The sequence below is a fragment of the Giraffa tippelskirchi genome, chromosome 10 (assembly GCF_054371585.1).
Source record: "Giraffa tippelskirchi isolate mGirTip1 chromosome 10, T2T-mGirTip1v1.2.pri, whole genome shotgun sequence".
Taxonomy (NCBI): Eukaryota; Metazoa; Chordata; class Mammalia; order Artiodactyla; family Giraffidae; genus Giraffa; species Giraffa tippelskirchi.
This window is the reverse complement of record NC_137284.1, coordinates 121,969,610-122,037,355: the sequence shown is the minus strand read 5'-3', so window position 1 is coordinate 122,037,355 and position 67,746 is coordinate 121,969,610. Positions and strand designations below refer to the sequence as shown.

The window sequence follows — 67,746 nt, the reverse complement described above, 5'->3', positions numbered from 1 at the left end:
CTCCACCCGGCTCACCTCCAGGCGGTGCCGGCATTCCACAGGGACAGGCTGCCCAGCTGCCATGCTCTCTGTGAACCAACTTATGTCTAAAAGCGCTGGGCGGGTACAACCTGGGGGAAGAGCCGATGTCTTGCGCTCCTGCCAGCAGACAGCCTCCTCTGCTGAGGTCCCCTCCATCACCACGTGTGTCACCTCTGGGCTGGGTGGAGGGAAGAGAATGTGAGGCCTGGAGCCCTTTCCCAGGCCTGCCATTCTTCCTGCTCCATTCTACATCTCCAAGCCTTCACCAATATTATCCCCTCTGCCTAGTGAGCATCTGTTCACTCCAGATTTTCAGCCCCTCCTCCTGAAGCCGAACATCTCCATCACTCCATCATCTGCCAAGCTGTGGTTCTCCGCTCTAGCTAGGATCACAAGCCCAACCCTTTTTTGATGTTAATTTGTCTGTCTTCTTCTCCCCCAAACCCAGAGAAAGGAGAGGCCAGGGGCCTGGGGTCCAGGAAGCAGGGCTGGGCGCGGGGCGGGGGGGTGGGGAGGTCCTACTTCCAAGTACTGGAGACAGGCTACTTGGTTTTGAACTTCAGCTCTGCCCCACACTTGCTCTGTGCCCTTGGGCACATCATTTATCTCTGTACTTTTGACTTCCAACTCTGCAAAGCAGAGATATTAATATATCTACTTTGTAGGCTTGCTATAAAGATTAAACGAGCTAATAATAAGCAAAAGGGCTTAGATAGTGCCCAGTACACTCTAGGCTGCTGTCATCATCCTGAGTGGGTCTGCCACAACCCTGGGTATGGTTAACTAAGCTTCAGGGGGACTGGCCCCTGGTTCACTTTGCTCTCTCAACTTCAAAACGATGGGAACCCTCCTCCCTTACTCTTAGCATTGCTCCTGTGATCGTTTTGTTTGGTTTAATTCTACTCTTTGAAGTCTCACGTAAATCACTTTCTCAGCTCTGAGAAGAGATCTGCTTAGCTGACAGGGCAAGATGAATTCACCTAACGAAGCGTTACTAACCCAATATACACCTGCATGACTTTTACAAAGCCTCCGGCATGTTCTCTCCTTGTCCTACAGAAACACTCCTGGCCATAACTGCTAACACCCTTTTACAAAAAAGGAAACTAACAAAAGCCATATGACCATGAAGTGCCAGGGTTAACTTGGAATCCAAAAACCTCAGGTGCCCCTCCGCCCCGGGGTCAGCTGCGTGGGAGTCTTTTCAGATCTCAATATCCTCAGCTGTAAGGTAACACCGTGTATACAAGTGGCTGGTCAGCTGCAAAATCCCTACGACGGGCATTTTGTGCTCAGGCCATCAAGCCACGCAGCAGCGCCCCCCGGCTGGACCGGCGAGACGGCGCGGCGATACAGATATGGGCGTGCCACATTCCTCGGTGAGGCGAGGCCTTTGGCCGGCACCCGCCCCGCGCCCCTCCGAAAGAAAGCCCTGGAAAGGCGGCCCCGGCGGGTGATCCCGCCTAGCCGCAGCTTCGTCACGACCGCGCACCTGTAGGCATTCAAGACGCGGAAACCCTTGGAGACAGCCAGGCGTGTGAGAAAAGCCTGGCGACTGCGGCCCATGTGTGGCTCGGCCAGGTAGATAGTGACCCCCGGGAAGCGCGCCGCGGAGGAGGGGGCGGCGCTGGGGGACGCGACCCGCGCTCGCCGTCGTTTCGGTAGCATTAGGGCCCCGGCCACCCGCGGCGCCCAGCGAAAGCAGCGGGGAGGCCTGGACAGAAGCCAGAAGGAAAGCGGGCGGAAAGCAGACAGAAGCCGGAAGCGACAGCGGGCGGAAGCCGACTGGAAGGGGAAGTGGCTCCCGGCTCCACTTAAAGAAGCAGGCCCCGCCCCCTGCAAATTAAGTCTCCAGGTGGTTCTCTCCCCCTGGGTCGTTCGGAGCGAGGTGGAGGTCGGCTGTAGAGGCCTCGCCTCTATGCAAATAGGACCAGAGCACATACCTCTTATTTAAATTACCCTCGTAGAAAGTCCCCTCCCATTCCTGGGACCACCCGGGAGGAGAGACTAGGGTTGGGGTGGGAGCTGAGAGGGAGGAAGTGGGCGGTAAGGGAGACCTCGACGCGGGTCAGGGGGTTTTGTCCTCGGAGGGTGGAGGTGAAGTCACGGTAGTGGTGCCTGGGAGTTGTCCTGGGCGCAAAGGTGGGGAAAGGGGGTTAGTGGTCGGTCGGTGGCTGGTAGGAATGGAATAGTTCTCAGGAGCGCAATAGCCACTCCACCCCCTTCTCTTCGCCTCCTCCGGGTGGATCTGGCGGGACAGATGGGCCATGGAAACCTGGCGGCGAGGGGTCCTTGGACAGCGGGCCCCGGCAAACGCGCTAGCTAGAAGCGTGCTGGTGGAGTGGTCCCTTCAAACCCCGGGAAAGATTTTTCAGTCTTTTTCAATCGAACGGGGTTAGGACGACTGGCCGGCCATTTGGAAAAATAGAAATTGGCTCCCTCCCTCACGCTTAACACCAAAATAAAATCCAGATGGATCAAACATTCAAATCTAAGAAAGAAACAACACAAAAACTGTGCTGGGGAGTCGATGAATGTTTTTTCAGCCCTAAGTATCACAATGAACGTGGAGACACTAAAGGAAAAAAATGATAAGCTTGACATACATATTTTAAATTATTTAAGAAGGCAAACGGGGGGAATACTGTGACATATTTTGAGTTTAATTCCTGTAATTAAGAAATTGTTCACAGATAAGTAAGGAAAATACAATAAGCAAGAACATCTGTAGGCAATTTACAGAAGAAAGACTTCTCAAAAACATACCAGGGACTTACCTGGTGGTCCAGTGGTTAGGATTATGCCTTTCCACTGCAGGGGGTACGGGTTACATCCTTGGTGGGAGAACTAAGATTCCCCTATGTCCCCCAGCCAAGCAATTACTTTTTTTTTCCCATTTAAAAACAAAAAACACATACCAGATTGCCTGATGGGTCCAATCACCACACAAAGGCAAATTTAAATGAATATTTTTACCTGTCACATTAACCAACGTTTACAAATTGATCACATATGAGAGAATTGGCAACTTGTAGGAGGGCCTTTTTGGAAGCCAATTTAGCAACCATACCCAACAAAATGAAAACAGAAATCTCACCCCACAATTCCTTTTCCAAGATTGGTATTGCATTGAATCTCTAGATCAGGTTGGGAAAGCAGACATCTTGACAATATTGAATGTTCTGTGTGTCTCTCCTATTTTCAGGCACTACTTTTAGAATCTCTTTTGTTATACCATGTGACATCCTTCATTTCCCTCCCCTACTCCCCACACCCCACAGCCCTTCACTAGTCAGTGGGCACAGGGCTGAGGGAAGCAGGTGCCTGAGCCCAGGTCCCCTTTGGGCCTCCCCACCAGCTCCCAGTCTGCCCTCCTGGGCCCAGCACACACACTGTGAAGCTGGGAGGCTTGGGATGCAGCCCCTCTCTCATTTCCCATGCTCATTTCTCCTCCTGCCATGTGCGAAGGGGGAGCTCCCAGGTTCTTTGTAAGGGGTTACTTCCCCATCTGCGGGCGCTGCCTTTCCTCAGGGAGCAGTGGTCTATCCCCTGAAACCACTCCTGTTCCTTTTAATGGCCTCTGGCTCCATTTTTGGGTACCTGAGTTCTCTCCTGGGGATGCAGAGGCAACTTTTAATGACCCATCATACCTGAATACTTAAAACACTGGACAGCTTGTAAAAATGAGGAACACGGGGCTTTCCACAGGCCCAGGGAGGCTTTGTGAGGGGTGATCCTTGGTACCCACCCAGTGGAGGCCTGGGCACCAATGCACAAGGCCATGGCCTTGATGGTTGCCCTTTTTCTCTTCTCCCCTTCCTGGACCACTAGGTCACTGTCCAACCAGCTGAGAAGTGGAGACCTCAGCTCTCTCTTTCCAGTAAACCTGGCTTGGAGTTTCCAGATGTCTAAGTCCTCAGCCCCCTGCTGCCCATACTGAGACCAGCCCCCAGAAAAGTCAGAGGCTGCACAGGCCCTCTCAGCTGCCCTGAGCGTTGCAGTCCGCCCCCTGCTCTGCGCTGTAGTATCTCATGCTGTGTTTTGGATTAGTTTTACCCAGATGTATGAGCTTGCATTTTTCCAAGATGAATCTCATTTAGCTATTTCCTGTTCCCCCTTCCAGTTCAGAAAAGGCCCCTGGGGGTGATTTTTCAGGCCTCGTGACCTTCGTAAAACCTCCCCACGGAGCACCTTCTTTGAAGTTCACTTCAGCGCTATTGGCGCCTATCCTTGGCTTGTTGGGACCAGGACTCTGCCCTGGCTCTGAGGCCCAACCCGCCCCCTGCCGGTTCCCGTCCCCTGCCGGCTACTTGCCAGCAGCATTCCAGAGGGCGTGTGGTCAGACTGCTGATGCTGCTGCTGGACTGGAGCTCCTGCGGGCCACTGGCCCAAAGCTCTGGCCTCAAGTGCTGGCCCTGTACTTTTCTGAGCTACTCACCGCATCTCTGTGGGTTTGGGCTACCTGGTCCACTCAGGCTAACAGAACAAAATATCACCGACAGAGGAGCTTAAACAAAAGAAACATTTCTCAATGTTCTAGAGGCCAGCAATCTAGCATCAAGGTGTGGCAAGGCAGGTTTCATTCTGAGGCCTTCCCTCTTGGTCTGTAGGCGGCCACCATCTGTCTGTGTGCCCATGCAATCTCTTTGTGTGCTCAAGGAGAGAGAGAAAGAGAAGTCTCTTCCTCTCCCTTAAGGTCACCAGTCATATCAAATTAGGACCACACCCCATGACCTCATTTAACTTTATTACTCTTAAAAGCCCTTTCTCTAAATGCAGTTACTTTGAGGGTTAGGGCTTCAGTAGATGAACTGGAGGGAACACAATTCAGCCCACAGCTCCTGGTGTATTTGGTCCTGTGGCTGCTATAACAAATAAGCACAAACTGGTAGCTTAAGACAACAGAAATGCATTCTCTAGCAGTTCTGAAGACCAGAATTCTAGCCATGTTCCCTCTGAAAGCTCTAGGGCAGCGGTCCCCAAACTTTTGGCACCAGGGACCAGTTTTGTGGAAGACAGTGTTTCCATAGACCGGCCCTTGGGGGTGGGGGCAGGGGTGGAGGAGGCGGGGGAATGGTTTCTGGATGATTCAAGCATATTACATTTATTGTACACTTTGTTTCTATTATGATTATTATTACATCAGCTCCACTTCAGATCATCAGGCATTAGGTTCTGGAAATTGGGGACCCCAGCTCTAGATGACTATCCTTCCCACCTCTTGTATCTTCTTGTGGCTCCTGGCATTCCTCGGCTTGGGGCTGCGTCCCTCCAACCTCTGGCCCATCTCCAGTGGCTGCCTTCCCTCTGTCCCTTCCCCCTGTCCCTTCCCCTTTGCTTACATTTTTTAAGGTTTTAAAATTTTTTATATTTTAAAAAATTTTTGGCTGTGGGCAGGATCTGGAGTTGGAAGACCAGACCAAGGGGTGGAGAAGAATCCCTGACTCCCTCCCCCCATGGGGAATTGGCCTGAGAATGAGGTCCTTAAAATGAAGGCTCTTTGAGTTCATTAGGGGCTTTCCAGATGGTGCTAGTGGAAAAGAACCCACCTGCCAATGCCAGAGAAGTAAGACATGCAGGTACGATCCCTGGATCGGGAAGATCTTCTGGAGGAGGGCATGGCAACCCATTCCAGTATTCTTGCCTGGAGAATCCCATGGACTGAGGAGCCTGGCTGGCTATGGTCCATAGGGTTGCAGAGTCGGACACAACTGAATAAACTTAGCACACACGTACTTTGAGTTCATTGGTCCAACCAACCCTAACTCAACATGATTAGCCATGGGAGGGGAAAGGCAAGGGGTCTGGAAGAATTACAAGAAGGGGAATGTTTGCTGGGTACTTAGGAATAAGAGCAAAGAGCTGAGTGGCCAGACAGAGTGAGCAGGGGCAGGACGGGTAGGGAAGCCCATCAGCAACTGACAGGACTGATTTCTACGTAGAACTTGGAGCATAGGGGAATGTGATCCCACTCAGCTTTCACAAGACCACCCTGCCCCCGTTGCTGTCTGGAGAGCAGACTGAAGGGCAAGGGAGGAAGCCAGGAGACCCCTCTTATCCAGGTGGGGTGGAGGTAGGGTGACTGGACCAGGCTGAAGTGTGTGAGTAGAACAGACCAACCTGGTCAGCGGGTCAGATCTGACGGTCAGAGACAAAGAGGAGAGACTTGCTCCATGTCCTGAGATGGGACAGCCTGTGGGGAGCTCAGGAGTGGGGCTGCAGACCAGGTCCCCTGAAATTCAGTAGAAACAGAAGCGAGGATTCCAGTCTGACAGCTGCGGCCAGCACCCCGGGAGGGGCAAGGTCTATAGCTACACATTAGGGATTGCCGAGGCCATGAGGTCACCAGATATAGAAGACATGCAAGCACTGAACCCCGGATTCCCCCAAATTAGAGGTTAGAGACTGTCCCCCAGGTCAGGGGGGTGGGGCAGGGGGAACTGGGTAAAGTGGTGTCCAAATGGAAAGGCTTTCACAGCAGAAGGTATGAGTGATTCTATCAGATGCCTGGCGGGTCACCTGAGATGAGGACCAAGGAGTGACTGGGTCCCTGGGGTTGACCCAATTCTGGTGGTGATGGTAGGTTCGTCCTGCCCTCGTCTCCTCCAGATGCCCTATCATCATCCATCCTTTTCAGGGTGGCGCGTGGCTTCTGTCACCAGTTATTTAAGTCGCTTAATCAACCTAAGCCCCAGTCTGCTCATCTGTAAGCGGGAGTAATAAGGTGCCCTTCTTCCCAGGGCTGATGTTCAGACTGAATGCAAACTGATAGATTTAAGAAACATTGGCCAATTACAGCACATGGGCCTCATTTGGATCCCAATTCTAAGTAAAGTGTAAAAACTAAAACATAGGGGACTTCCCTGGAGGTCTAGTTGTTAAGACTTCCTCTTTCAGTGCAGGGGGCACGGGTTCGATCCCTCATTGGGGAGCTAAGATTTCACGTGCCTCGCCGCCAAAAAAAAAACATAAGACAGAAGCAATATTGTAGCAAATTCGATACAGACTTTATAAATGATCCACATCAAAAAATAAAACTTAAAGTATGCTGCAATCAGAAAATATGTACCCTGCTTGATATTAACATTGTATATTAAATGTGGTTGAGAGTTACCACCTATAGCATTGGTTATGTTAGAGAAGGAGAGAGAGAGAGAACAAGAAGCAGGCAGGAAGAGTTCTTTCTTTCATAAGTACACAGTAAAATATTTCCTGGTGAAATCACATGATGTCTGGGATATGCTTCAAAATTAAGGTGGGGGAAAGGGGAGGACTCAGATGAAACAAGATGGGCCTGGGGTTGAGAATTTTGATGCCGGAGTAGGCGGGATATGATATGTGGCACATCATCTCTCCACTTCTGCATATGTTTGAAATTTCAATAATAAAATGTTTTTTAAGCACATGTGCTTACACAGGATGAGATCAGTGCTCTGCCAGGAGCAGTTCTAAGCCCTTTACACGTGTCAGCTCATTCAGGCCCAGGACATTCTTGTCCGCAGACGACATCCATGTCCCCATCTTGCTGGGGAGAAGAGAAAGACACAGAGAGGTCAAGTGACTTGCCAGAGTTTGTGTAGGTGGTGAACAGCAGCATTGGGATGCTGTCTTGGAAAAACACTCCTGTGTTTTCCTTTACTCTCACATGACACTTCTGACACCTGCTGCAGATTTTCCACACCCAGCAATTCTCCAGCACCAGTTGGGTGTCCTAAGTTTAACTCAGTTCTGACACTGACCAGGGTTAGTGCAGAACTCCCCCCCCAACACACACACACACAATACAGATGCCAATCTCAGATCCAGGTTGTCACTTTGATCTTGAGTGGCCTGGCCTGCAGTGACTTGAAGTGGGGGCTTTGGTTCCCAGCCAGAGATTGCGGTCAAGTCATGGCGGTGAGAGCACCGAATCCTAGCCACGAGACCTAGTGACAAGGCTCTGGCTCTTCAGCTTTGCAGAAAAGAACTGCCACAAAGATGAAAAATAGTGAAACAAGTGTTTATTAGGAGGGAAAAGAATACAGTACGTGTGGATAGACACACATACACGCTGAGACATTCGCACCCTCATGGTGGTTTGAATCACTTTGGGGGGCATTTCTTCCAGGTTTCTTTTGCCTGGTTTTGATTTGCCTGGTTCTGTGGCCATATTTGGTATATCTCAGGGTCCGCTCATGTGTGCGTGCTCATCCCTTAGCCAAGATGGAGTCTAGTGAAGAGGCTCATGGGTGGTTGACATCACTTACTATAAGGTGTCATGCCCTCCTTTTTTGACCTCCAAGGAGTCTTTCTGCACATGTGTGTTCAGGGAGGTCTCCTTAACTTTGAGAAGGAGGAATATGTGGTCTTCTATCTCTTATCTGGGCAGGGCCCAGCCTTCTCCATCATCCTGCTTTTATGCAGTTTCTGCTATTATGGAGCTTCTGTCCACAGGGGAGAAGCTGTCCAGCCTAGGGCCCATTTATCTCCTCCTTCAACCTGTGCTTCTGGCTGATCGGCTATTAGTTGGAGTTCCCACCATCCCCTCCTTCAGTTTGGTAATTTGTTACAACAGCTCACAGGACTCAAGACTACTAAATCACCAGCTTATTACAAAGGATATTGAAGGATATGAATGAACAGCCAGATGAAGAAATAGGTTGGGGTCCAGAAGTGTCCTGAGCACAGGAGATTCTGTCTCCATGGAGCTGGGGTGAGCCCCCCTCATATGAATGTGTTCACCAACCAGCAGCTCTGTGAACCCCATCTAGGGATTTTTATATAGGGGCCTTCATCACATGGGCATGATCAATCAATAACTCAATCTCCAGCCCACTTCTCTACCCAGATGATAGGAGGCAGGGCCAAAAGTGCCAAGCTCCTAATCATGGCTTGGTCTTTCTGGTGACCAGCCCTGAAGTGACCAGATCTGGTGACCAGATCCTGAAGCCATCCAGTAAGCCACTCAGAGTCACTGAATTAGAACAAAAACATCCTTCTTTCTGCCAGTAAATTCCAAGGGATTATGAGCTCTGTGTCACAAACTGGGTTCAAAGATGAAATATTAGAACAAGAAATGCTCCTAGTGTTCTTATCACTCAGGAAATTCCAAGGGATTTAAGAACTCTGCACCAGGAACCCAGGGCAGAGACCAACACATATTTTTTTCTATCATTTCACAGATGTGACCCAGGGAGCCTTAGCTCCATCACAGAACTCCTGGTCTTTGTGCTTCCAAAACTCCCAGGTGAATCTACGTCACAAACTTACTTGTTCTCTCTGGAGGATCAGATGGTTTGAAATTCAATAAAACATATCATAGTCAGTTTGTTATTTTGCCTACTTGTGTTTTCTAGTTTTTCTACAATGAGCACACACCACTTGCATCATAAAGAGATTTGTAATAAGAAGAGTTTTTGATAGACACAAAGCCAGCAGCAGTGAGGCCAGGTGCTCTGGGTGGGAGCCCTGAGGCTCCCACCCATTAGGGTGCAAGGGTTTCAGGGGAGTTACCCTGAGACTTCGCAGGCCTCACCCCTGTTTCTAATGGCCCACAACTGGCTGGATTTCAAACCTGGCCACAAGGTCAGCAGGACTGCTGGGTGTCCAGCCCAGCACATGCACTTGGGGCCCATTGCAGCCTTGCCCTGTGAGGGGCACAGACTAATTTTGGGGTGTGGCATCTTGAGGGGCAGAGGTAGGGCGATCCCTAAGGCTTGGTGAGCGTGCCAGGTGCAGGAACAGCTGCCTGGAACTGAGGAAGTGGAACAATGAGTGTGACCAACTTCTTGAAGAAGCTTGGTTATTAAGAGGAAGGTCAGGGTAGAGAGGGCAGCTATGAGTTACAGCACTAAGAACTCTGGGCACGATAGGGGCTTTGGGGACATTCTGGCTCTTCATGCTAATGGCAGGAGCCGTGGAGCTGGGGACACGGCTGCTGAGGGTCCTCTTCCTCCTACAGAGCTTGTCACTACGTCTTGTTTTTGTTGTCTGGGCTTCTGGCTCAGGTCTGCAGACAAACATGCGAGAATGTGACTACCTTACACACAAAAAGATTATAAAATGGCTAATACTATGATGTGTTTCTTATTCTTATACTTTCTTGGGATTTCAGCTTTTACACCTTCTTCTACCAGATACTACTTTTTTTAAAAAACACCTTTCTAAGATCTTGGTAATCTTATCAGACACAAAAGTTAAAATAATATCATCTGTAGCAAAAACTGTTCGTTATTCCTCAGTGTCTATTGTCTCATTCTTATTTAGTAACAGAACTCCTGACATTTAGCTGGCACATGATAATCAGAAAAAGACTACACTTCTTGGCTTCCCTTGCAGCTGGGTGTGGCCCATGACTGAGATCTGGCCAAGGCCAACGGAATGAACTTGGAGCTTTGTGTGAGCTTCTAGAAAAAGTTCTTAAAGGAAGAAACTGTGCTCTACTATTCCTTTCTGCTGGCTGGGATGATGCAATGATGGCTGGATCTCAAGCAGCTGCTTTGTACCATGACATGGAAGCCAGATGGAGAAAATGGAGGTGCAACAAAATGAAAAGAAAGGGACTCTGGGCTGGTCTTCATCTTGAAGACAGGACTACATCAATTACTAAGGCCTATTTGGTGCTCACCCACTGCCATGCTCCTCACCAGTGCCAGTACTACCCTCTTTCCCTACTCAGTTCTGACTAGTTTCAGGACTGTTGTCTGTCTCACAAGATCCTGTTAAGGTATTTATCCTATATTTAGCCATTTAACAGATATTTACTCAGGGCCTCTGCATGCCAGAGAGCTGTCGTAGTAAATGTCACAGCCCCCGATCCCCTGGTCTTGTGACACTGGCAGTGCTGGTAGGGAGAACGGTAATAAACATCTGAGATAAGTGTTAGCTATTGCTGAGTAACCAGCCACCCAACTCAGCAGATTAAAACAATCACATTTATTAGCTCACCCGCCTGTCAGCTGTCCGGGCAACTCTTCCCATCTGAGCCCAGCTTGGCTGCTCTTACTGGTCTCCCTCTTGTGTCCAGCCTGTGGCAGCCTGTCTTGCATGGTCCCAGCTTGGTCCCCTGTGGTCTTGTCCTTCAGCAGGACAGCCCAGGTGTGCTCACACAATTCTGGAAGTTTGGAGGAGAGGAGAGGGGATGCCACAAGCATTTTTTTCAAGCCTCTCCCTGGACTGAGTTTGTTCCTGCCTGACCGGCCAAAGTCATCACAGGGCCATGCCTGTAGTCAGAGTAGGAGGGTCCTACAAAGTTACAGGGCACAGGGCCAAGGAAGGCTGCTTAGCTGGAGCCATTAGCACCATCAGTATAGCCTAATGGGTCAATGTGTCAGAAATAAAGTAGCCATGTGGGAAGCTGGATAAAGGCCCAAAGGTATGATGTCTGAGGAAAGGGCACTGCATGCAGAAAGAACAGCAATACATCCCCCACGGCAGGACATGCTAATGGTGTTGGTGGGATTTCCTCCCACTAAATCAGGAATGTGTTGTATTGGTCTGGGGAGGAGGGCAGGGGAGGCTTTCTCAGGGGCTAAAGCAGCACCTCATTCCCAGGAGTCCCTGTGGACAGGATGGACATCCCAGGCTCCTCACCTCCAGAGCCACAGGCTCCTTGCACCTTGAGGTCACAGTGCACCTCAGGGCAGGAGAGTCTGTCCTCAATGTGAGGGAGGGTTGCAGATGTTGGGTCACATGCTTGTTTATAAGGCGGGCATCCAGCTTCCTAAGAAGATGAGCCCAGGGCCTACCCAGCCCTGGGGTCCTCTCATGGCTCCTTGGGAGGTGGCTGGCATATGGCCAATCCCTCCAGCAGCTGATTGGAATAAGACATAGGGTACAGTCCCATTGCCTGGTCCGAGACCCCTCTGGCAAATGCATCGAGCTGAAGTCCAGACTGAAGTTCTGGGATGTGGAGGGGCGCTGGTCTGCAGAGGGACTCAGAGGCCCTCCATCCTACCAGGCACCTGTGGGATGATGGCCTGTCGAGGCTCAGCTGCTTTAGGGGATATATTGGTCAGGGTTCCCCCTAGAAACAGAACCCACAGAATACATATACAGAGCATGTGTGCTAAGTCGCTTCAGTCATGACCGATTCTGCAACATTATGGACAGTAGCACACCAGGCACCACTGTCCACGCAGATTCTCCAGGCAAGAATACTGGAGTGGGTTGCCGTGCCCTCCTCCAAGGACTTACAATGAAAGATTAGGTCACATGATTAGGGAGGCTTTAGTCTGCAATCTGTGAGCTGGAAGCCCAGGAAAGCCGGTGGTGCAGTTCAGCACAAACCCAAAGGCCCAAGAACAGGGAGAGCCGATGTCCAAGGGCAGGAGATGGATGTCCCAGTTCAAGCAGAGACTGAGGCCACCCACCCTGGGGAGGGCCATCTGCTATTCTCAGTCCACTGATTTAGTTCGGTGACTCTCTTTTGGAAGTAGCCTCACAGACACATCCAGAAATAAAGATTCACCAGTGATCTGGACATCCCTTCCCTGATAGCTCAGTTGGTAAAGAATCCGCCTGCAATGCAGGAGACCTGGGTTTGATAGCTGGGTTGGGAAGATCCCCTGGAGAAGGGAAAGGCTACCCACTCCAGTATTCTGGCCTAGAGAATTCCATGGACTGTACAGTCCATGGACTAGCAAAGAGTCAGACACAACTGAGCAACTTTCCCTAGCCCAATCAGGGGACACACAAAGTTAGCCATCATAGTGAGTTTCTGTTCTTTGTAACAAATGATCCTGAATGACAGCGCTTGATTTCCCGGTACTGCCTCCACCAGGAGGGTTTTAATCTTTGGGAATTTGATATTGGAAAAGTAGTCCTCAGTGTATTTTAATTTGCATTTGCATATTTTTTTTTGTGAGGTCAACATTTTTGCATATGTTTACTGGCCACTTATGTTTCTTCTTTTGTGAACTGCCTATGTCTTGGGACTCACTTGTGAAAATGGTAGCAAGGTTGGACTTCCCTCATGGTCCAGTGGTTAAGACTCTACACTGCCATTCCAGAGGGTGCAAGTTTGATCCCTTGTTGAGGAACTAAGATCCCACATGCAGCTCAGCCAAAATAATAACAATAAAGGAAACAAGGTCAAATTAGCTTTAAAAATGTAAAAAAAAAAAAAAAAAAAATGGGGCTTCCCTAGTGGCTCAGTGGTAAAGAATCCACCTGCCAGTGCAGGAGACATGAATTAGATCCCTGATCCAGGAAGAGCCCACATGCCATACAACAACTAAGCCCATGCACCACAACTATTGAGCCTGTGCTCTAGAGCCCGAAAGCTGTAACTACTGAGCCCATGTGCTGCAATTACTGAAGCCCACGCACTCTAGAGCCTGTGCTCCACGACAGGAGAAACCACCACAATGAGAGGCCCAAGTGTCACAAGTGGGGGCTAGAGAGCAGCCCCCACTCGCCACAAGTAGAAAAAAGCCCATGCAGCAATGAAGACTCAGCACAGCCAAAAAAATAAAAAATAAGTAAGTAAAGAATGGCTTCCCTTTATTGAAGAATTAGTACTTTTCAGTCACAGCTTTCTAGATTTATTTCACTGAATCCTTGTGCCCTTTTCACAAGGGAGTGATAGAGTTAATTTTATCCCATTGTACAGAGGAGAGAAACTGAGGCTTGGAGAGAAACTCTGAGGCCACGGACAGCTCCTAAAATGTTTTTCTTTCTGATCTCGGGGTTGCAGGTATGTTTCCAGTGTTTCATTTGCCTTTTAACTTCACTTTCAGGATATTTTGAACAGAAATCTAGAGCTTTTATGCAACCAAAATTCTCCATCCTCCTACAGTTCCTACTTGGAAAGACTTCCCCCACAAAAATAAAAGCACAGATTCCTATGTTTTCTTTTGCTACTTTGATGGTGTCTCTGTCAACATCTACATCTTTAATCCATTGGGAGTCAATTTAGATGAAGGTGGGAGGAATGAGCCACATACTTTTTTCCACTAGAGCCCGTTTGGAACCGAACAGGCCTGGCTGATGGTCACATGACACCCTCACCCTCATCCCAGTCTGCGGGCTGCAGAATTACTCAGGCACTGGAGGCCCCCCGTCTCCCGCCCCCTCAGCTCCTCAGCCCCCCTGCGGCTGTGGTGACCCCCCAGTCTCCCGGAGGCTGGGTCCTGTGGTGAGTGGAAGGAATTCTGGTGAACTCTGCTCACTCAGCAGTCCGGGCCTGGGGAGCTGGGCGGGGGCACCGGACTGTGGAAAATCACATGTGGTTTTCAAGTTGTCGGAAACCAAGAAAATCATTCGGCCAGTTGTGCGGACGACTAGACACTGTCTGGGAGACCTCGGGTCCCCTGGCTCTGGGAACCACCCTCCTGGTGAGCCTGAGCAGATTTATCCCCTGGTGACATCCAGACTGCAGACAGAGGGCGTTTCCAGGCCCCCCCCCCCCCGAGAGGGAGGAGCAGAGAGACTGGGTGGGCCTGGGTCCTTCTTCCTTGGTCCCTGGAGGCAGACTCAGGACTCCAGGAGACTGGGAGGGCCTGGTGCCTGATCCCGGTGCCTAAGGTCCAGAGACCTGGCTTCCTGAGCCATCCAGTTACACCCCTCCCTGGCCCCCGTCATTCTGGCCAGATGGGCCGTGTCTGAGCTGCTGCCTTGGGGACCCAAACCTCCTGGTGCTCTGAGGCTGCCACAGTTAGAACTGCGACACACTGGTCCTTTTGGCAGGTGAGTTTCCCAACTCTGCCCAGGTTGAGGCACTAGGGTGGTTCTCTCAGCAGGATGGGCTGGTGGCCCCGTGGCCCTGTGGCTTGGTGCCAGAAACTATGTAAACTGAAGGGAAAGAGCATTCGGTCTGGCCTCACAGACATACCATCACTGACGAGGACACGTCTCTTCTCCCTGAGCCCAAGTTTTCTCACATGAATGTGGGGGAAGCTGCTGCATGCACGACACAAGAATTGAAATCATCATTACTGTCCAGTCCACTGCCCACATGCTGGGGCCCAAGACGTGGGTGACCGATGTGAGGAGTCTGAGCCTGAAGAAGCAGAACCTTTCCCACTAGGACCTCCCTTCCCTTTAACTCACCGGGCAGAGCTCCACATCCCTGGAGGTCAATATCTGCCCCTGTGCCCTCTGCTCCGGGGAGTCTAGTCACTCACATCCTGTTTCCTCTGACCTGAACGTCTTCAGAGGAAGGCTACCTCCACAATTGCTGGGTCTCCGGGCCACACTCAGGCCTGGACCTTGTTGAAAGCTCTGTGGAGACCTGCCCAGTGAACACATGAGCTGCAGTCAGGGACACACACCCACAGTCACGTGCTCAGATTGCTGGGGACCCAGAGTGGAGGGGGTGGTGCTGTGGTGGGGTGGGGACTGGGAGGTGGAGGGTGATGAGATCACAGACCTTCTGGCCACAGTGACTTGGGATGAGGCAGTTCTCCTGCTGACATGGCTAGCAGTCCTGGCAGGATGGCCTGGGGACATCTTTTCAGGCACTCAGGAAGCTGAGACATGGTGCCCCTCAGTGCAGAGACTCTGCTGAGACTGTTAGAATGGATGACTTCCCCGAGAGGCCCGTTAGAGGCTCTATTTAAGGAAAGGCACCCAGGGCTTGGGGCGTCCTCTTCTAGGGACTCCTAACTTCCCTGGATGTGGAGAGTGGCTTGGATGGAGCCACCACATCGTCTCCCCATCTTGTGGAGAGGGTGTGGCCACCAGGTTTGTAGGACAGGAACTCTGAGGTCTTGTGGTGGGGGGAATGGGGTCAAGGTCACCTGGGATCCTCCCCAGGAAGGAACTGACCTTCATGCCTCCCGAGGCTCCGGCCAGAGTTGCCTTGAGGTCCAAACTGTCTGATGTGCAAAGACAGATGCTAATCTTGCTAGACACGCACTGTCTGAATGGGAGACCCTTCCAATCAGGGGTGGGGAGCCACTAGTGGTCATGGAGTCACCCCCTCAACTTACAGCCTGAGAAAATCAAGTTATTCAAGGTCATAGTTTTAATAGTCGCTTCTGAGATGAGCTGGAGGAAGCAGGAAAGCCCTCTCCCCCCTGCTCCAGGTCCATCCTGGGTCCCTCTTTTCACTCAGGAAGCTGTTGCATCTGAAAGATTAACAAGGCAAGCCCACCCTACACTGATTTCTCATCCTTGCACGAGTGACCCTACCATAGAGTGTGGGTTCCATTCCTTCCCATTTCTGCTCCACTTCCTCACCCTCTCCCAATGTGGGAGCTTCTGGCTCCCCACCCCGCTGGGGGCATTACTGAAAGGGGCAAAATGGCCTTGGTGCCCCAGCGTGACAGCTTTGCCTACATGTCCACTCCCTCCTGCCCTTCACTGCAGCCCATAGGGCCTCTACATTGCACCATTCCTCCCAGATGGACCTTGCTACACACCTCTGCAGTGTCCCTGCTCCTGACCCAGGGTGGGAGCACCCTGCACCCCTATCCCAGTCTCTCTCCTGGGGCCCTCCCACCCTGCCAGGCAGTCCTCTTGGCATGGTCTTTCTCAATGGCTCTCAGAGGTGAGCTCCTGGCCCATGAGCTAAACAGGACCCACCCCAGTCTGGTCAGAGCTTGAGAGCACAAGCCATGCCCCTTCCTCTCCCCACCCTGGCATCTGTGGACTCCGCCAGCCTGACCCTCACAAGGCTGCAGGAAAACTCCATGCATGCCATCTCCCTCCCTCCCCAGCCCATGTCAGCTCTCTGCAGAACGTCCCTTCCCCACTTTGGAAGCAGCAAGGATAGGTCCACCAGGGTGAGATGTCACCTTGCCTCTGCCTGTCAAGTCCAGTGCTGCTGTGGCCTCTAGGGCAGGCCTCACTGTGCCAGAGGGAAAGGCCCAGGCTTCTCCTTAGGAAGATGGAGGTGGGGGGTGGGTGGGGCCCAAGATGTCCGGGAGACTCCCAGACTAGCTCAGGAGAATCCTTGGACTTGGATACAGATGCCCCCCCGGCTGGCAAGGGGCGCTGGACTCCAGGAGGGTGAGTAGCAGCCACAGGAGGCATCAAGTCTCCCACCTCTTGGCCTGCCTCTTCCTGGCCTGGGCTGCTGCCCTTGGGGAGTTTGGTTTAGATGACAGGGCTCCTCGGCAGACAGGCGTCTCCTGATGGGCCCAGGTCTGCGTGACTTCCTGAGTGCAGGTCTGAAAGCTGAGTGGAGTCCCACCCCTGCTCCCTGAGGGGAGATACGGGCCTGGCACGGACAGCAGTCACCACCCCCTCACCTGCCCAGATCCTCGAGGGAGGCAGGGAGGGCCCCCAGCCCCCTGCCCACCCCACTCCAGGGCCCAGCTTCCCACAAGGCCTTGTTCATGTTCCTGCTGGTGACTCACTGTGGCTGAGGAAAAGCTTCTTTCTATTTCTTTTTAATTTTCTTATGGCTTCTATTTTCCCTGGCAGAGGATGTGGAGCTCAAATCTGATCCATGTGTGAGCCAGCTGAACTTGGGAGCTGTTCCCAGGGAAGTGACGTTCTAGAGCTGCCCCCTCCCCCGAGCCTCAGGCCTCCCTACTTGACACACTCAACTGGGGGCCACAGAACAAATTCCAAGACAGAAGTTTCGAGAACGATGATTCAGAGGCTCACAGAGGACATTTATGGGTAAGAGCTTGCTACATCCTACTGCTGCCAGGACAGCAGGGCAAGGACAGCACAGGGACAAGGAGGCCTGACTGGGGGTGGGGGTGAGGCATGCTCCGAGAGCCCAGGTGGGTGGCCTTGGTCTCCTTGGGGAAGTGACAGGAGCTAGGAGTGAAGGAAGGGTCTTGAAAGAAAGAGGTGAGAGAAGGCAGAGCCCCCTGGATCCTGCCCCTGCCCCAGTTCGGGGCTGAGCCAGCAGCCCCCACCACGCTCCTCGGCTGCCTCCTCTTCATCATCTCAGGGCCTCCTGAGACAGACAACGTGGGTTCGGGGCTGAGTGCTGCTAAACTCAGTGCTGGAGCCCACAGGCTTCAGGTGTGCTTTTCTTGCTTCCTCATCCCATCAAGGAGGAATGTTCTGGGAGCTCTGGCCTTAGGTGTCATGCCCATCTGGGGCCAGGCGACATTTGCCCTTTGAGAAGCCATATGGAAATACCAGGCACACGGCAGCACATGGCACCCATGGCAGACATTACTAATCCATCTGGGATTCTCTGACTACCTGATCTATGTACCACCACCCCACACACCTCCCCCCACCCCAATCAATGTGATAGATGGAGGCATAGTAAACACAGTTTTTTTAAAAAACTGGGATCTGGTAAGAGGAAGGAGAGGAATGCCTGTTTGTCCTTGTTGGGATGTCAGCTGTTGGGAAAACAGTATACCTCTACAGGTGAAGCAACGTTCACCAAGGAAACAGTAAAAGAAACTATAGGGGATGGGGTTTGCCGGAAAACATCTGCAGCTCGCATTTGGGTGGTGAGTGATCTGTTCCCATGGCAGGTCCCAGCACACAGCTTGGTTGTGTTGAAGGCGCCTACCAACTCTCTCAGCTGGCGCATGTCCTCAGGGGTAGTGTCTTATCTGCTGCCTCCTGCCTCCTTTCTGGGGTTCTTAATGTGGGATCCCTCCCTCTGTTGCTGGGAGTGCAGGAGGGGGCAAGAACTCCCTGCACTTGTATAGAAATTGCTGTGTCAGGGCTGAGTCCTTCCTTGCCCCTGACAGCCCATTCCTATGAATGACGCATACAATTTAATAAAATGTGAATGGTATCTCCTCTCTCCTTGCTCCATGTCTGACCCCCCCCCCCAAACTTGTCCTTGTATGTCAGTTGGAAGGGAGAGGCAATCTTAAATGGGGGATCCTACTTCCAACAGAGCAGTTAGCCTGCCCTCAGGGCAGTTTTGCACCTGTCCCTGGCTAGAGTGAATTCCCAAAATGTGGTGTCTCCCTGAGGGCCAGCATAGGACCGGGCTCTCATGGACCTGGGGGGTTAGCTGGATGTCTGATTGAAGACTCCAGAGAGAGGAAAGGATGGGTTGGGACTCTCCTGGGGCTCTGTAGAGGGGGTAAGGTCCCCGAGGCCAGAGTCCATGGCTTGGCTCTGCTCTTGGCTCTGCTCTCAGGGTTCCCGCTCACCTCCAGTAGGCTCTGGGGCATCCCTCGGGCACCCCTGGGGCACCGCCTCCGGTTCCCATCTGGCTTGGAGGTGGTATTACAGACTGAGCGGGGTAGGGGCGTCGGGGCCCTCCTACCAGCACTCTCAGGACCTCACAATCCCTCCAGCCTTCCTTTCCCGGGGCCTTCCTTCCTAGGCGCGGGGCCCAGGTCCGGGACACCGCCCGCAGTTCCCACTTCGGGAAGTGCCAAGCGCGCGCGGCGCCTGGACTGCTCAGCCCCCCCGCAGCCCCTCCGTCCACGCCCGGCTCCTCCTCCTCCTCCTCCTTCCCCCCGGGTGGGGGGGGCCGGCTCCGGAAGCCCCGGCGCCCCCGCCCCGGCCGCCACTGGCGCTTTGGAGAAGGCGGTCCGCGCGGGAGCGCGCCACGCGGGACCTGAGCTCCCAGCCGCCGCCAGCGCCTTGGAACCCCCTGACCATCCCTGAGCCCCCACCGACCCCTGAGTCACTGCCTGGCCCGGAGCACCCCTGCGCCGCACGCCGGAGTCCCCTACCCACCCCTGATCCTCCCACCCGCCCCTCCCCGGATCACCCCCCACCCCTCCCCGAGCAACCCCAACCCCGCCTCTCCGGACCCCCCTGCCCACCCCTCCCCGGACCCCTCCTCCCTGCACCTCTCCCCCGGAGCCCCCTCCCCACCGCCCCTGCTTCCCAGTGCGTGCTGTGACCATGGCGGCCCTGCTCGGGGCGCCCCTGCTCGGCTGCCTCTTGGTGCTGCTGGCGCTGTGCCCCGGGGGGCGCCCGCAGACGGTGCTGACCGACGACGAGATCGAGGAGTTCCTCGAGGGCTTCCTGTCCGAGCTGGAGTCCGAGCCCCGGGAGGACGACGTGGAGGCCCCACCGCCCCCTGAACCCACCCGTCCCGCCCGCAAAGCCCAGACAGGGGGCAAGCCGGGGGCGCGTCCGGGGGTGGCCGAAGAGGGTAAGAGCTTTGGGTAGGGGTGGCCCTCGGCGTGATGGGGGGCCGCCCGGACAGCCCTGCACCACAGGTGAGAATGGCGGGCCTCTGTAGGGTTTGGCCGATGTCCAGTCTGCCCAGCGTGAGGAATGGCTCCGTAAGGCACAAGAGAGCCCAGATGTCTGGCGGGACAGTGCCAGGCAGAGGTCAGCGCTGGCTGGTAGCCCTCTGAGGTTGGAGACACATCCAGCAGGTCCGCTGCCCAGTGGATTGGGTCCTCCCAGTCCCTGTTGCACAGCCCCCAAACCTCTGGAGGGACTAGACTTGAGCTACCAGGGGACTTGGCGGCCCCCTCCCCAGGGCAGTGTGAAGGTGAAGGGCCCTGCTGTCTCAATGGGGCCACTCAGCCTGATTGTGGCACACACTGTCTGTGCCACACCACTCCCAGAGACCCAGCCTCCAGCCTTCCCTGGGAAGGATCCCCAGCACTCTGCTGCCTGGCCTCCTACTCCAGGAGTACAGAGGCAGGGGAGGGGGTGCAGAAGACCTCCTGTCTCCTCAAGGCTTCCAGGAGCAGTGGGCAGTGGTCCCGGGTTAGTGTGAGGATTAAATGAGGTGATACATCACCAAAGCATTTAGCCCAGTGCCTCTTATATAATCAGTTGTCAATAAATCTTAGCTGTTTATCATGGCCTTCTGGAGGGTGGGCAAGGGTCTTGCTGATCTCTCTTCCAGGAGACTTCCAAGGCACCATCCATCACTCCTGAGATCAGCAGCCCCTCCCCTTTGTCCTGCTGTAGATCTTTCCTGGCTCCTCCCCCACCCCTGGGGGACGGGTTCTGGGACCCATCTCAGCACCCCTCTCCATTCCAGGATTGCTATCCCGGCTTCTTGCTTGCTGCTGGGGCAGCTCTATTTCTCCTGGCTGTCTGCATTTTGTAGATTTTCCTGTATTTCAGTCACGTGGCCCCCACAACCCCATTACATTTTCAGCAGCATTTGCTCAGGGTCCTGGAAGATTCCTACAGGCAACCCCAGGCCCTGCCCTTGCTCCTTCCTTCCCCCAGACTCTGAGATGGGCAAGCAGCTGCAGTACTTGCCTGTCCCTCTGTCCTCTGCATGGCCTCAGGATACCCTGTGGTTATGGCTTCCAACCCACCCCAGACTCCTTAGTCCTGGAGGGGATCGTGCATGCGTATCCCTTTTCTATGAAGCTTTTCTAGCTCCAGGGAGGCCCCAGGCCCATGCCCTTCACTTTGTGTGAGAGGAATGAGACTGCCTCCTCCTTCAGACTGGGTGCTCCTTCAGGCCTGGATGGCTTAGTCACCCTCTGCTCTTTCCATAACCAGCACAGAATAGTGGGCCCTTACTGGCCAAGGGGCCGTGTGGAGAAAGAGTGGATTGTGAGGTGTTCCTTGGGCAGATGGGAGGGTGAGGGCCTGCTCCTGAGAAGCTGAGCCACCCAGGCCAAGGTGTGGTGGTGACAGCACGTCTCGCAGACAGAAAGCCTGGGTTCCAACCCCAGCTCTTCCATGACCACAAATGGCTTAACCTCTCAGCTTCCTTGATTTGGGAAACACAGAACTACCAATAGCCCCTTTGCCCAGGTTGTGGGCACCTTGTAGAGGATACCTGGGGCATAGAAGGGGCTCTTCATTGATTTGACCTGAATCTGCATCTTGAACAGTGCCTCCGGGAAAAGCCAAAGACAAAGGGAAGAAAGGGAAGAAGGACAAAGGCCCCAAGGCGACCAAGCAGCCCCCGGAGGGGTCCTCTAGGCCTCCCAAGAAACCCAAGGAGAAGCCACCCAAGGAGAAGCCCCCCAAGGCCACCAAGAAGCCCAAGGAAAAGCCACCCAAAGCCACCAAGAAGCCCAAGGAGAAGCAGCCCAAGGAGAAGCCACCCAAGGAGAAGCCACCCAAGGAGAAGCCACCCAAGGAGAAGCCACCCAAGGAGAAGCCCCCCAAGGCCACCAAGAAGCCCAAGGAGAAGCCCCCCAAGGCCACTAAGAGGCCTCTAGCTGTGAAGAAGCTCCCCATCCCAACCCCCTCTGAAAGCCTGGAATGGCCACTGCCCCCACTCCTCAGCCCCGACCATGAGGAACTACCCCAGGAGGGAGGTGTGTACTGGGCTCTTCTGGGGTTTGGGGGCTCTGACCTGATGGGCTGCAGAGGGGTGGCGGTGAGGGCGGCTCCCTGAGTCCCTGCCTCTTGCAGATCCTCAGACCAGATGGGCGCTGGGGCCTCATTGCTGTCATGAACACAGCAATTAAGCTGAGGTTCCCTCAGTACCACTCCTTCCCTGGGGAGGGAGTGTTTGGCGGCCTCGTGGATGGGGCTAGCTCTCCACCATCCTGGTCTCTGACCCTTGAGCCCCCTAAGAGCCACCTGCCCATGTGTCACTGGGCTGTGAGCCTGCAGGGTGCCCCCCTGCTGGGGCAGCAGGTCCTCCCAGACAGCGATGCCTGGATTCCCCAGAAAGCCATCCAGCTCTCTGTCCCTCCAGAAGTGCCAGCAGGGTGCTGAGGGCCCGAGCAGCCCAGGCCTTCCTGGGAGTGAGCTGTTCAGAGGGTGTCAGCAGGGCCCAGGTCTTGAGAAGCCTCACTGTGGAGCCAGTAGTCAGGGTAGGTCTCCCATCCACATGCCCCTGGGGTTTGTGTTGCAGGTGGACCCCTCCCAGGTCCCTGGGGGGGTCCAGGAGAAGAGACCGACGTGGAGCACCAGCCTGGTGAGTGGGTACCAGGTGCCTGGCCTCAAGGGACCAATCACCCTGGCCTGCTGGGTTTCCAGGGTGGGGCTGGGTGGGGGCATCAGGAAGTATCTTCCACGAGGTGGCCACAAGCACTTTCCTCCAGAGCTGGAGGAGGAGACAGAGCAGCCCACGCTGGACTACAACGACCAGATAGAGCGGGAAGACTATGAGGACTGTAAGTAGGATCCGCCGTCTGGGAGGGCCGCCTGCCCTGCCTCCCCGGCTAGATCCCGACCCCTGGCCCGGGTTTACGAGAGTCCACTCAGAGGCCCCAGCCTCCCTGACCTTGGCCCGGCTCAGAGCCCACCCTCTCCCCTAGTTGAATACATCCGCCGCCAGAAGCAGCCCAGGCCGCCCCCCAGCAGGAGAAGGCCAGAGAGGCCCCGGCCTGAGCGCCCTGAGGAGAAGGCTGAGCCTCCTGGGCGGGGCTTTGAGGCCCCAGAGGATAAGATCGGTAGGATGTGGGCAGACTTGGGGTGGGGGTGCCAGGAGAGGGGGCTCTGGCCCACCCCTGCCTCCCACCTCCACAGAGCCGCCGCCTCTGAAGCCCCTGCCACCCCCGCTGCTCCCCGACTATGAGGACGGCTACATGATCCCCAACTACGATGACAGTGAGTGCCCAGGGCCCCCTGCCCGCCACAGCTGCATCCCAGGGCCAAGCTGCCTGTATCTCCAGCTTGGTGGCAGTGACCTCACCAACCCCACTGCCCCCGCCACCCCCTCCAACCTGGCTGCCCTCATCTGATCTCCTCCGTCAGGCTGAGCCTTCCTGGCTCCTGATTTAGTTCTTCCCCATTGCCCTCAGTTCTGGCCTATTCTTCCTAAGCTCCGTGAGTGTTACTCTCTGACCCTGCTGAGCTCGGGTCCTAGCCACCCCTCACCCCTCGGGACTTCCATCCCTTCAAAGCTGCTGCCTTCTTCTCCCTCCTGCATGGTCCCTTTGGACTCCATTCCCCTCCTCGTCTTGCCCACTGGGCTCCTGTGAACCTGGGAGCTCCTGGGGTGGGGTCCTGGGACCAACCCCAGGCCCTCTCATCAGGGCTCTCCCTTCCCACAGTGGACTACTACTTCCGACCTCCCAGGCCCCAGAAGCCCGACAATGGCCTGGAAACAGACGAAGAGAAGGAAGAGCTGAGTGAGTGGATCCAGACTGTCCCCACCCCCGGGCCAGCCCCCAGTGCAGGCCTGACCCCCCACAACACCTGCCCCCTGAACTCCGGGGCTAAGCCAACAGGACCCTCCCACCTTCCATCCTTCAGAGAAACCCAAAAAGGAGGGCAGCAGCCCCAAGGAGGAGGAGACGGACGACAAATGGACTGTGGAGAAGGGCAAGGACCCCAAAGGTGTGTCTCTGGGGGCTGGGGGCTGGGCCTACACAGCCTCCTTGTGAGAGGCCAGCCAGACTCCTAGATGCTCTGGGACCCTTATCACCACCTCCTCCCTTTGTTGCCCCCCAGGGCCCCGGAAGGGTGAGGAGTCGGAGGAGGAGTGGGCCCCAGCAGAGAAAATCAGTGAGTGAGGGGTATAGAGGCTAGGGTGTATAAGGACAAGGGGATTGGAGGGGTTGCAGGATGGATGTGGGGACTAGGGGTGTGGTGGGGGGTGTAGGTATGTGTGGGGGCTGTAGGGTGGGTATGAGGGCTGTGGGGAGGGGCAATAACCGCTGGGTAAGCATGATGGGAGAAGTGACCCATCCAAGGCCACATGCGGGTCCCAAACCCAGATTTCCTGATGGCACTCTAGGCCTCCAGAACTTTCTCCTGCTCTTAAAGTCCTGTGATGCAAAAGGGAGAGACCCTGGAGTGTCTGCCCTGGGCCTGACCCCAGGGACAGAACTCGGGGCACAAGGCAGGTGTGCAGATGGCCCTGATAAAGACAGTGCCTGTGACGGGTCAGGCCCTGAGGTGGCCGTCCCTGTGATTTCATGTAGGCTTCATGTCCCCTTGGCACCTGGCATCCTCAGCACATTCCCAGAGGTGGAAGCTGAGGCCCAAGTAGGGGAAGTACGGGCTAGGGTGGAGCTGCCCTAACTGGCACCCCCTGATGTGAGGGGAAGTGGGTACTGGGCTCCTCCATTCTGGGTTTGGTGAAGGGAGGGACCGATGGAGGGATGGAGCCAGTGGGTCACTAGCCTGGGATGCCGTGTCTCCAGAGTGCCCCCCCATCGGGATGGAGTCGCACCGCATTGAGGACAACCAGATCCGGGCCTCCTCCATGCTGCGTCACGGCCTGGGCGCACAGCGAGGCCGGCTTAACATGCAGGTGGGTGTCAGGATGGGCCCATCTCCCCTCTGCGTAGGGGCTCGCTGCCCACTCAGCCTCCCTGCTGTCCCTGACAGGCCGGCGACACTGAGGACGACTACTACGATGGGGCGTGGTGTGCTGAGGATGACTCCCAGACCCAGTGGATCGAGGTAGACACAAGAAGGACCACCAAGTTCACAGGTGTCATCACCCAGGGCCGCGACTCCAGCATCCAGTACGTCTGCCAGGCTCACGGGCACTTGGTAGGGATGGGTGGCTCCAGACGTGGCTCTGAGTCCCGTTCAGAACCGTCTGGTGGGTTCTCCAGGGCCCCCACCCCGACTCCTTGGTTGTGGCCTGTCAGCTCCCTCAGTCCAGATAAGCAAAGCAACCACCCACAGCCGTGCAGCAGGCATGGCAGCCTCTCCAGACCCCCAGCTAGCCCCGCACGTGCTCTGGGTTCTTGGGCCCAGAAGAGAGGGCTCAGGCCGCCTGAAGGCCTGGGCCTTAGCCTGGTGTAGGGAGAGCAGCCTTGCCCTGACCACCATCTGCCCCCTAGTGACGACTTCGTGACCTCCTTCTTCGTGGGCTTCAGCAACGACAGCCAGACATGGGTGATGTACACCAACGGCTACGAGGAAATGGTGGGCACCTGAGCCCTTAGCTCTACCCTCCTTGTCTGGGCCACAGGTGGGCCTCAGCCAGGGTTGGGGGCTGCTCTGAGGCCTGCCTCTTCCCAGACCTTCCACGGGAACGTGGACAAGGACACGCCCGTGCTGAGCGAGCTCCCGGAGCCAGTAGTGGCCCGTTTCATCCGCATCTACCCGCTCACTTGGAACGGCAGCCTGTGCATGCGCCTGGAGGTGCTGGGGTGCCCCGTGTCCCGTGAGTGCCTGGGGCTGGCAGGGACACGGACGGGTGGCTGGGGCAACCTGGCGTGGGCTGGCAGGTGGACTGCTCAAGGTCCTGCCTGCCTGCCTTCTCTGCAGCTATCCACAGCTACTACACACAGAACGAGGTGGTGACCACCGATGACCTGGACTTCCGGCACCACAGCTACAAGGACATGCGGCAGGTGGGGTGCCTGTCCTGAGGCTGAGGTCCTGTCCAGGGGCTGGGCTCGGGGCTAACGGGTGCTTCCCCACAGAACAGACGGGGCCATGGGAGAGGCATGGTCACTGAGGGTGGGTTGGGGGCAGGGGGGTGGGCTGTGTAACTCCCTGTCTTTTCTGGCACCCAGCTGATGAAGGTGGTGAATGAGCAGTGCCCCACGATCACACGCACATACAGCCTGGGGAAGAGCTCGCGAGGGCTCAAGATCTATGCCATGGAGATCTCAGACAATCCCGGGGATCACGAGCTGGGTGAGGGCCCCCACAGCCCCCTGGACCCTCTGGAAGCCTGGTCCTCCCCAAGCCCAACAGATAGAGGCAAGGCCCTGGTACTGCAGTTGAGCCTACGCTGTTGATGTTGCCAGCTCACCACCTCCCACCTGTGTCTTTGGAGCCCCTCCTGGGCCCTGAAAGCCTCAGCCACTCCCAGTCTCCTGGGAATGAGGCTGGTTTGGGTCCTTCCTCAGATACCCTGGGCCTCAGGCCTCAGGAGGCTGCCTGGTTGCTGAGGTTCCTACCCTCACAGGGGAGCCTGAGTTCCGCTACACAGCTGGTATCCACGGCAATGAGGTGTTGGGCCGAGAGCTGCTGCTCCTACTCATGCAATACCTGTGCCGCGAATACCGCGATGGGAACCCACGCGTGCGCAGCCTGGTGCAAGACACGCGCATCCACCTGGTGCCCTCGCTGAACCCTGATGGCTACGAGGTGGCAGCGCAGATGGTAGGTGGAGGGAAGGGGGTCAGGGCGGAGCCTGGGTGGGGCAGGGCTGGGAGTGGGCTGCTGATGCTGACCCCCTCTCTCCTGGCTTCCCCAGGGCTCAGAGTTTGGGAACTGGGCACTGGGTTTGTGGACCGAGGAGGGCTTTGACATCTATGAGGACTTCCCGGATCTCAACTCTGTGCTCTGGGGAGCCGAGGAGAGGAAATGGGTCCCCTACCGGGTGCCCAACAATAACCTGCCCATCCCTGAACGCTATCTCTCTCCAGATGCCACGGTGAGGACACAGCCTGACCAACAGGGCCTAGGGGAGCAACCTAGACCCTGGGGTCTGGGTGGAGCTCGGGACTTGGGGGTGGGTTGAGGGAGACTGAGCCAGGTGCTGAGACTGCAGGGGCTCCGAGGGGCCCAGGGGATGTGAGTACTGCTGTGGGGTCTGCATGGCAGGTGATGGAGGCTGTGGACCAGACCTTTCCCCCTGGCCACCCCCAGGTATCCACAGAGGTCCGGGCCATCATTGCCTGGATGGAGAAGAACCCCTTCGTGCTGGGGGCAAACCTGAACGGTGGCGAGCGGCTTGTGTCCTACCCCTACGATATGGCCCGCACACCCAGCCAGGAGCAGCTTCTGGCTGCGGCCATGGCGGCTGCCCGGGGAGAGGATGAAGAAGAGGTATCTGAGGCCCAGGAGACCCCAGACCACGCCATCTTCCGCTGGCTGGCCATCTCCTTCGCCTCTACCCACCTCACCATGACCGAGCCCTACCGGGGAGGGTGCCAAGCACAGGACTACACTGGCGGCATGGGCATCATCAATGGGGCCAAGTGGAAACCCCGCTCTGGGAGTGAGTTGGCCTGGGAGGGTCTGTGGTGGGGCATTTGGCATGGGCAGGGGTGACTGAGGCTCTGTGTCTGCCCTGCCCAGCTATCAATGACTTCAGCTACCTGCACACCAACTGCCTGGAGCTCTCCATCTACCTGGGCTGCGATAAGTTCCCTCATGAGAGCGAGCTGCCCCGAGAGTGGGAGAACAACAAGGAAGCTCTGCTCACCTTCATGGAGCAGGTGTGGGGGCCACCACAGGGACTGGTGGAAGGGTGGGGCAGCATTTGGGGAGAGGCTGGTGAAGGGCTGGGGGACCTCGTGGACAGGACAGGGGAACAGCAGGTCCTGTGGGGTCTCCATGTAGACACCACCTTGCCTCTTCCCTGCAGGTTCACCGTGGCATCAAGGGGGTTGTGACAGACGAGCAAGGCATCCCGATAGCCAATGCCACCATCTCCGTGGGTGGCATTAACCACGGAGTGAAGACAGGTACACAAGTGTACAACTATACCCCACTTCCCAGGATGGGGGACCAAACCTGTGCATGCCCTTGGCAAAGCAAGCCTGGCCTGCCCTGCCCAGGAAGTCCCTGCTCCTCTGGACCCCGACCAGAGGGAGGGCTTGAGGGACTGTGGGTTTCTCAGACAGAGCTGGGGCCTGGGAGGGAGGGGGGACTCCTAGGTAGCCAAACCCATCCTCCTTCTGCAGCCAGTGGTGGTGATTACTGGCGCATCCTGAACCCTGGTGAGTACCGCGTGACAGCCCATGCAGAGGGCTATACCCCAAGCTCGAAGACCTGCAACGTGGATTATGACATCGGGGCCACTCAGTGCAATTTCATCTTGGCTCGCTCCAACTGGAAGCGCATCCGTGAGATCATGGCCATGAACGGGAACCGGCCCATCCCACACATCGACCCATCGCGCCCCATGACCCCCCAGCAGAGGCGCATGCAACGCCGCCGCCTGCAGTATAGGCTGCGCATGCGCGAACAGATGCGGCTCCGACGCCTCAATGCCACCACAAGCCCGGCCACCGCCCCCACGTCGCCCCCCACCACCCCAACACTGCTCCCCACCGCTGACCTTGCCCCCTCCCCAGCCCCAAGTTCTACGCTGGGGCCCTGGCAGTTTCCACCAGAGACCACAGTCAACTGGGAGGAGTCGGAGACGGAGACGGAGACCTACACGGAGGTGGTGACGGAGTTTGGGACAGAGCTGGGACCTGAGGAGGAGGAAGGGGAGGAGGAGGAAGGAGAGACAGTCACAGGCCCGGACTTCCCCTTCACCACAGTTGAGACCTACACAGTGAACTTTGGGGACTTCTGAGAACAGGTCTGCCAACACGCGAGCTTGCACCAGTAGTCACACTGCCTTGGCCAGCTCCGCGGCCATCAGCACAGGGAAGGGCCCCCCGGTGTGGGTTCTGCCAGGATGGGGCATGAATGTGATGGAGACCTAAGAGCCAGGGTCACCTGCTGCTCTGCTGCAGGGCTGGGATGGGGCTGGATGAGCAAGCCCTGGGGCAGACTTCTCAACCACTTGCCCAGGCCACACCAATAAACCAAGCTCACTGGCAGATGTATCACTGACCACTTGCCATCCTGACCAGCCAGGAGAGGGGAGGAGGAGGGAGGCTCCTGCCACAGGAGTGCCCCGATCCGGCACAGGGACTGCCCAGCTCAATACCAGTAAACAGTTAGGCTTTATTTACAGAGCCAAAGCTGCCATGGTGCTGACGCCACAGGGAAAGAATGGCCAGTGCTGCTCTGGACAAGACTGCCTTTGTGAGTCAGGGACCCAGACCCAGGCCTCCCAGGTCCTCGTCCTCCGCCCCGAAGCCTGAGAAGCTGATGGGCTGGCAGGCCAGGCTGCGCAGGTTCACGAGACAGGCAGTCTGGGTGGTGCTGAAGTCTGGGACAGCCACCAACAACACTGTCTGGTCTTCGGGGCCTGCAAAGAAGCCAGGTGGGAGCCCATCTTAGGTTCTGGATGAGCCCTGTCTCAAAGGGAAGTTACAAGAGTTAAACAGGAGCCCTCCCCTACCCCATGCCATCAACACCATGGACTACTGACCACAGAAGTTCCTTGAGACCAGAAATGAAAAGGGCCAAGAACACCGTAAAGATCCAAAGCTAGAGCCACACTGACCAGGATGAGCTCCGGGCATGGACAATTTCAGCCCTTGTAGAGCCTGGCCTGTCCACCCCACAGGGGCCTGGACACCCCAACACAGGCCTTCTCTGTGAGCCTTGGCCCCAGCTGAGAGCATGTCCCACATGACAGCCCAGGCCTGGGGCCCCCAGAAAACAAAACTTACCTCGGATGATTTTAGAGCCAAAGCTGGGGGTGTTGCCACAAAAGTAGACATGAGGGCACTCCGCAAAAATAAATGGGTCGGTTTTATAGAAAGGGTAACAACCTGGAGAAGGACGAGGTACAGTTGAGAGTGGGACTTCTCAGCCTCACACAGGAGACAACTGCAGGTTCGGGATAGGGCTGTCCCATGTAGGACATGGGGCGCCATCTCACACACAAGACCCTGCAGCTGTCACAACAAAAATCCCTCCAGACTTGGCCACGTGACCCCAGAGGCAGGGCAGTGTGTTGTGCTGCTGCTGCCTCTGTCCTTCTCGGTGGGCAGGGGGGCAGGGTGCAGGACTCTTGACTGGCTCAAGCTCCCAATATGCTCCCATGGGCTTCAGGCCTAAGCAGGACCTTGGCCATAAACAGAGCTAAGACTCCAGAGTAGCTCCCAAGGCAAAGGTCAGGCTTTGGGGCTTTTCCTCAGACAGATCACAGCAAGGCTGGTGGGTGCAAATCCATGCTGGGAACCCTCTGAGCATCAGTGGAGCCCCTTTGGTCTTCCCCGACCCTTTGCTCCCACCTCACGGGTCTAAGCCCTGTTACCTAGGGTGTCAGGGGCTGTGGGGCTGATGTGCCGGACTTGCAGTGTCCACTCCAGGATCTCCAAGTGGTCCTCCATGCTGCTGTATCGGAAGATGTCACTCACGTTCTGTCCCGATGTCCCCAGGAATCTGCAAGTCAAGGCTCAGCTGACCCCATCCTGGGGGGGCCACCATCTGTGCTCCTCCCACAGCTGCTGGCCCAGCGCCCTCATAGCAGGTTCCCAAGCCTGCCTTGAGAAAGAGCCCGATCCCAGGTGGGCTTTCTTGCAGCCCTGGGCCCCATCCTCCCCTCTTGGTGTCACCAAGGCAAAAGGCCAGGGATCAGGCTGGAGTAGGGCTACCTGACTCCATCGATGGTGGCCTGGTAGGGGTTGGTGACCAGCTGGAGCGTGGAGTAGGCAGTCGCCAGAGGGAACATGCAGGGGTGCAGGGGCTGCTGGGGGAGCGTGTAGTTTGTTGGGTCAAATTCACCCGGCATCACATCCACGGGCACGGAGGCCTGGAGGGCACAGGGACAGGGGAGCTTGTGGGACCCAGTGCCCTCCACAGTCACCCTGATGGAGTCCGCTCCCCCTGCCCACCTTTCAGTGCCCAACTGCACCGCTAGAGACTCCTGGTCCCAGGCGCTGGCCTGGCCCAGCTCACTCACGCTCAGCTGCAGGAGGATCTCGTCTAGCATCTTGACGGCCTCCACGCTGGCGGCCTGCGTTTTCTTGGTCAAGTACTTGGCCTGGGAGTAGAAGTCCATACACAGGCTGTCAGGTCCCAAGGGAGACTTAGATCAAAGGGACACCCAGAGCCCCTGCCAGGAGGGCTGAGAGCAGAGCAAAGCTCCACTTATAGGGGGACAGTAAGAGTTCTGGGCCTCTGGCCCCACACTGCCTTCAGGAGGGAGGTTTGAGAACAAGGATGGGTCCCCAAGCACCAGAGATTCCTGGGTCATCAGACCTGCAAGACCCCATGCCCAACCCTCCATGGGGAAAGAGGGGCTTGAATGCAGGCAGGTGGGCACCATACCTTGTTGATGGAGTCTCTGCTCTGCGTGTTGTGGCTGAGGAGGTTCCCGGCAAGGATGACCCGGGAGACGTGGGCGGCGCTACACTGCTCCCCTTCATCCCCAAGCTGCCCTGTCACCACATCCACCAGCAGCTGGGTGCCCAGCAGGCTCTCGCCCCCGCCTCCACCCAGGCCCAGACCGGACACTAGCAGCACAAACCTGCCAGAGAAGTTGGGGTCCTCTTGGGTGCTGGGAAAGCAGGGGGGTCTCCCAAGACGGCTGTTTGGAGCTACTGGTGGGGCTCCTCACCATCACAAGGAAGCAGAGGGGATAGAGGCCAAGCGACTGTGACTCCCCTGGACCACTGCCCGGACCCTAGGCCCCTGCTCCTTACCTGTCTGTGTCAAGGGGGCATGCAGGCTTCTGAGGGGCAAGCCCTGCAAAGCAGTGATCCTCCACCAGGAACCTTCCGTCATCTCCCGCAGAGCCCAGCACAGCCAGGACCGTTCCTGGGGAGCAGCAGGGTCAGGTGTGGGAGGAGCTTCCGAGAGGCTACCACCTAACACGCTACCATAGTTTAACCCTCTCCCTGAACCCAAACTCATTGCTCCAGGAATGCGAGTGTGAGCCAGCACCCAGATGCCCAGGCCACCCCCTCCCTACTCCCCACCTGTGACCAGCTTTGACACATCGATGGTGCCCTCCAGTTTGATACGCTGCAATTCATCTTCCAAGATCAGTTCATCGTCCGGGTGGATGTATTTGCTCCGAGGAGGCTGGGGGAGCAGGTTGTGCTAGAATTCAAAGATGGCAGTGGTCATGAGGCCAGAGCCCAGCAAGGCTCCGGTGCCGGATCAGTGAGATGGCCCTGCAGCCAGCAACCCCATGGGCAGAGGCCCAGCCCTGATTCCCTGGATCCAAGGCAGGTAGCCCCATCTTGCCCTCTGAGATGGGAACATTGTTCTGGGGATGGCATGTGTGAGACGGCTGGCCTTACCTCTTCGCTGACCTCCCGTAAGATGGAGGGCTGGAGTGGCATGGCCTTGAAGAGGGTCCCCACCACACAGCACTTCTCCCCAGGCTGTAGTTCACACAGCTTCTTCACTAGGACTCCACTGCCTGGGGCACAAAGAGAATGTGCTCAGAGACCATGTGGCTCTCCTCTACCCCATGAAGCACTGGCTCAGTCCTCACTGAGCACTGTGGCCCCGGGGCCCTGGTCTCTACCAGGAGGGAGAGAACACCAAATGCAAGGACCCCCTGGACCTAAAGGATTGGCCCCAGGAGGACAGAGGGACTCTGGATGCCAGGTGCCCTTGCAGGAGAGGCAGACATGCAGGGAAGACAGCGTGAAGATGGTGCAGGGGTAGAGACCAGAGGGCTTCGGCCACAGGCCAGCAGTGCTGGGTCAGTCACCAGAGGCTAGAAGAGGCAAAGAAGGATCAGAGGGAGCGTGGTGCTGCCGACACCTGGATTTTGGACCCCTGGCCTCCAGAACTGGAAGGGAACACATTTCTGCTGTTTGAAGGTACTCAGTTTTGGCCTTGTTGTTTATGACAGCAACCATGGGACACTAATGCAGAGTTCCCTCACTTATACATAAAGTATAACACTGATTTTTAGAAAGAGGTACGCCAAGTCTCAACACAGCCCTGCCTGGACAATGCTATAATTTCCTTTGCGAGTTTAGATTCTTTTATCGACCCCACAAGTGCCTTTTCTTCTGAAAAGAGATACCCTAAATTCAAACTTCATATACCCATCCACCCCGTTTTGTTCTTTGTAAAGTCAGACAGCCCTGTTCACTCTGAGCTCCTGAGATCCCACAGAGAACACACAGGAATCATCAGGGATGAGGAGCAAGACAGGCGTGGGAGAGCCATGGAATGCAGGGGTCACTTGGTGGGCAAGAGGGAGGAGCTAAGTCCCCAGAGGCCTGAGAGTTTGTTAGGACTTAGACCCTAAGCCTGGAGAAAACGCTAACAGGGTTATGGGATGATGTGGACTTGGGACCAGCCCTTTTCTTAGCTGGGTTCTCCAGCACAAGCCCTTCTTGCCCTAACCCTAACCAATAACATTCCACAGATCTACACTCTGGGGAACAAAGGAGAGTAATTTAGAATAAGATAGGGAGGGCGGCAGTACTGGATAGAATGCCAGACACCAACGGGTACAACAGATCTCAAAGCCGTGATGTCCACTGAGCCTTCACTCAGCCCCAGGGAGCTGTGCCCAGCCCTGAGCCTGGAACTCTTCTACCCCCGAAAACACATCACTGGAGATATTATTACACACTACCTGGCTGAGGAAACTGAAGCACAGAGAGATTAAGTGACATGCCCAAGGCTACACAGCTGAGATCCACCATGTACGTCTGAGCACCAGGCAGAACTGCACACCCCTGTGCTGATGGGAGGACATCCATCCATTCCAGCCTGTGGGTACCAGGCCAGGTTCCAGCACCGAGAGTGAACCCGAAGGCCCATCCTTGCTCTCACTGAGCTTCTGGTGCAGAGGGAGAGGCAACAGCAGGAGATGAGGGATCCACTGCTGGGACAAGTGCCACAAACAGATGGGAGCGAAGGCAGTAGATGCTGAGAAGGCCCTGCTGGCCCAGGCGGCCTCTCAAGGCACAGGAAATTTAAACTGAGGTCTTAAAGGAAGCCTGGGGATGGAGCATGCCAGGCACAGGGAGAGCTGATGGCAAGAAAGGGCTTGAGGTGTTCAAGAAATTTGTGGGGCTGAGCTCTGGGGAGGAAGCCCAGCCACATGGAGAACCCACGTGGTGAGTGAGGGATGCTGCCCCACTGTCCATCATCCAGTCAAGGCCCCACTTATCATGGGCCCCTGTCTGAATTCCTGGCTCTACTCTGTGAGCAGAATAAAATGGCTGTTTCCTGTTACTGGGCAGCTTTGTAAGAAGAGAGACCTGGTACCACAGCAGGTTAAAAGATGACATTGACCTTGGGCTTGAGGAGGATGTCCTTGAGGATGTCAAGGAAAGCGAGAGAAAGGCCAGAGGAAGGAGACCCTTCTTATGTGGTGGAGAAAAGGTGAATGATACTTCTGCCTGAAGTAAAGAAAATGGAAAACATCTTTAATATGATGATGTAGCTAGGAGATTGGGTCACGTATTCTCCTGACTGCCTATAATATTAATAAAACCAGAGATTCCCAGGTGGTGCAGTGGTAAAGAATCTGCCTACCAATGCAGGAGATGTGGGTTCGATCCCTGGGTCAGGAAGCTCCCCTGGAGTAGGAAATGGCAACCCACTCCAGTATTCTTGCCTGGAAAATCCCATGGACAGAGAAGCCTGGTGGGCTACAGTCCATAGGGTCACACAGAATCAGACACAACTAAAGTCACTTCACATACATGCACACAACCCAGCTAACCTGATGGGACAGAATGGACCTGGGAGCCAGAGCTTTACAAAGCTTCTCAAGTGCTTCCAATGTGCAACGTGGGCTGAGACCCAGCACACCTGGTGCCAGGTGGCAGTTGGGGGTGGGGGGAAGGCAATAAAAATGAGTAAGACACAATGTTACCTTCAAAATTTCTGTTTAAAGACATAACAGATTAATTCAAAACTACATGGAAAGCCACTCTTTTTTTTAAATTTTTTCGCTCACTGTGTGGCATGTGGGATTCCAATTCTCCTACCAGGGATTGAACCCATGCCCCCTGCACTGGAAGCGTGGAGTCCCTCACTGGACCAGCAGGGAAGTCCCGGAAGCCACTCATAAATAGTAAGAATGGGGTGATGCAGCATCACCCGAAAGTTGAATGTGGTGCGGGGTGGGGAGGGTGGGAGTCTTGCTTCACCAGGAATAACTTAAAGCAGGAGAGATCACCAAGGAAGAACCGGAAAGAAAGAAAAAGGTCTGCACTGTCCAGGTCACTTGATTAGGAAAGACAGACGACCCCAAGGGGCAGGAAATACATACCCAACAAACCTGGAAGCATTTTCCCAACCTCATCACTTACCCCATCGTTCCTGGGCCCGGCTCACCAGGAAGGGCCTCATCTGGATGAGACGGGTGGCATAAATGTGGGCATACTGCCGGCTAAAGCTGCGCTCTCCCAGCCGGAAGGGCTGCGAGGAGTTGGTGTAAGTCACCACAGGCACCCGGGAAAAAGTGGCATTGCTGGCTGATGGCGGGGACAGCAGAGTGTGGGCCCTCTGGGCAGCCTGCTCAGAAAACATGGCCCTGCTCGATGTGTCCAAGCCAAGGAGGAGGTGGTCCCTGTGAAAACACAAACGCAGTCCTGCAACCCCAGCCCACATGCACAGCAGACAGCCAGAACAGCACCTGGAACTTACTGTGTTGGCTACCAACGTCTCACCCAGTAACCTGCATCCAAAAAGGGAGATGGAGCAAGTTAGGGAATGCATCGCCCACTAAAGCTCTCGAAACTTGGCTCAAGTTCCACACATCTACCTGGATGACTATCAGGGCTTCAAACTCTACACACCCCACATGAGGGGATTCCTCATCTGCCCCTATCCAGCTCCCTGGAACCTGCCCCATTTCAGGGCGTGAAGACAGCCTTATTATTATACAAGCCTACCATAAAATAATTAGCTTATGATTAAATGACATAAACAAAATGTACATCAGTCACTCCTCTGCTCAAAACCCTCCAAAGGTCCTCCGTTTCATGGAATAAAACCCCAGGTTCCTACAGTGGCCTATGAGATCTGCCCCACTAGTCCTGCCCTCCTGTTCCCCCCGACACAGGAGCACTGCTCTCCTCCCTCCCATACAAGTATGGTCCACTGCCGCCTTTCCCTCAGGTCTGCTCAAACCTTCTCCATCTGCATCCCTCCCCTGGCATGTCTGCTCCTCCAATGTTTATTGTTTCTCATAGTATTTACCTTTCAACAAACAATACCGTTTAAGCTTATTGTCTGCCTCCTCTGACTAGAATAAGAGCTCTAGGAGACCAGAGGTAGCAGCATTTAAGCCCACTTTTCAAAAGCAGCCCCGAGCCTGAGTGAGATGTGCCAAGAACGTCAAATCCACAGCAGGTCCCAAGATTAATACGTGGAGCATCTCAGTCTATACGAACGTGCAGGGATGATTAATAGTTCGCATGTAATGGGTTAAATAGGATATGGTACTAAAACCGGTATCTACCCCCACCTCGTTTCTTTACAGCTATAAGTGGCTTGAATTCTGTCCCTATCGAACAGATACTGGGCCGGGACTGTAATGGCATTTACTTTCTGTCCCAAAGCGCAGAGCAGTGGCAGCACTCCGGCCGCAATCTCAAAGGAGCCTCTCAGTCTGAAGCCCCAGACCACGGCCCCAGCCCGCACCCTGGGGCCGTCTTGGGGGATACAGCAAACACCCTGCTCAGACTTCCCTTGCGAGATGCTGCTTAACCCGCCGCCACGCGTGGACACCAAGAGAGCTAGCTCCCCAGTCTCCACGAGGTCCAGGGAAGCAAGACCCCACTCACCTCTCCGCACGCCGCGGCCCCGCCCCCTGCCGCGCGCCATCTCCCGCCAATCCGCACGCCTTGCCCCGCCACAGAGGCATCCCACCAATCACCGCGCGCTCCACCATGCTCATCGCCGCGGGACCCGCCCGCCGCCGCGCACCGCCTCCCGCCACTCCGGGCGCCTCGCCCCGCCCTGGCTGTATCTCTCCAGTCACCGCTCTCTTTATTATGCTAATCACTGCGGGGCCCGCCCACTGTCTCGCCCCGCCCTCCCACCAATCCGCAAGTGCACTGCCCCAGCCATGACACGTAACCCCGCCCCTTAGCCTGCGCTTGCGCAGGGTTACTCCCCACAGGTTGCAGGGCAACGAGGGGCGGGGCCAGTGTCTAGGGACTCGTGCGCTCGCTTGTGCACGCTGTCGCACGGACCCTGGCCCTTCGTGAGGCTTGTTCTGCAGTCACCTTGCTTTCTCGAGAACTGGCGCCCTTTGCGTCACCACAGGACCCCGCTGGGTGCCCGCCTCTGCAGAGTGGGCGGACTGAGGCCAATGGTTGCACCGCCCACGGGGAGCGATTACTCCGCCGCAGGCCCGAGGAGTAGGTGGGGCACTAGGATACTGGAAGTCGGGACAGGGGTTAGAGTTAGAGTCAGGACTAGGGAAACTGGCTGTCTAAGGCCCTACGCACAGGGACAACAGGCCTCCCAGCCTCCACCCAACACTCTTCAGTCTCTGTTGTCCTCACTACCCCTCATCTTTCTCGCTCCTCCCTACCCACCAAGACTTTCCTATGCCATCCTTCACTTCATGGGGCCTCTTTTCACATCTCCACCAATCCACAGAATTCCTAAACGAGTCCTAGAGGCCCTTCCGCATGAAGCTTCCTATTGGCTTCAACCAGAGCCAGGATTCAGTCTCATGCCGTTCTGGTTCACTCTGCATCTGTTTCCCAAGTACTGGTCTTGTCTTTGGAACAACGTAGGTAATAGTTAAAGATAACACATAAAAGCCCTATCTGTGGACCTGACACTGTTCTAAATTCTTGACACATAATAATTCAACTAATCCTCAAATAACGCTTTGAAAATGCGGAAACTGAGGCACAGGTCACATGGCAGGATTCACCCCGAGGCAGCCTGACTCTTCGCCCTAACATCGTATGTGTTCTGGCCCTCCTCTTGTGCAGGTCAGCTGAACTTCCCATCTAATTACCCATTACTTCATTTTGCCCCTGCCATTTAATTAGGCATTTGTCAAACATCCAATTAAGACTGAACTGGATAAGTTTGCCCTCAGAGGCTGTGTGGAAACCTAGTCTAGTTCACTTACTACAGTGCTTGGCACATGGAGACTCCCAGATCTGCTTATATTTATAAGGTATAAATAAATATAAATAGGTGAGCACTTTTTGGGTGCATATTATATACTAAATGTCTTAAGAGTGAGGCAGGTCCTAGGATTTCCATTTTACAGAAAGATTCATAGTTGCACAAGGTCACACAGCCAGGAAACCAGGACCAAAATTGGAACCAATCCGCCTGATTCTCTTGCTCAGACATGAAACTGGGCAGCCTGTCTACTGAGCTCTGCTACTGGCGGGCTTGTGTCAGGCACACAGTTGGGACAGCTAAGGGGGTCTGGGAGAGACCCCGAGACAACAGCCATAGTAGGAGTGATGGTGGCTGGGAAAGGGGGGATGGACAAGTGGGTATAGTTCCATGGGTGGCTTGCACTTCCCAGCTGTCTTCCCCTGGCTCTCTGCAAGGATGGAAAGGCTAAAGTGTTGACTTTTTAGGCCTCCCTGGCAGTCATTGGTGATGGTGAGATCAGACCTGGCAGAGACATAGGGGAAGTCTGGCAGGGATGGTTGGGGGGGTGGGTGCGTGCAGAGGCAGGTTGGGCTTCTGAGAAATCTGGTTTTGTGATAAAAAGGAAAAGCACAGGCCTGGAGGGGAGGGAAGTTTGGGGAGAGACTGGGTATGTGTATATGTATGGCTGAGTCCCTTTGCTGTTCATCTGAACCTATCACAACATTGTTAATCAGCTGTGCCCCAATACAAAATAAAAGTTTAAAAAAGAAGAGACATCAGAGAGCTTTCTCTCTCCTTACCACATGAACACCAAGAGGTCATCCGAGCACACAGTACTTTCTCTGCAAACCAGGAAGTCTTCACAGAACCCAAGTGTGCTGGCATCTTGATCTGACTTCTAGCTTCCAAAACTATGAGAAAATAAATTTCTCTTGGGTTAAAAAAAAAAAAAAGGAGGAGAACCACAGCCTACTCCCTTTCCTCCTTCTTCCTGTAATGAACAGAGTTCCTGGCAGTGTCCTGCCAAAGATGCCAATCCGGATACCACTTAGCTACTGGATCAGGACCAGCAATTGCTAACTTATTTCACTTTAACAAAGGAACCTCTATTTGTTTTCTCCACTTTGAGTTTTCTGAAAGTGAAACCAAACATGTTCTTAAATGAATTATGTAAGGACTTTCCTGGTTGTCCAGTGGCTAAGACTGCACTCCAATGCAGGGGGTCCGGATTCCATTCCCTGGTCTGGTAACTAGAACCCACGTGCCACAACTAAGAGTTTGCATGCAATGACTAAAGATCCTGCATGCTACAACAAAGCTCAAAGATCCATTGTGCCGCAGCTAAAACCCAGTGTAACCAAATAAATGAAATTTTTTTGAATGAAGTATGTAGGTACATAAAAGAGCAGAGGTCTCCTAAAAGGCTTAACAGAAACAGTGTCTTTGGGATTGGGCCCCTCAAAGTAAGTCTCGTTTCCACTGAAAGCAAGGCCTGGGTGGAATGACATTATAGGGACAGGGCTTTCTGTGATGCTCACTAATGTGTTTTTATTTTTAAAAATGTTTTTAATTGTGGTGAAACATAATATAAAACAGCATTTTAACCATTATGAAGCATACAGTTTATTTGATGTTTTTGTTTTTCTGTTGCTTATTCATGTCCAACTTTGCAACCCCATAGGCTGCAGCACGCCAGGCCTCCCTGTCCTTCACCATCTCCTGGAGTTTGCTCAAACTCATGTCCATTGAGTTGATAATGCCATCCAAGTTTATTGACATAAGTATATGTCATTAAGTATATGCAACCATCACCACTGTCCATCTACAGGTGTTTTTCTTGATCCCAAACTGAATCTCTGTATCCATTAAACAATAACTCTCCGTTCCCTCAACCCGAGCCCATGTTAATCTCTAATCTACTTTCTGTCTTTGTGAATTTGCCTAATCTAGGTACCTCATATAAGTGGAAATTATACAATATTTGTCTTTATGTGTCTGGCTTATTTCAATTAAAATACCTTCAAGGTATATCATATTGTATAATGTGTCAGAATTTCATCCCTTTTATGGACAAATAATACTTAGTTGTATGTGTATAACACATTTTATTTATCCATTGATGGACATTGATTTGGGTTGTTTTTGTCTTTTGGCTATTGTGAGCAATGCTGCTAGGAACAGGGGCATACAAATATCTGTTTGAGGTCCTACTTTCAGTTCTTTTTGGTATATATCCAGAAGTAGAATAACTGGATTAAATGGTAATTCTCTGTTTAATTTTCTGAGGAACCATCATACTATTTTCCACAGCAGCTTTACCACTTTGCATTCACACTAAGAATACACAAGAGTTCCAGTTTCTGCAGTTTTTCTACATCCTCACCAACACTTGTTTTCTGGGTTTTTTGGATAGTAGACTTGTGCTCCTTGGAAGAAAAGCTGTGACCAATGTACACAGTGTATTAATAATCAGAGGCATTATTGCTGACAAAGGTCCATGTAGTCAAAGCTATGGTTTTTCCAGTAGTCATGTGTGGTTGTGAGAGTTGGATCAGAAGCTGAAGCTCCAATACTTTGGCCACCTGATGAAAACAGCTGACTCATCAGAAAAGACCCTGATACTGGGAAAGATTGAAGGCAGGAGGAGAAGGGGACGACAGAGGACGAGATGGTTGGATGACATCACTGACTCGATGGACATGAGTTTGAGTAAGCTCCGGGAGATGGTGAGGGACAGGGAAGCCTGGTATGCTGCAGTCTATGGGGTCACAAAGAGTTGGACACTACTGAGTGACTGAATAACAACAACAACAAGCCATCCTAATGGATGTGACATGGTATCTCCTTGTGGTCTTGATTTGTACTTCCCTATTGATTAGTGACATTGCACATTTGTTCATGTGCTTGTTGGCTGATTCATTTTGATGTATGGCAGAAAACATCACAATATTGTAAAGTAATTATTCTTCAATTAAAATAGCTTAATTTTTAAAAAATAGATTTTCATTCCTGTATCTTCCGTTTTTAAATTGGGTTGTGTTTTTGTTGAGTTTTATGATTTCTTTATATATTCCAGATGTGAATTCCTTATTAGATATGTGATTTTCAAATATTTTCTTCCATTCCATGGGTTGCCTTTTACTCTGTTGATGGTGTCCTTGGATGCAGAAAAGGACTCAGCAGTGTGAGTAGACACTGTAGAAGTCAAGCAAGCAAAATCAGTAACTATTTGAACACTATACAAACATTCTCAGTCTCCTATTGGAGAAGGAAATGGCAACCCACTCTGGTACTCTTGCCTGGAAAGTCCCATGGATAGAGATGCTTGGTAGGCTATAGTCCGTGTGGTTGCAAAGAATCAGACACGACTGAGCGACTTCACTTTCACTTTCTTTCAGTTTCCTATATGGCCTAAGACAAAGAGTGAATTTCTTGACAGTGATCCTTGAGTTTCTAAAAGTTGTTTCTTCCATAGGCCCAATGATAAGTTTGTAAATTAGCATGAAATGAAGAAAAGTTATCACCATTGTTTGAAACATTTTTTGTATGTGATTAGTATGAGGTGGAAGCAGAACTGGATACACACCTGGCAGACTGGATGGCCCTTGGCTTCCCCAGGGAGACAGGAGTGTCACTTAGAGGCCACAGTAGGAGACAGGCTGGTTTGATGTCTAAGCCCTGTGGCAGGGTGTGTAGGATGGAGCCACATCACTGGGCAGGGCAGCTTGGAAGCCATAGTGGAGCAGAATGAGCAGAAGGAAGAGCCAAAGCAAAGGTCAAGGTGCAGTGGGCCAGGGCCAGTAAGCCTGGAGGTAGAGGACCCGGACAGGGGAATCTGGGAGGTGAGGTGGGGAACTCTGAAAACCAGGATGCTTTCAGCCATTCTTTGGTCATGATAAACCTGGCTCAAGACATGGTGGACATAAGACCAAGATGATGGCCATCCTCATGGCTGTGGGATAATATACCCTGAAGGGGACTGAGGCTTGAAAGACTTCAGCACTTGAAAAGTACTGAAGTTGGGCAAAGTCAGCTGCAGTTCAGTGTATCACGTGGTCACGGCCAACTTAAACCTAAGGTAATTGGTTAGCTGGATATCAGGGATGCACAGCGTTGGTAGGAGGTTGGAGGACAGGTTTGCAAGCAGATGGGACCCACAGGAGAGCCATGGAGCTGGGAGCAAAGCAGCCGTCTCCTATCTGGAATTCTCAGATCTGATGCCAGCACTGGGATGGATAGCCTCCAGAGTTCCCTCTTCCCTTGGATTTACTCGTTCACGAAACAGTCTGGGAGAGGTGGTCTAGCTGGCTGGCAAGTGCCCTCTGCCTGCTGTGTAGAAAAGGTCTGAGCCCCTATGTCTCTGTAGGGTTGGTTACCAGGAACTACCCCCACCAGAGCCACATGCAGTCTGAGAGAAGTTACTCCCCATGGGAAACAGTGCTTTGGGAAAGTGGACAAGCACTGAGCTGGTAGATGACCCCCTGTTCACTGCAGGGCACCTCCTTGCAGTATGGAAGCAGAAAGCTGTGGGCATCTGTGGGGAGGGTCACAGGGGTCAGGTCAGACCGGCAGCTGGAGTTGGAGCTGTGGAAGTCCCTGGAGGAGTGACATGAATGAGAGCAAAATGAGGCTGGCTTGGAAGGAGGCATTCTGAATGAGGGTGTGGGGGATGTTCAGGGGAGATTATAAGGCTGGTCTACTTCCCAGAATCAGGCCTGAAGTGGGGACCAGGGTCCTGATCACAAGTCATGGAAACCAGCTAGAGGCAGATTAAGCACAAACTAGGTCTCATCACGGGAAAGCCCCATGGGACCATAAGCAGGACAGGTGGCCCCCTCCTGTCTGTCACTTGGCCTCAGGGCTTGTGTCTCTGCCCCTGTCTGATCCCCGACCTCTCTCTCCCCCAGAGACCTGCTGCCTCTGGTCTGTGTCCCTCTGGGAGCAATGGCCACCCCAGTCCAATTGCCTGGGCCAAGGCAAAGTCCCCATCTCCTAAGGGGGCCACAGCAAGTAGAGGCTCTGGATATAATCTGGCAGGACCTCAGTGTGGCTCAGACTAGGCAGTGCCTGGAGGGGGTAGGAGGACCAGACTGACCCAGGCACTTCATTGGGGCCTGGGGTGGCTCTGGGGAGGGCAGTCTTGTAGGGGGAGTGGTGGTAGGGGGAGGAAGTGGAGCATTAAGGAGGGGGTCCCAAGAGGAAGATGGGAGAAGTGTTGCTGACGGCAGAGCAGGGCAGGCAGGGGTGATAAGGTTCTATTTTGGACCTGGGTGTCTCAGCACGTCAGCAGAGCATCTTGTGAGGAGAGGCAGGGCCGAGGCAAATTGGCAGGTAGAAGGTCAGAGCCTGTTCCAGAGCCCTGGGGTGGGGCAGACAGGCACTGAAGGGCAGCGGGTGGCAGAGCTGGGAGTGCTGGCAGCAGAAAACCTTTCCCTTCTCCCCGAAGCCACAACTCCTGCCTCTTTCCTCTGTGCCTTCTCCAGCAGCCAAAGCCTTGCTGGAGAGAAACCAGAGACCCTCCCCCCACCATGGACCCACAGAGTCTACAGAGCCTCCTGGTCTCAGGCTCCAGAGTCTGGAGATTCATAGTATCACCTTAACTATTCATGAGACATTCCCTGAGCACCTGCTACATGCCACACTTGGTGCTCTGGGTGGGATAACTCTCATCTGTCCTTGTGCTGAAGCTGGGAAGCTGGGCTGATCTAAGGGTGGGCTGGATGAGCCCTAGGTGGAGCATGGCCCAGACCTGCATCGGGAGAGGGTTCCTAGGGAGGTTACAACTGTGCTGGGGCCTGAAGCCCAAAGAGGCTAGCTGTGGGATATGCGAGGGGCTGGGCACAGCCCGGATGATGACCAGAGCTGTTCCAACACCTTCTGGCTCAGTTCCCTCCAGCCTGGACTCTGGGCACCTCTGTGTCCTGTGTCCCCCGACAGAGGAGCCAATCACAGTAAGTCTCCAAACCAAAACCATGGGCACCTGGGCTACCAGTGAGCCATGAGCCAGTTGGAGTGGGCGTCATTTCCAGTAACTGAGAATCAAAATGAAGGAAAGAATCTCAATTTTCTGTTAATCTTTCTTAAAGTTTGGGGAATGCTACTGTTGGGGCTCAGGGCAGACACCCCCAAAATATGCCACAATGGCATATTGACAATTTTGAGTTAAAATCACTTAAGAAACAGCCAGTGCAGGAGGGACACACCAAGCCTCCTGTCTCACTGAAAGCAGGAAGTCATCTCTCATGTGAAAGATGTGCTTCCTCCATCTGGAGGGAGGACACCCTTACTGATAGAGATGGGGAATTCGGACGAGAAGCCTGTATGAACACATCTTGTGACTTTTTAAATTTACTACCCTAAACCCAAACTCTGCTTAGATTTTTCACCAATTGAGCACTCAAAACCTCCTTTTCTTCATGTTGTCAACGCCTCCCAAATTTGTTTCTTTGTCTAAAAAGTATAAAAGCTACCTGCTTTGGCCACTTCTTAGGGCCCCTTCCCATGAAACCTCTATGGGCAGGAATTAAAATGTGTTTCTTTTTTTCCTGTTAATCAGTCTTGTGTCAATTTTATTATTGGTCCAACTACAAGAACTCGAGAGGGAGAAAGTGAAAGTGTTAGTTGCTGAGTTGTGTCCGACTCTTTGTGATCCTCTGGACTACAGCTCTCCAGTCTCCTCTGTCCTTGGAATTCTCCAGGCAAGAATACTAGAGTGAGTTGCCATTTCCTATTCCAGGGGATCTTCCCAACAAGAACTCGAGAGAGGCAGAGTTGGAAATTTCCTCCTCCCAGACATTACTTCAGTATATAGATAAGATGCTGGATGGCATCACCAATGCAATGGATGTGAACTTGGGCAAACTTCAGGAGATGGTGAGGGACAGTGAGACCTGGTGTGCTGCAGTCCATGGGGTCCCAAAGAGTCAGACATGACTGGGCAACTGACCAACAACAACATAGATAAGATGGATGCGTGCTCAGTCATGTCCCACTCTTTGTAACCCCATGGACTGTAGCCCACCAGGCTCTTCTGTCCATGGGATTTTCCAGGCAAGAATACTGCAGTGGGTTGCCATTTCCTACTCCAGGGGACCTTCCAGACCCAGGGATCGAACCTGCATCTTCTGCACACTTCCTGCATTGCAGACGTATTCTTTACTGCTGAGCCACCACCAGGGAAGCCCGATTGATAAGATGATGTACTCCTTATGCACAACTGCAAAACAAACCATCCCACATCTTACTGACTTAAAGCAACAACAGTTTCCTATTTCTCATGGTGCGGTGGATACCCTGGCTGCTCATCCTCTCTTCCTGCTTGAGCTTGGATGCGGACATTTGACAGGGACTGGGCCGGGGGTGGGGTGGGGGGGTCCAACAATCTCAGTTTGAAGTCCAACCTTGGGTGGGTTGGCCAAGGGCCAGGTCTCCCTCTCACGTGATCTTTATCCTGGGCTTTATCTCAACACAGTGACCTCTGGGTTCCAAGAAAGTGAGGACAGAACCACAGGCTGCTTGAGGCCAACAAGCCATAAGCCAACCCAGATTTCTGGTTGGAAAAAATGACTTGGTCTCCTGATAGGAGCAGCTTTGCCCGAATGCGACACGTAGAAAGCCTTGACTATGGTGTGATCACTCCACTGTGGTAAGTGGATGAGCTATGTGGCTCCTAGGGGCTCTGTGATCTCAAGGCAGACAGCAACTCCTCCAACTTGCCACCCTTTCAAGGCATTCTCTGTCCCTCCCCTCCCCTTGCTGCTAGGAAATTGTCATCTGTGCAGATAGCACCTGTGAACTGTCTGGGGTACCAGTCTACCCCCAAGCCATCTGCACGTTCCTCCAGCTGCACATTTAACCAGAAAAACAAAGTCAAGAGCTATAGTGGCCCCTCATATGCTGCTTACCAGCATGGCCCAGAAATACACATGTGGGGAGGCCGAGTCACAGATAAATGTGGCATCTTTGTTGATATGACAGGAGATATTCAATTTCACACCACCCTGGAAATGACTGTTCGGAAGTGAAACAAACACATCCCCCTTTCTGAGGCTTGCCTTTCTAGGGGATATTTGCAAGGATTGAATAGTCTTTTTACTTTGTTTCCTCACCTCCCCCCATCTCTGATCCATAAAAGAGCCTGGCATCCAGGACCCAAAAAGATGGCACTTTGAGGCCATAGCCTGCCAATTTCTCGGTTAGCCAGCTCCCAAGTAAAGTCCCCTCCTTGTCGCAAAATCTCTTCTCAGATTTATTGGCCTATTGTGTGGCAAGCAGAGAGAGCCTGGACTCCATAACATATTTAGATCTATTATTGACTGGTCTCTCCAGGATCACTGCATTCTTGTCTCAGTGAAATCAGAGCAAAGCACAAACACTGCCATCTCTCAGATCCTCTCTCTCAGCCTGCTGGGAGAGGCCCGGAGCAAAGGATGGGCAAGGTGGGCTGGGGACCGTGACAGCCATCAGACCCCGTTGGCTAATCCTCTGGAGAGGCCACATCTTCTACAGAGGCAGACGGATCACAGATTTCTCATGCCAGAGCTGGTCTTTATCAGTGGTGTTAAAATAGCTAAAGAAAGAAAGAATGTGCACATTGCCTCCAAGATGGAGTGGGGGCAGGGCAGGGAAAGAGGCCTGGATTGGGGGCTGAACAGCCTCAGGATAAATTTAGAAAATACAGTCAACAGAGGCCTGGATCCACACTGCCCACCCGGCCAGGCTGACGAGGCCACTCTGCCCCCGACTCCCACCCCCACCATCCAGGCCGAGGCTCTGGTGGGATGGGACCAAGCTGAGGAGATAATTCAAACAAAACGTCTTGCCAATCCAGAAAACCTCTCTACCAAAGTTACAAGAAAGAAGGCAGATGTGGTCCTGAGCAAACACTAAGCCTGGCTCTATGCTCATCACAGAGACATCAGAGCAGGAAGTAGTCCCTCCCCTTTCAAGGCAGTTCAACCCATCCTCCCCAAGAGAAACGGAAACCAGTCCTGTCACGTAGGTCACCCCCCACTCACCCCTGGCCCCACTGGGACTGGGTGGGGGGGCCGCCTTTTTTTACTGATTGCCTTATGTGGAGGAAAAGCAAACTTCTCATCTCTTTACATCTGGAAGTACACTTACAAGCTGGGCCATGGTAGTCAGGCTCCTACATCCCAGGGAAACTGGGCAAGGAGGGTGCTACTCTCCTCAGAGAGGTGTCCCCAGGTCCTTGAGAAACATTTCAGGGTTGTCAGACTGGCGAGAGGCTGATTTAGCTTTTAAACAGATTTACAAACACACGCATACACACACACACACACCCAAAGGAAGGGAAAGAACTTACAGGTTTTCTAAAGGAAATGCTGTAAGAAGAGGGAGGAGAAAAGTGTTTACTTTCTTTGCATCAGGGAGTATTAACGTTTTCTCATTTTTAATTTGCATTTGCCTCTACAGCCATCTCTGCGTGCACTCAAAGCCCACGGGACTGAGCAGCACAGCAGGCTGGCCCTGGCTCCAGGCCCTCCTGTGGGTCTCACCAAGGACTCTAGCCTGAGAGATAGCTGCTCAGTTAGCTCTGAGGAACTGCTCGGAATAGGAAGGGGAGAGGCCAGTTTATACGTGATATTTTTTTTTTGGCTAGCAAATACCTGCAGTCAAGCATACATCTTGGTAAAAGAGTACTGCTAGTCACAAAGAACAGACATCTCCTGGTCATGATTTTAGGCTTTTTCCATGTATGGGAAGAGATAAGACTCTGGGGTCATTGGAATCCTTCCTGAGATATGCATCTAAGTATCTAGGGGCCCAGTTACCCAAAACACAGAGAGCTTCCTCCTGTTTCCATCGGGATGGTGGGTGACTGCTGTGGGTTGTGAGTTAACTCTTGTAGAACTGGGTGGTGAATGACACTTTTTTTTCTTTGTTCACACATCTATGATTTTTTTGGTCTGTTTCAGAGTCTTTCACAACTTTTCCTTGTAGAGGCTTGAATTATTAAATCATCCCTTACTTCTTTTTTTTAATATTTATTTTTATTTATTTGGTTGCACCGGGTCTTAGTTGCAGCATGCTGTATCTTTAGTTGGGGCATCTGGGCTCTAGTTTTCTGACAAGGGATCAAACCCAGGCCCCCTACTTTGGGAGCACTGAGTCTTAACCACTGGATTACCAGGCAAGTCCCCATCCCCCACTTCTTGAAATCGGTTTGCTGAAAAAGCAGAACTCATAAGCTAGAATCATAACACCTGCTTGATCTTATTCAGCCATCTTCACAGCAAGCATGCTGGGAGGGGCAGTTTGCTTGCTCCCTGATGAAGATTCAGGCAGTGCCACGACTTCTGTGATCACAAATAAGCAATAGAAGGCACCATTAATAACTTTATATCTGAAGTCTCAGTGTAGGAATTAAACTTGCCAAGTCCCAGGTAAACATCAAAACTGAACACCTCTCGGGTGAATTGCTTTTCCTCTTGTTTGCATTCTGGAGGAACTGTGGTCAGCTCCCCCTTCTCCCTTACCTCCTCCCACCCCGCCAGCCTCTAGTGGGGGCGGGGTACTGCACTGGGGCTTGGAGAGGGGGAGGAGTCAGGCAGAGAAGAATTTCCTGTGTTCTAGGTCTTGCCCTCCCCTCTGCACCCTCCTGCCCTTTCCTCTCCCCCTCTCTGCTGCTGACACTCTGGAGGTTGCCCTGCTGCCCCTCCTGTTCCTATGATGAGGCTGGGTGCCCCCAGCTCCTGGTTTCTGCAGGTGAGGTGGGGGATGAACACGCACAGTTGCCTCCAGAGAAACCCTCTCTTCTCTCCAGCAGCCTCATCTTTTCACCCGGAGGCATGAGGCCAGTTTCGGAGCACTTCCCTTAGAACCTGTGTGTGCTCCAGCCTCTCCGTTGGTGTCAGGGCACCTCATCTGTGTTTTCACATGGGTCCTTTCACACAGGGCCCAGCACACCACACGCATGTGCAGGGAGGCCCACCTGAGCCTGCGTGCAGAGATGGGGGCTGTGAGGGGGAGGGGGTTCCCAGGAGGGCAGAGTCCCCGGGCCGTTGGCAGATGTTTGCTGAGCAGAGAACCCTCACGTGGATCATTCTGGGCCTGGTGGAGACGGGCATAAAGGCCCTCATTTCCTCTCCTAGAGGAGTGGCCTTGGGTGCCATGCCCACCCTCGCAGGCCTCAGTGTCCTCATCTATAACCTGGGCACATCAGGGTTCATAGGTCACAGGGCAGTGTGGGGTGCATGCAGGGGACTGGCAAGGGCCAGGCTGGTTGTCACAGCAATCTCTGCATCGGCCCTTCAGCTCACCTCGGCGCCCCCTCCCATCTGTCACAGACAGGCCACCACTGAGATCTAATTCGGAAATAGCGTTTATTGAGGTGTCCCCACAGGCCTGGCCCTGAGTCCCAGCCACTGGCACCTCTGGCTCACTCCTCCTTCTCATCCCCGTGGGTGATGATGTAGCACAGAGACTTGTAGTCGATGTTCCCCGCCAGGTCCATGGGCGTCAGGGCGAACATCTGCTCCACCTGCGGAGGCGCTGGTCAGAGTGATCTGACAGAGGCCTGTGACATTCGTCCTGCCCCTGGGGCCGTGCACTGCCCCGCAGCTTTTCAGGCGGAGGGTTGGGGCAGGAGTGAGGGGTGCGGTGGGTCACAGGGCCCACCCTGCCCACAGAGCCGCCCTCCCTCACATGTCAGAAACCTCTAAGGTTCACTGCACTCTCACCCCTGGACATCTGCACACATAGCTCGCCCAGCCCCCACACCTCCTCTGACTCCACGTCCTTCACCCTCCAGATTCCATCAGAGGCAGCACCTCCTCCAGTAAGCTGGGCTCTAAGCCCACGAGGGCAGTGGGTCACTGAGGCCCCCACCTCCCGGACCCTGTGGGGTGGGGCCCTGTGAAGGGGCCCAGGAGGGATGGTTGAAGGAGCCTAGAATCCTCACCTCAGCTGGAGAGAACTTGTCTGCCTGGGTCAGGAGAAGCTGCTTGAATCTGAGGGAGTAAGTGGGGAGCAGTGGGGAGAACCTGGTGGGACTGGCTGCATGGGGAGGGGATGGAGACTTTCACAGCCCAGATGGTCAGCTCTCCCCAAAAGCAGAGAGGACCCCAAAGGACAGGTGGCCACCCTCACAAGGGGACCCACCTCCCTCCCTGCTTCCGGCACGGTGCCCCCAGTCACTCACTCCGTTGTCCCACTTACTCATCCTTGTTCACCACGCCTTTGCCACTGGGGTCAAAGAGGCGGAAGGCGCTTAGGATGGCTTCTTCAGGGTCTGTCCCTGGGAGGCCAAGAGAACCAGGTGAGCACCCACACCGCCAGCTTCCCAGCCCCACCGAGGAGGAACCCAGGGTGCAGGAGGGAACCTTTCAGATCTCAGGGAGGGAGAGGGTGCCCAATACAAAGTGCTCCTTGGGGCTCAGAGATGCTGGGATTGGCTGTCTTTCTGAAATGGTGGGCTTGGCCAGGAGGTTGGAATTGGGGATTTGGGAGTGAAAGCAAAGTCATATTTCCCAGCCCTGAGGCTTGGGGTGATCAGTGCTCCTGGGTCTGGAATGCAGAGGTGGGCCCTGCATCCTCTGGGTGGGCAAGGGCCAGATGGGGTCTGGACAGGCTCTGGGTGGGATTCAGGCCGGGTCCAGGCAGGATTCAGGTGGGGTGCACACTTGCTGCCCAGCCAGGGACTCCAGACCTGCCCCAGGCTCACCATTGAGTTTCTCCCCAAACAATGTGAGGAAGACGGTGAAGTTGATGGGCCCCTTCCCTTCCTGCAGCATGGCGTCCAGCTCCTCTTCTGGAACATTCACCTTCCCTGTGGGGGTGTTAGATGGACACAGGGCCCTTGAGTGTCCCTGAGTAGGGGTGGGCTGCCCCTCCCCCACCCCAGCCACAGAGGGTAGAAAACGTTCTCTGGGTGGGGGAGGTGAAGTGGAAGGAAGGTGGTCTGGAGGCGGGTAGGTGGTCTGGGGGTGGGTGGTTGGTGTGAGCCAGGACAGTACAGGCTGGACCAGCCAGCAGCTCTGAGCTGGGTCCCTGGTGTGAGAGGATCTGGGCCAGACAGGAGACGGGTGCCCTCACCGAGCTGGGAGTAGGTCTCTCTAAGGTCCGACTTGCAGATGATGCCATCACGGTTCTGGTCGATACAGCTGAAGGCCTGTGAGGTAGGGGGGCCACAGTCTCCAGTGGAGCAGCCCCCACCCCAGGCAAGGCAGGAGGTGAGGAGGTCCTGGGTGGTGGGAGGAGCAAGGACAGGGGCCAAGACCTCTGATCTACAGGGAAGAGGGGGTGTATTGGGGACACGGTGCCCAGATGGGGCCCAGGCTAGTGGGAGTGGGGCACTCACTTCCTTGAACTCCTGGATCTGGGCTTGCTCGAACATGGAAAAGACGTTGGAAGAGCCTCGCTGTGCCTGCTTGGTGGCCGCGGCCTTGCCCCGGGTCCCTGCCTTCCTGCTGGCCTGCATTACCACAGGTGGGGATGGGTCCTCTCCCCAGCTCCCCAAAGACTCCCTGCCATGGACAACCCCAGAACATTCCCGGGAGAGCCGGGGCCCAGGGCCCTGCTTCTCTCCCTGGAGACCACCTCTCTGGGCCCAGCACAGGCACAGAAGCACCGGCTCCATGCCCCCAGCCCAAAGGACAGCACCTTGGAGGCTGCCGGCCTGGAGTCCCCCACCTGGCACTCACCATCCTCTCTCTCTGAAGTGGCCTGGTTGCCCCGAGGGGCCCACAGTCCCCTTTATGTCTCAGCCTTATCACCTGGAATGCCAAATAAGGACAGGAGGAGAGGATAGGCCCAAACTTGGCAGCCTCTACTTGGGCCGGGGGAAGACAGGGCCCCTGAGCAGATTCCAGCCACATTCCCAATGACCTTCAGGCCCCCGACAGACGTGTGACATGCAGTGTCCTCTTGTCCTGGCACTGCTGAGTGCACTGCCTCCTGAGAGCAGAGAAGGCTCGCAGCTCTCGCTACTCCAGGGATGAATGAGGGACCCCTGTTACTCTCACCAGACTGTCCTTCCCGCAGTTCCAGCCCAGGCCACAGGGACAGCTGGGGCAGGGCTGGCCTGAGGTCTCCGTTGGGCTTGGGAAGGTAGTCAGTGGTTCTGAGGATGGTCTCTGGCCTGAGACACCCCCCTCCAGGGATTCCCTGAGGTGAGGACATTTGGCCCTGGCCTCTCGCCCCTCTGACCAAGGGGCAAAAGGCAGCCCTGAGCTAATGGCAACCCCGACCAGAACTTGCATGTGATGCTGTTGGAGCATGGAGCACTGCCCGGACCCCGAGCAACCCCTGTGACCCCCATGGAAGAGGGTTCCAAGCCCTTCTTGTGGAGTTCCACTACAGAGTGAGGGGCCTGGGCTCCCTGCACTGTGCCAGAGCAGCAGCCTCTCAGCTCCCTGTGGGCCCAGGGCAGAGAGGGGCTGGGGGGCTGGGGACCTGCCAGAGCGGGAACAGTGGGCAGTTGGCAGCTCCCCTGAACCCAGAAGAGGAGAGGGCCCATGGCTGTCTCTCTGCCCATTGAGGTGAGGATGCAGGGAGGTCAGCTAGGAGAGCAGGGCTCTCATCTGTCAGACCCAAGGTCCCTTTTGTGTAACAAGTATCTTATAACACCTCTTTTACTCTCCTAAAATGAAATTCATAGACTATAGCTATAACCTACCTCCATAGAGAATTTTAAACAATCAATACAAGGCCCTGAATCGTAACACAAAGGACACCTAGAAAATAATTTATGGTAACGTGAGATCCAATACTGTAGGTGAATGCTGGAACATGAGTACATTAATACCGATAATGATGTCATCAGAGGCTCACACAGACTTCCAATGCATAATTTAGACTTGAGAGAACGAAAAAGGTCAGAAGTAATTCCACATGTGGCATACCATAAAATGGGACAGCATCTCAAGGAGGACATGAAAACTCAAAATCACAACTTTGGGTTAAGTACTGAACGAAACAACATAGTCATTCCAGATTTGCTGGTTTCTCTCATTGAAAAGTGAGTGTAATACACACTACACATGTGTGCTCAGTCACTTCAGTCATGTCCGACTGTGCGGTCCTATGGACTGTAGCTCACCAGGCCCCTCTGTCCATGGGATTCTCCCAGCAAGAATACTGCAGTGGGTTGCCAGGCCCTCCTCCAGCGGATCTTCCTGACCCAGGGATTGAACTCACGTCTCCTGCATTGCAGGTAAGTTTTTTTAACCACTGAGCCACAGGGGAAGCCCTACTATGTATAAAATAGATAATCAACAAAGACCTGTTGTATAGCAAAGGGAACTCTACTCAGTATTCTGTAATAACTGAGAGGGGAAAATAAGCTGAAAAAGAATGGATATATGTATATGTATAATTGAACCACTTTTCTGTATACCTAAAACTAACACAACATTGTAAATCAACGATGTGCTAAGTCTCTTCAGTCATGTCTGACTACTCCAACATAAAATAAAAATGAAATTAAAAAAGATAACAACATCCAAAAACCTGAAAAAAAAAGGTGAGTGTATGTTAAAATGTTACAAATACATGTTCATATGTAACTGGGTTTGTGTGTAAGATGGTCTTAGCCCTGAGGCTTGGCTAACGTGAAATAGGCATTTCTTTCAGGAGCAAACTTGAAAGGATCACAGAAATCATGTGACTTCTTTTAAAAAAAATATTTATTTGGCTGCACTGGGTCTTAACTGCAGCCCGCAGGATCTTTAGTTGCAGCATGAAAACTCTCAGTTGTAGCATGTGGGATCTAGTTCCCAGACCAGGGATGGAACCCAGGCCCCCTTCATTGGGAGTGCCGGAGTCTTAGCCATTGGACCACCAGGGAAGTCCCCATGTGACTTCTTGTAATTCTGTCTCCGACCCCTTCCATCACTGTCACAACCTAAGTGGCTCCAGAACTCCCTGCTGAGACCGATTTGCAGCAGGACCAGTCCCCAGAGATCAGCCCTGTCCCCCTTCTTAGAGTAGCCCCACTCCCTCCAGGATAGCACCTGGAAGATCTCAGAGATCTCAGAGCTGCTGAATGATTACAAACAGATGGAACCACACCCTGAATCCCACAGGCTGGTGGACAGAGGCCTGGTCAAGTCCAGGACCCCTGACCACACCCCCCCGCACCACCCCATGCCATTCCTGCTCCTGCAGCCTTGTGTGTTACTCTTCATACTACCCAGCATGGCTCACCAGAGAGCATGGCACATTTCAAGACACACCTTGGCCTGCAGAGTGTCTGTGTGCACAGGATCATGTCTGTATGTGCGCTGTCCCATAGTCTCATACACAGAGGTCAAAGAACAGTGGACAAGGTCATGTTCTAAACTTTTAAAACTTTTAATTAAAAAAAAAACCCACACAGTTCCAGGTTGGGCATGGATATGTTGGTGTGGTTACATGGAAGTCTGCTGAGAAGAAAGAGGCCTAGCTTGTCCCTTGGGGGGTGTGCTGAGTGCTGCTGGGCTTTCTGAGTGCCCAGGGCCATGGGAGCCGGGGACTCGATCCCAGAGATGCTCCCAGGCCTGTCTGTGGGTAGGGGAACTCCTCCTTTTCCTGGGCCCCTCTGGGAAGAGGCTTTGGGGACTCTGTCTCCTGCATCTCCTGTGAGGGTCCATCCCAGAACCACAGACCACTCAGAGATGGCAGGATGGGAGGGAAAAGGCTGCCATCTCCAGGTCTCGGGGTACCCACAGCCTCCACCGTGGAGCTTGTCCCTTCCATCTCCTGGGCCTGAGTGATCAGCAGCTCCCTGGGGCCCCTGTGGAATCCAGGTCTAGGTCTGGCCAGGTGATGAGGGCTGCCTCCCCATGCAGGCTGAGCTCATGAGGAAGCCAGGCCATAGTAGGGTCCAGAGGGCACCCCCTTCTCAGAGCCAAGGCTGAGCCAGGCTGAAAGTCCAAGAGACAAGCAGTGCAGAAATGCAACAAAATCCTGAGTGAATAACTCCCTCCCGGGTCCTTGATTCCAGCAAGAAAGGCGAGGTACTTTGAGGGTTCTCCATTCCTGTTCATTTCTGCTCCCAACCCAGTCAGGGCCCTAGGGCTATCTCACCAACTGACCCTGAGAGAAGAGGCCTGCCTGGGCCCTCTGCAACCTCTCCAGAGGCTTTCCCCCATCTTCTGGGGGTGACAGCTGGGATGGGAGGCATCCAAGGTCCTCACAAGGAGAAGCCTCTCGATTGGGCCAAGCTGGGGGGACTTGTAAGGAGAGTGTCCCCTGGAGCCCAGGTCCAGTAGCCGGCCACAGCTTCCTTCCTGCCTTGCAGCCTTTCTTCTTACTGGCCCAGCATGCAGGCCTTCTTACAGGCCACCGCAGAGATCAAGGCCGCGCCCCGGCCGCTGCCCTCCTCCGACTCAATGAAGGTGATTTCACAGCTGGGCGTCAGCCTGCGCACGATGGCGTGGAATCGCTCCTTGAAGCTGCATAGAGGGGAAGCTTGGCTGCTGGTACCGCGCTGAATGCAGGGCAAGGGGTAAAACAAGGGAACCCTCCTCCTGTGTCTGGGTGCCAAGGGAGTACGGAGAGTTTAAGAATTCTCGGGACATCGGAGAGCTTCCCTCTCAGCCTGCGTATCATAGATGGAGACCGACGCCCGGGTTCTGCCCTAAGGATGCAAACTCACAAGGGGCAGGCTGGACCAGGGTTGGACCGGCAGAAGGCCGCGCGGGCTCACCTGGGGTGCAGCTTGTACACGGAGCCGTCCACGCCCACGGTGATGCGCATCACGTCCTCGCTGCGGCTCTCGCGCATCCGGTTGATGACGCCCGCCAGTCCCGCGGCGCACATATGCGCGGCGCGCGTGGACACGCTTTCGCAGGCTCGGAGCACGATGTCACAGTCTGTGGCCGAGGGCCGCAGCCCTAGGGTGCTCAGGATATTGTAGATCTGCTTGCGGTCACCGGAATCGCTGCGGGGAGGGGATGAGAGGGCATTGAGGGAGGGTCTCTTTGTCTGGAACCAGCCAGATCCCCACCGCGGCGGCCTCTGCCCCTTCCCCTGCCCACCTCTCCCAGGCAGAGAGCTTGGGTCTCCGAGTCCCGAGGGGAGCGGGTCTGACTCCGCCAGGGACCAGCAGTAATTTGGTCATACTCGTCTCTCTAAGCCCAGGGTCTCCGCCCTAACGTGGACGACAACTGCCGCTCCTTTGGGCTGTTGTGTGGATGAAATGAGACTAGGTCCACGGCGGGTGGGGGAACCGCACAGGGGAGGTGTGGTCTCCGTCGACTGTCCTGCAGGGAGTTCCCTTCGGAGTCGGAAGCCACACCCGCCCCCGGAGCCCCATCCCGGGACCTTAGCCGGTCCTGAGCCCCTGCGCCCTGCGCCTTGCCCTCTGAGCCCGGCTCCCCGCACGCGTCCCAGGACCTCACCGCTACCCTGGGACCCCAATTCGGGTCCCGGCCCCGCCCTCTGCCCCCTGAGCTCCACCTAGGCCCGGCCCACTCTTGGAGCCTCGCCCCCACCTCCCCGCCCGACTTCTGCGTCTGGGCCCTGGAACCTCTGCGTGCACACCGCCACCCGTACCCTAACCCTATCCCCTGAGCGCCCCGCGCACCTCTCCACCTGCGACACGAAGCGTGTCTCGAAGGCGCCGCGTGTGCGCAGCTGCTCCGAGGCCTCTCCGTGGAAGAGCAGATTCTCGTCCACAAGCTTCAGCAGCACAAGCCGCACCAGCTCGCCCATGTACTTGCCACCGATGAGCTTCTCGTACCTGGGCAGAGGAGGACAGCCGGGTCATTCTCCGCAGGGAGGTCCCCACAAGCAGACGGAGGTCGGCCACCACCCCATCACAGCCAAGAGGAGGCCATGTGGGACGCTGTGACACTGAGTTCAAGCCCATTCCAGCATTAATCCACCTGGGCTTTTGGGGCCTTGGGAGAACTATCCATGGTGGGGCCGCAGTTCAGTCCCTCTACGACTTTCCTCCCGAAGGACCCTGAGCTGAGCCCACTTCGATCTCCTCGCATGTATGTGATAGGAGCTCTTCTCATCACCCAGAGACAGTTGGGGAAGCTCAGGCTCAGAGGGGCTAGTGGCCAGCCTGGAGCGGGCCTCTGCCCACTTGCTAGGACTCCTAGGGTCCCTGTGCTCCTGGAATCCACCGAGTTGGGCCTAGATTCTGTAAGCCTCCAGTGTTTTCCTCTTTTATTGAATACTACCGACCTCGCCGAGGTTTAGGAGAGCCAGAGAAGAAGCTCAGGTGCCTGGTGCAGAGTAGGCAGTTGATAAAGGAAAGCCCTGACTCAGGACAAGCTCTGTGAACCCGCAACATCCTCCAGATTACTCCAATTCATTCTGGTAACTTGTTCAGAGCCGTACTTAGAGTATCTCTTGATTAAGACCAGTCAGCGTTGCTGGGGGCTTCTCAGAGTCTTCCTATGCCAGTGGTCACCTGCTGGAATGGGGGAGGTCCCTGCTCATCTGTCCATAGACCCTCTTTTTAAAGACTAATCTTGGCATCTCTCACTACTTCTGGTTCACAGAGGGGCACACACGTCTGAGCTGAAGGAAGAGAGGAGCCAGCTTATGAAGAGATCGTCAGTTTGCTTTTCCCCAGAACTGTTTAAAAACAAGCCCATTATCTGCGTGCCAGCCCCATCTGCCGCGTGGTCAGGGGAGGGGCAGTCCTTACAGCTGCTGCCCGGGGTTCAGGGAGTTCTCATCCACCACGCGGTCGTACTCCAGCAGGAACTCGTCCAGCTCGCCTGAGTCCCCGAAGGCGCCCCACTCGGTGTTGACACACATGCGGCCCTCATCCCCTTCCACCAGCTCCACGTTCTGCATCTCCTCCATGTAGCAAGCGTTGCAGCCTGTGCCTATGGGAAGTGGCAGTGTCAGATCCCACCTGGGATGCCAGCTGTCCTGGGTGCATCGCCCCTGCAGGAAGCCCTATTGGCCCTGTCTTCCCAGCTTCTTTGAGCCCTCCACCCTCACCACTCCCTCCATCCCCCTGCAGCAAAGGAAAACCAGCTCTCCCAGGAGCTGGAAGGTCTGGGTTTGCTGTGTGACCTCAGGTAGATAAGCCCACCTCCCTGGGTGGTTCCTCTTCCCCAAAAGGGGTTGGTAACACCTACTTCCCCTGTTACCTGGAGTTGAGAGAAGTGAGGGAAAGAATATATGTTAAAAGTGCTTTGCCAGTTACAGATGGGTATGGAATGTTATGATTTTGTCTTGTCTGTGCATCCCTCTTGTTTTCTGGCACTTTCTAAATATTTATTTGAACTTATTTGTCTCAGCCACTGTTCTTTTTTGAGGGGGGCCACCCAGAGGTTGGGCTTCCCAGGTGGCTCAGTGGTAAAGAATCCTTCTGCCAGTGCAGGAGATATGGGTCCAATCCCTGGGTTGGGAGGATCCCCTGGAAGAGAAAATGGCAACCCACTCCAGTATTCTTGCCTGGAGAATTCCATGGAGAGAGGCGCCTGGCAGGCTACGGTCCATAGGGTCGCAAAGAGTTGGATATGACTAAGCGACTGAGCGTGCATGCACACACCCAGTGGTGACTGAGGCAGAGTGTGGGCCCTTGGGAGCAGCACACGGGCCACTGCAGGTGGGCCTGGCTATGGAATTTATAGTCTGCAGAGTCCCGTGCAAAGTGAAAACATGGAGTCTTTTGTTCATAAATTGAGTTTCAAAATGGTGACAGCAGAGCGTCAATCTGAACGTGACTGCACACCCCTCAAGCTGTGAGGGACAGCCCCTCAGTCATGCCAACCTCACACCAGCAGTGGAGCTGCCTGGGATCCAGGCCCAGTAATGCTGGGCCTTCCAAGATTTTGTGGGGGAAAAATACAGAAATCCAGACTTTGACGTGATTCCTCCCAATTTTTAGCTCTTGGTAATTATCATAAACATGTGTTTAACCACAGAGGAAAGACACCAAGAGCGTTGCAGGGCGAATGTGATCACGGGCCACTCTACCGTCTCTGCTCCAGGGGCGAGCCTGAGGCCATTGGCCACAGAGCCCAGGTGGAAGTGGGCTGGGAAACTGACCCAGGCAGTTCTCTCTCCCCTCAGGGAGGAGAGAGCCAGGGCCCCTGGAGCTTCTGTTTAGGGGTGGACTTAACTTTCAGCTGGAAGGTGAGAGTGGAAGGAAGAGACGTGAGAAACTAGAGGAGAGGCAGAGTTGACCAGGCTGCCCCTTAGGACATGTTCATACAGTTGGAGAGGGATGGTAAGAACATGAATACAGAACCCCTTATGGCTGACTCTGAAGGGGACCTTAGAAGCAAACAAACTTCACGCTGCCTTTCTGGGTAACCAGGGCCCGGAGAGTCCAGGGAAATACCCACATGCCTGTGTGTCCAAGCGCTGCAGTAAACATTGTAAGGCCTCAGGAACTTCTGGGAAAGGCCCACGGTTGGTGGGAAGGGCCCACTGGGGCCCGCGCTGTCCCCTTTCCTGGTACTTGCCTTCACTTCCAGCAGGGTGAACAGATGCCCTGGGGTGCAGTAAGACTGTCTGGGAAGGGATGACGCCACTCGGGTTTATCCTCTTCCACTTGGACAAATCTGTCCAGGTTGGTCAATTTACCAGATGAGGTGATTTAATTAAATCCTGACGGGCCAGGTGGACATGCAGCTGGTGTGCCATCTGAGGCAGGGACTCATGAGTGTTGAAATGCTTCCTACCAATAAATAGCACGTGCATGCAGGACACCCCTGCTGCTCACAAGACCACCATGGGCTCCCGCACCTCTGGTGGCCGTGACTGGTGCCGAGGCCCTTTGAAGCCTGCTGTAGATGAGAAGCCTCAGCTCTGTCTTTGGGTGGTTGGGGCCCCTGGGTTGAGCAGGGCGTGCATCCTTACCCACAATCATGCCAACCTCACACCGGCGGTCTTCATAGTAGCAGGAGATCATCGTGGCCACAGTATCATTGACCATAGCCACCACGTCCATCTCAAAGTCCTGCCAAGAGGTGGAGAGACAGTGGTGATGGGGGCTGGATGGGGGTAGGGGTCTCAGCTTAGTGGGCTCCGAGCCATTCCAGCCAGGCACAGGAGGCAGAGACCCCTACCTGGGGGGGACACCCAGCAGGCCCTCGCTAGCATCCTGGCCTGAGGTGGGGGGAGGAGGGTCCAGGGCAGTCAGAGAGGCAGGTGCAGGTGCCACTTACCCCTCTCCGTTTGATGGCATCTCGCAGGAGCCCCACGATGTTGTTGCCTTCTGCTCCTGAGGCCTTGAAGCCCTTGGTCCAGTTGAGAAGGATGCCCTGGGGGGAGAGGAGGGGCTCAGTGACTGCTGGTTGCTGGGGGTAGGTGTGAAAGTATGGGAGCTGACTTGGACCACAAGGATGTGCACCCACTTTATTTATTTATTTTAAATTTTTGGCCACGCAGCTTGGCATGTGAGCTCTCAGTTCCCTGACCAGGGGTCAAACCTGCACTGGAAGCATGGAGCCTTGACCACTGGATGGCCAGGGAAGTACAATGTGCACCCACTTTAAAGCTGAGGAAACCAAGGCTCAAAACAGCCATATAACTTTGAGAAGTGTTGGAGACAATTCTCTATCCATATCTCATATTTCTGCAGGGCTGGGTTCCAGCCGATGTAAGAAAGCCTGTATAGTTAAGCCCATAGTCATCATCCAGTGAGGAGTGAGGAGGCGGTCCAGAGAGGAGCAGCCGACATAAGATCAGGGCTCCTCTCCTGTGTGCAGCTCCTGTGTGTGAAGGTCCCATCCAGCCCCCAGTGTCCAGTGGGGACTGGGGCTTGGAAAACCAACGTGAGATGTTGCTCCCACTGCTGCTTCTGCCAGGAGTGCTGACTTTGGCTTTCTCTCTGACCCAGAGGTCTTGTGTGTTGTGTATAATTGTGTGTATGTATGTATAATTTACACACATATATATTTATTTGTATAATTAATGTGTGTAGATGAGTATGTATCATTTACCTGTGAATGTGTGTGTGTATATATATATATGTATAATCACACACATATATGCATGTAGGTATGATTGACATGTGTAAATATGCAGGTGTAATTTACACGTGTATATGTATATATACTTGACGTGTATAATTTACATGTATATATGTATGTATAATTGACATGTGTAGATATATACAAATATATAACTGACCTGTGTATGTATATATGTGAGTATATTTATGCATAAAAATATGCATGTACAATTTATGTGTTTATATATGTATAATCATGAGTGTATACATGGTGTAACACATGCAGTGCATGCATGTATAATTTATGTGCACCTGTGTGATTCACATGTGTAATTTTTGCATGTGTATACATATAATTTACATATGTCTGTGTGTGTGTGTAATTTACATATATGTGTGTATGTGTGGGGGCGTGTATAACTGGCAGGCTAACTTGCCTGCTGAAAGGCAGGGTAAAGCCGCAGCCCTGGGACATTGCTGCCTTCCCCACAGATGGTACACTGGTGTGTTGGAGCCTGGCTGCCTGTGTTTGAGCCCCAGTGCTGCCACTTCCCATTGTGGGCAAGTTGCTATGCCTCAGTTTCCTACTCTGTAATGGGGGTGATATGCATATCTCATAGGGTTGCAAAGATGCTTGAGGTAATGGTAAGAATCAGCTAGTATTATGATGATTTCCCAGAGTCTCACAGGAGGTAAGTGATGGAGCTTGTTTGAATCCAAGGCTCTTTCCCAACATAGAGTGCAGCATTTGAAAGCAGCCCAGGGCAGAGTTCATGGGCCCTTTTCTCTAGGGTACCTGTCCACTCATCCGTCCACCTCCTCCCCCACCCACTTCACACCTAGCCCCACCTTGTCGATGTCTTCATGCCTCACAGGAAAGGAGAAGGTGAAGCCCAAGGGCAGCTTCTTATGCTTCATCTGATGCTTATCCAGGAAGTCAGAGATGCACTCAGAGATGTAGTCAAAGAGCTGGAAGACAACACCATGGTGGCCATCGGCTGCAGAGGGTGAGCCTCGTGCCAGGATGCTCCTCAGCCCTTGCTTAACCGTAGGCCCCTGGAAAGCATGGCCTCTGGACCTACCCTCAGTCCCCTGCTCCTGATCACCACTGCTTGTCCGGACTCAAGCAAGCCCTGTGCACGACCCCCATGCCAGAGTCCCACTGAAAGCAGTCCTCAGGACAGGCAATGCCAGGATGATGGGGCTGGTCCCCAGCCCAGCTGTGCTCTGCCAGTCTGGCCCTCCCAGCTGGACCCAGCAGCATCTAGCCTCAGACTTTGGACAGAGGTGTATCCCTGGCTATAACTATGGTTTCTGGCTTCAACACCCAAAGTGTTCTTTGCTGCCTCCAAGTGTGCTGGCTGCCCAACCCCTGGACCTGCTAGGACTGGCCACCACCCCACTCACATAGGCCTGTCCACAGAGCTGGGCATTACTGAGTGCCTGCTGATTGATTAAGCTCCCCAGTGGGTTCCAGGCCCAGGGAGGCAGCAACACCATCCTGCTTCCTTGATGCACTCCCTGTCCTGCACCATTCCAGGGTATGGCAAGGACAAGGCTGCTGTGGGCCTGTCCCTCAAGGAAATTGGCTCTTAAAACCCTGTGCCTCAAGGAAATTGGCTCTGGCTTCATCTACGTCCCCTAGGGCTCATTCTACTTCTGTGGACCTTCTTGAGTCCTCCCCATGGGCAGATATTTTCATTGCAGTCATGCCACCTGGCATCTATGTTGGTAGAGGGTGAGGGAACGCCACATGGGGAGGAAGTAGAATGCATGCATGGGCTGTGAGCCTGTTGGACCAGAGTGTTCTCTGGACTGCCCTACCATGTTTCCGACCCTTCTGGGAAACTGGGCAGGGGTGTGACTTGCTGGCGCCATGCCCCATGGCCATCCACCTAGGCCTCTCGGCAGCTGCTTCCCTTTCCTGTAGCAGGGACCCCGGAAGTTGGGCCCACAGCCACCTGCCCTTGATGAATAGGTAGGCCCTCCTACCAGGACTAGCCAAGCTCCAAGATCCTGGATGGTCTTGATCCTGGCCCCTGCCATTCCCCCTAGCCCCTTGTTCCCTAGCCCAGGGTGCTCACCATCTCAGCAGTGCCCGTCATGGCATCCTCGGGGATGGAGTACATCTGGTGCTTGGTTTTCACACTCCACTGTCCCGCCTCGCCTTCCCCCACCTTCACCAGCATCACCCGGAAGTTGGTGCCACCCAGGTCCAGGGAGAGGAAGTCCCCGACTTCTGCAGCCACAGACAGAAGTACATCAGTCTCATGGGCACCACCTGGCAGAACCCCTGAGACTGGAGAAGAGGAGGTAAAGGCATGGTGGGGGCACCAGAGGGGCCTCTGGTACCGGACCCCAGAGTAAACTGTGGAAAGGGTCAAAGGTGAACTGGGGAAGTCAGCAGGAATTCCTTGCCTTGGACTAAAGTCCCCCAAGCCCAGAGCCCACCCGAAAATCTAGGAAAATGGTCCAGACTCAGGATTGGGCTGAGAGTCCCCCAAATGACTATAGGAAATCATTTTTCTTCTTGTGAAATGAAAAAAGCCAAGCACCAGAATGAGCCTGAAGGCCCCAGGGCTGGGCCAATAGAGCCAAGAATAAGAACAGGCCAGTGTCTGGGGCTCAGCACACTGGGGCTGTTAGGAAGGGCCTAGGGCACTTCTCCCTGCTGGAGCCAGGGGACAGCTGCCTCTGGTTGAGGACCTGCTGGCTCCCATGTGGGTTCTATCCCGGCCCTGTCCTGGACCGCGATACCTGAGCCCTCTGGTGTGGAGCGCACATAGGTGGGCAGCATCTTCACACTGGCCTCCTCGTGGGTCTCCAGCCTCAGGCCTCGGTCCATCTCCTTCTGCATCCGCCTCATCACCTTCTTCAAGTCCTCCTCCTGCAGCTGGAACTCCGCCAGGATCTGTTCCGCCTGCACAGGGAGGGGGATGGGGAGCAGTTGGGTGGGAGAGGAGCTGTGCAGAGTTGGGGAGGGGGGACCTGCGGAGTAGGTGTTTCTCACACACACCCAGGGTCTCCTTTTGCACCCTGACCCTGAGTTCAGAATGACCCATCATTTCAAACTACCGCAGTTGAAACCAGTTGAAAAATTAAGACAATGGAGTTCCCACACCCCTTCTAAACAAATGTAGCCTGGGGATGAGGGGTAGAGGGAAGATGAGGCACCTCCCTTTGTACCCCTGATCCAGGTCAGGGGAAGAGGGAGGTGCTAACCAGGAGAGTGGGTGAGACACAGGCTGGAAGAGCCAGTCTGGAGGGCGATGGGCAGCTGCCATTATTGTCTAAAAGATCCGATCATTCTACCTCTAGGAGTCTATGCTAAGGGAGTAAATGGGCCAGTGGTGCAAATTTTCATGAAGTGTTAGTCAAGGCACCAGTTAGAGGTGACATCAGTTAGTTAGAGGTGTCTCAAGCATGGTGTCCACAGCCTGGAAGTTGCTGAGGCCATTAGAGGGAGGAAGGGTCCCTATATATAAAAGATAGATTCAATGTCACCATTTCTATGAGTATGGACACCCTGGACGAGGGTCTCCTCCCACACTCTTTGGAGGAGTGGCTGCTCACTCACCACTTTGTGGTGGCACGAGGTTGGGTATAAACACAGTACCCATGCCCATGAATCCCCAGGAAGCAGAGACCCTGCTCTGACCTTGCATGTGGACAGAGGTATGGCGGCCCTTCCTTCTTTGCACAATAGCACATATTCATGCAGAAAAGGCTATTTTGATTCCCTGGATATTCAGACCAAAAAAGAAAGGGCAGATACTAGAATAAAAGCCATGGATCCACTCTTCAAAAACCTAACCCTCTTTTGCTGGCAGTTTTCCATGTGAACTCGGGGGTGGAGATGCTCTGAATTCCAATAAGGAGACGACACAGCTATGTGCTCCTTCTTCCTCAGTTTTGATAGCCCACATTTTGTTGGGAGACTGGGGGGCTATCACCTTAAAGGAAGACAGCCCCCCCACCAGGCTGAGGGGACATCCCATGATTGGGCTAAGCCAAGCTCGGTTATCCTGTCCCTTTTTTGCTGGTGATTTGGTTTATAGTTGTGCATGTGGCCCAGTTCTGGCCAATGACAGGTGAAGGGAAGCCTGTTTTTAGCAGGAGGAGGGCCCTCTGGGGAAGATCAGTGCCCTGCCAACTTTGCGTACACAGCTGTATAAGGGTGTGATAACCGGCACTGTAGCAGCTATCCTGAACCATGAGGAGACAAGGCTGAAGAGAAAAGGCTGTTAGCATATTATAGATGGCAGTGAAGAGAGGCAGAGTGAGCCCAGCCCTGATGACATCACTGACATGCTGAGTCAGCCCTGGACCCACACACCTCCCTGTGCTGGTTGTGGAAGCAAGCACTCATCACTTAAGGCCATGGTTAGTCAGGTGTTTCAATTCCTGAAGCCCATAGCATTCCTAATGGATACAGATCCTTACTTAGGAACCAATTGTCTTACCAAGACCCCTTGCTTAAAACTTAAACCCACAGAAGGTCACACAGCAGTGGGGCTGACAAAGTCTACAACAAAGCACACAGACTCAAACACCAGTGTTTTCTAAGCTATTCTGCAGCTCTGGGCATGGGGTGGGGTGCACCTTGCCCCAAGGCTCTTCTCACAGGACACAGCCCTGGAGTGGCCCCCGTGCTCTGTGAAACCATCCAGGCTGTCCTCAGAGGCCCACGCCTACAGATTGGACCTCTCTCTCTCTCACACACACACTTTCAAACATAAAACATGCCAAGAACGAATAGTAACATTAACATTCACTAAATCCTTCCAATATGCCAGGCGCTGAGCTGAATATACTACACAAGCTGCCTCGCATCCCTGGCACAAGGGGAGGTGTTAGCATCTGCTCATCTTTTAGATGGTGGCCACAGGCATCCAACACACAGCATGGGTCCAGCACCCAAGGCCAGGTACACAACGGCTGCCTGGCATCTTTCCCCAAACAAGACTGTGTGACATCATGGGCTCTTATGAAAAGCAATGCTAATCCTGCAGAGGTCCAGCCCTCAGGCCCCTCTGGGTTTCATCCCCTCTACTTCCATCATGGCAGCCTGTCCAATAGCCATAGGCTTGGACCCATGAGGGGTTGTGACCCAATGGCTTCACTCTCTGTGTCCAGGCCCATGTGGGCACATGTTTGGAAAGGGGCTGGAAGGTTCCATGGCTGTTGACCAACATTGCAGGTGACCACAGACTGACATGGGCCTCCAGCTGACCTCCCCTCTGGCCGTGGGGAGCATCCTCCAAGATGGGTGCAAGTCCCTTCCTTGAGTATCTGCAGGTGCCACACTTAGTCAGCCTGCAACCCCGAGAGGAGGTGCTCCTAACTGCACAGTCCTCTCAACTCTCAAGGCTGTGTATCCAGGTGGGTATGGGTGGGGTTCAAGTCACAGGGCAGAGGTCTGCCTCACAGACCCCTGTGAACATCCGCAGGAGCAGGCACTGTGCACCAGCCCCTGCCCAGGGTATCTCCAGTTCTCCCTTATGCTTAATCTCCTGGGACCCAAGCATTTTATTACCTCTACTTCCTTTCTGAGGCCACAGATCTAGATGGCTCAGAGCTGGCTTTGAACCCGGGCGCCGGCTCTGAGCCCACCTCCCCTCCCCACCCCACTGGACTGCCTAGCCCTCCCAGAGCCCAGGCTGGGTGCCCATGCACCTCGGCATAAAGCTCTTGTTGAGCAGCCTAGGGACTGCGGGGAGTTGCCTGAGGAACCCCAAGAAGCCACCTGTTCCCCAGGTCACAGACAGAGACTGTCCCCACCTTCACACCACAGTTGCACCCTTGCCTGGTCACCAAGAGGTCACAGGACACAGAATCAAGGCTCACAGCTACATCCAAATATCGTGTGTGTGTGTGGGGTCTCCTGCCTGAGCAACTCTACTATGCTCCAGGCAGGGCCACCGCCGCCATCTGACAATGCCATGGCCCCCAGGATCCCAGATTTTGGTGCCCCAGCCCTCTGGCTCTCCTGGGTGCTCCCATCTTGGCTCTCCTGGGATTCTCAAGGCAGGTCTGGGGTTGGCAGGTTGGGGAAGCACTTCCTCAGGAGTATGTGGCAGCTGGCCCAGAGTCACCCTCTGTGTGTACACAGCCATCCAATGGCTGCAGCTGGACACACATGGGGCTCACACTGCCCTCCAGGGCAATGCATGCAGTCTAAAGCCCACAGCGTGTCCAGCATTTGCCCAGGGGTCCCATGCCCTGGCCCTCTTGGGCCATCCCAGTGCTTTGCTGGGGTAGGAGGCACTCTCACACCTTCATCTGTCTCATCTGTCAAAAGGAAGCCCTGCAGCATGTCCTGCCTTCTTTCTTGAGCCAAGGAAGTGGGGTCCCAAAGTGCCGAGTGTGGCATAAAGAGGGCAGTTGTCCTCAACCAAGTCCCACAGACCCAGCCCCCATCATCTCTGCCCAACCAATTTGGCCCCTCCCACTTTGCTTTCAACCTATACATCCAATGGCTTTGTCCAGACCTGTGGCCTTAAGGACTATATGCATACTGATGACTGTGCACTAGGAGGGGAGGTCCCACAGACCGAGAGGCATGGGTAGGGCTGGGGGAATCCACCTGG

At 54.2% G+C, this 67,746-nt stretch overlaps 5 protein-coding genes across 13 annotated transcripts in view; 1 reads left to right on the top strand and 4 right to left on the bottom strand.

The window, feature by feature from the left end:
* Positions 1-1,787, bottom strand: part of POLM (DNA polymerase mu) — an 8,160-nt gene extending 6,373 nt beyond the window's left edge. For 4 of the 6 annotated variants that reach the window (XR_014067005.1, XM_081535288.1, XM_081535289.1 and 1 more), the window contains exons 1-2: positions 1,514-1,787; positions 16-199 (exon numbers count right to left, since the gene is read on the bottom strand). Coding sequence is in view for 5 of the 6 variants with exons in the window: in XM_081535288.1 (XP_081391414.1) it covers positions 16-199; positions 1,514-1,689 (360 nt within the window). In the remaining variant the exon portion in view is untranslated. Of the gene's footprint in view, positions 1-15; positions 200-1,132 lie in introns of all 6 variants that reach the window. The other 2 variants (XM_081535293.1, XM_081535292.1) reach the window with 2 other exon arrangements.
* A 17,619-nt stretch (positions 1,788-19,406) lies between these two features.
* Positions 19,407-29,199, top strand: AEBP1 (AE binding protein 1). Of its 2 annotated transcripts, XM_081535287.1 has the most exons (22): positions 19,407-19,990; positions 21,654-21,837; positions 21,913-22,085; positions 22,631-22,693; positions 22,821-22,892; positions 23,037-23,171; positions 23,248-23,328; positions 23,775-23,852; positions 23,977-24,060; positions 24,175-24,228; positions 24,870-24,979; positions 25,057-25,196; positions 25,521-25,605; positions 25,702-25,846; positions 25,951-26,036; positions 26,202-26,325; positions 26,600-26,796; positions 26,891-27,070; positions 27,286-27,637; positions 27,718-27,857; positions 28,007-28,106; positions 28,326-29,199. In XM_081535287.1, the coding sequence occupies exons 1-22, from the start codon at positions 19,738-19,740 to the stop codon at positions 28,943-28,945; spliced, it is 3,456 nt and encodes a 1,151-aa protein (XP_081391413.1). In that variant the 5' UTR covers positions 19,407-19,737; the 3' UTR covers positions 28,946-29,199. The 2 variants fall into 2 exon arrangements, with proteins under 2 accessions (XP_081391413.1, XP_081391412.1); XM_081535286.1 differs by having other exon boundaries at positions 21,654-22,085.
* A 103-nt stretch (positions 29,200-29,302) lies between these two features.
* On the bottom strand, positions 29,303-37,170 carry POLD2 (DNA polymerase delta 2, accessory subunit). 3 transcript variants are annotated; one of them, XM_081535295.1, is made up of 12 exons: positions 36,890-37,010; positions 35,848-35,878; positions 35,511-35,770; positions 32,520-32,641; positions 32,193-32,316; positions 31,917-32,031; positions 31,543-31,741; positions 31,175-31,255; positions 30,867-31,024; positions 30,527-30,654; positions 29,937-30,038; positions 29,303-29,569 (listed from the first exon to the last, which is right to left on the bottom strand). In XM_081535295.1, exons 3-12 carry the CDS (start codon positions 35,728-35,730, stop codon positions 29,409-29,411), a joined length of 1,410 nt encoding a protein of 469 aa, XP_081391421.1. In that variant the 5' UTR covers positions 35,731-35,770; positions 35,848-35,878; positions 36,890-37,010; the 3' UTR covers positions 29,303-29,408. The 3 variants fall into 3 exon arrangements, with proteins under 3 accessions (XP_081391421.1, XP_081391420.1, XP_081391422.1); XM_081535294.1 differs by lacking the exon at positions 35,848-35,878 and having other exon boundaries at positions 36,990-37,170; XM_081535296.1 differs by lacking the exon at positions 35,848-35,878 and having other exon boundaries at positions 36,751-37,010.
* Positions 37,171-49,681: 12,511 nt separating this feature from the next.
* On the bottom strand, positions 49,682-51,709 carry MYL7 (myosin light chain 7). Its single transcript, XM_081535285.1, has 6 exons — positions 51,602-51,709; positions 51,337-51,412; positions 50,966-51,070; positions 50,461-50,539; positions 50,204-50,252; positions 49,682-49,783 (listed from the first exon to the last, which is right to left on the bottom strand). The coding sequence occupies exons 1-6, from the start codon at positions 51,635-51,637 to the stop codon at positions 49,682-49,684; spliced, it is 447 nt and encodes a 148-aa protein (XP_081391411.1). The 5' UTR covers positions 51,638-51,709.
* Positions 51,710-54,573: 2,864 nt separating this feature from the next.
* Positions 54,574-64,745, bottom strand: GCK (glucokinase). Its single transcript, XM_081535284.1, has 9 exons — positions 63,914-64,745; positions 63,241-63,395; positions 62,006-62,125; positions 60,369-60,464; positions 60,061-60,160; positions 57,887-58,070; positions 56,810-56,965; positions 55,931-56,164; positions 54,574-55,676 (listed from the first exon to the last, which is right to left on the bottom strand). The coding sequence occupies exons 1-9, from the start codon at positions 64,020-64,022 to the stop codon at positions 55,532-55,534; spliced, it is 1,299 nt and encodes a 432-aa protein (XP_081391410.1). The 5' UTR covers positions 64,023-64,745; the 3' UTR covers positions 54,574-55,531.
* Between the last annotated feature and the right edge of the window lie 3,001 nt (positions 64,746-67,746).

Excerpts from the sequence above, each read along its gene's own strand:
- AEBP1 (XM_081535286.1), top strand. The coding sequence starts at position 19,738 with ATGGCGGCCCTGCTCGGGGCGCCCCTGCTCGGCTGCCTCTTGGTGCTG. Across the intron at positions 27,638-27,717 it reads GTGGAAACCCCGCTCTGGGA|CTATCAATGACTTCAGCTAC; the intron begins GTGAGTTGGCCT and ends TGCCCTGCCCAG. Across the intron at positions 28,107-28,325 it reads TAACCACGGAGTGAAGACAG|CCAGTGGTGGTGATTACTGG; the intron begins GTACACAAGTGT and ends CTCCTTCTGCAG.
- POLD2 (XM_081535294.1), bottom strand. The coding sequence starts at position 37,102 with ATGAGCATGGTGGAGCGCGCGGTGATTGGTGGGATGCCTCTGTGGCGG. Across the intron at positions 35,771-36,989 it reads GGGCCGCGGCGTGCGGAGAG|GGACCACCTCCTCCTTGGCT; the intron begins GTGAGTGGGGTC and ends GTGTTTTCACAG. Across the intron at positions 30,039-30,526 it reads CACAGCCCCTGACACCCTAG|GTTGTTACCCTTTCTATAAA; the intron begins GTAACAGGGCTT and ends GTCCTTCTCCAG.
- MYL7 (XM_081535285.1), bottom strand. The coding sequence starts at position 51,637 with ATGTTCGAGCAAGCCCAGATCCAGGAGTTCAAGGAA. Across the intron at positions 50,540-50,965 it reads GTTTGGGGAGAAACTCAATG|GGACAGACCCTGAAGAAGCC; the intron begins GTGAGCCTGGGG and ends TTGGCCTCCCAG. Across the intron at positions 50,253-50,460 it reads GGCGTGGTGAACAAGGATGA|ATTCAAGCAGCTTCTCCTGA; the intron begins GTAAGTGGGACA and ends TTACTCCCTCAG.
- GCK (XM_081535284.1), bottom strand. The coding sequence starts at position 64,022 with ATGAGGCGGATGCAGAAGGAGATGGACCGAGGCCTGAGGCTGGAGACC. Across the intron at positions 62,126-63,240 it reads TGACGGGCACTGCTGAGATG|CTCTTTGACTACATCTCTGA; the intron begins GTGAGCACCCTG and ends GTTGTCTTCCAG. Across the intron at positions 60,161-60,368 it reads ATGCCATCAAACGGAGAGGG|GACTTTGAGATGGACGTGGT; the intron begins GTAAGTGGCACC and ends ACCTCTTGGCAG.